The sequence below is a fragment of the Sciurus carolinensis genome, chromosome 11 (assembly GCF_902686445.1).
Source record: "Sciurus carolinensis chromosome 11, mSciCar1.2, whole genome shotgun sequence".
In the NCBI taxonomy this organism is placed as follows: Eukaryota; Metazoa; Chordata; class Mammalia; order Rodentia; family Sciuridae; genus Sciurus; species Sciurus carolinensis.
Window position 1 is genome coordinate 28,390,254 of NC_062223.1, and position 72,089 is coordinate 28,462,342.

A 72,089-nucleotide genomic window follows, 5' to 3' on the forward strand; every position below is an offset into this window, starting at 1 on the left:
GAGTCTTTATCAGTTTTTTATAAAAGGACTACCTTACTCCACCTGCACCCTTTCTTTCCTGCTATAGTCAGGAAGCTGTCTCTGTACAGAGAGTTGTGACACAAGTGGAATTTACTGGGAAGCTTTAATTCTTTCAGAGATTGCAGCATTTCAGTACTTTTTGTTCAACATCTATCGCGTTCCCTGCCCGCAGAGAAACACGAAACCGGATCGGAGTAAGTTCTTTATTTTCTGCTGTCTGTTACTTCTGGCTGGCCGTGGCGGCGGCCACTCTTGCAAGCGCCTTACATTACATACAACAACCAATCAGCTTATAGATCACGAGGAGAAAGCATGGACAGTAATGGAGCATAATAGTGTGCATATAGCAAGCATGCAGTGTCCACGAGGACCCATGGCCAATCACATTAACTTCCTCAAATAACGCCACTTGTTGCACAGAAAATTAGTCTGCTGGAAGTACCTGGTTTTGCTCTCAGCACTTCCTTGGCACCTTGCCAGGCGCCATCTTGGCCACACCATAGGGCTGGGGGTCCGTGGTACCCCGACAGCTCCCCCTTTTTTATTTATTAAAAGAATGCTGGCTCGGGACCGTGCCTGTCTTAGGCGGAGTGGTCAACCATCGTCCTTACCCGTCATCGGATAAATGCAGAGCATGCTGCAGCTCCTGTCTTAGGTCGGTACGAGGTTACCTCCTTCCTTACCCGTCATTGACTACCGATCCAGCATGCTCAGCCAGACTTGAGGAGAGCTGCCAGCCTCTAAGGCCATCATGGCTTGATGGAAAATGATGCGATCTCTGGCATGAACTTGGCGTATACGCATGATAAAGCGTGTGAGGAAGATAATTGCAATAATCATTAACATACACAATGCTCCCATTCCTGCCCATTGCTTTACAAAACTGAAAGAAGAGGATAACCAGTTTTGCATTTCAGACATAGGGGCTATATTAACTCTAGTAAAATTAAGGCTAACAATTTGTGATCTAAGAATGGCAGTAAGATTATCAAATTTATAAGACCAATTGGCACGTAGCTGAGTAGATATGATTTTAGACAAATTTGCTGCATAACTAAGATTATGATAAGCTATAGGTGTAACGCACAGTCCCGGCAGATGATAAATACACCCCATGTTTAACAGTTCCTGTAAAAGGTCCATCTGTTCTTGAAGTAAGTCCACACGCTGGTTCACCAAAAGCAGTCCTGCTTTTAGGTGTTGATCCACTGTTTGTTGAGTAGACAGAGCAGTAGCTGTCTGCTGGACCACCTCATTAAGCTTAGTTGCTGACTGTACTGATATCGTCAAGGCTACAGCTGCTGCAGCGGCTGCTGTTGCTGATGCAATTACGGTGGTAATGACTGCTACGGTGATTCCAAAATCCCTCTTATTTCTGGAAAGCAATACTGGCAATTCATCATCTGTAACAGAAACTGGCATAGGCAGAAAAGTAGGGATTCGCATGATGACCGCTCGGGAGAAATTGGTAGCATTCCAACATTGAGAAAGGTAGCATCTAGATTGAGAGCAATTAAGGTTTGTGCTATTAGTGTTAGTTAGTAAAAACATAAAAGGAGGGAACACACAGACTGGGGTGGACAAGAATGAAAGATTTTGAGTACAATTAGTAGTAGTCTTGGCTCCACTCTTGTTAATTCCAATCCACTTCCTAGAACTCCATTCGCATTGTCTGAAAGATCCTCCTTTAAGAGCAAAAAAAGGTTGTAAGTTAGTATATCCTGAAGTCGAGGTAAATAGCAACCAGTTATCAAAAGGATTAGTGTGCCTTCCGCCAAATTTGCCGTCATAATCATCAAAGTCATCAGTGGTACGCTGAGAAGTAAAATTTGGTGTGAAGAAAAATCCATGTTGAACTGGGGCTGCTTGCTCAGCATTTTGACAACCTGTCCAGTTAGGAAGTGTGGAAAATTTTGGATTACATGGAGGAAAAAGTCTGGGAGTTTTAAATCCATTAGTGGGAAGTGGTAATTTGTGAGGTATAAGTCCTGTAATCAAGGTGGCTGCCCCTTCCCAATTTTTCACTGATATGGTTATGTATGTACCATTAACAAAGTAACCACCAAGCGAACCGGAGCGTTCGGGTAGAGCATCAGGAGAATCCCTGGATGTAAAGAAACCCTGTACCTGCTTTTGGAGAACAATACAAGGGTTAAAGTCATTACTACTAATAGCATTATCCTCAGGTATATCAAAGCACAAGGTTCCAGGGAGGGAGAAAGTGGAAAAATTATATAGATGAGTATCTGGATCAAAAGACGTAGTGGGTAATCCTGTAGCCATTTTGGTGGTGAACAACGGAGGAAGTAAAGAGGAAGTATTAGTTAACGGTAAAGGATATGGCCAGGCTTTAACTATCGCCCATAATTCTCGTGTCTTCACCAGTGTCAACATCATCATTAGCAGGGCGCTTATCAGCACGATGTTCTTCATCATTACTTTGATGCACCAGTCTGGTCAACCTTTCAGGTATCCAAATTGGTGTTTGCTGATCCTGTGGGAAGACACAAACAGACCCTCAGACCCACCAAAGAACTGGATCTGGACCTTTCCATGTACCTGTGAGAATATCTTTCCACTTTACCCATATTTGAGTACTTGTGGGATTAGCATGTCTTTCTGCAGCCATGCTTCCATTTTTGTCCACATTTAAAAAATTTAAAATAAAAAGTACTAAATTTAGTTTGTCTTTAGGTGCTCTAAAGTCAGCACCTATTCCCCCTTTTTGTTTTATTAAACAATTTTTTAATGTTAAATGAGTGCGTTCCACTATTCCTTGTCCTTGAGGATTATAAGGAATTCCTGTGATGAGCTGTATACCAAAATTTTTTGTGAATAGAAGAAAACTTTTGGATGTGTAAGCTGGCCCATTATCAGTTTTGATGATTTTTGGAACGCCCCAGGCTGCAAATGTTTGTAAACAATGTTGTATAACATCTTTAACCTTTTCACCAGTGTGAGCTGAGGCCATGATCACCCCTGAAGCGGTGTCTACTGAAACATGAATATACTTGAGATTTCCAAATTCTGAAAAATGAGTAACATCCATTTGCCAAATATGATTAGGTAACAGTCCTCTGGGATTTACTCCAACAGACTGTACTGGCAATAGGGTGGCACAATGTTGACATGTTTTAACAATTTGTCTAGCAACATCTTTAGAAATATTGAACTTTCTTCTAAGAGTAGTAGAATTAACATGAAATTGTGAATGAAACATCTTAGCTTGTTCAAATAGTGTAAAAGCAAAGATGGTTTTTGTGGCTTTATCAGCCTTAGCATTTGCTTTGGCAAGTGGTCCTGGTAGGCCAGAATGAGCTCTAATATGTCCTACATAAAAGGGGTATTTGCGGTCTAAAATTAGGGCACGCAAGGTTCAAAAGTAAGGAGCAACTGTGGATCCATCGGGAATATAAGGCACAGTTTCTAAACAAGGTATTGATTGTACTATATAATAACTGTCAGATAACAGATTAAAAGGTTGATCCTTCATGATATTAAAAGCTAAGACTACTGCAGCAAGCTCCACTACTTGGGCAGACGAGGAAAGGAGAATGATGGTTTCAGTTTTATCTCCAACTATTACTGCTCCCACTCCATTTTTAGATCCATCAGTAAATATTGTTTGGCAATGATGCAAAGGCTGCGTCTTTGTAATTTTTGGAAATATAATTGGAGTATTTTTACAAAACTGTATCCATGGATGTTTAGGATAATGATTATCAAATATTGCTGTGGTTGAGCAATATAAAACAGCCCAATCATCATCATGCTGAATCAACCACTGCATTTGTAGTTTAGTATAGGGAATAACAATGACCTTAGGGTGACTTCCAAATATGGTAATACAGGCCTCTAACCCTTTATATATCAACTGAGCTATTGCCTTAGGAAATGTTTGTAACTGTTTTGTGGGCGATGCTGGGAGATTGATACTCTGTAAAGGTCCTCCTTGCCATAGAATTCCATATGGGCTATGTTGTTCTGGGATAATAATCAACATTAGAGGTTGGGATGGATCACATCTTTCTGTATGATCTGATTGCAATCTCTGTTCTACCAACGTGAGAACCTTTTGTGCTTCTGAAGTAAGGACTCTCGGGGAATGGAGATTAGGGTCTCCTTTAAGTATATTAAATAGAGGTTTCAGCTCTCCTGTAGTAATCTTTAAATATGGCCTAATCCAATTTATATCTCCAAGGAGTTTTTGAAAATCATTTAGATTTTTAAGCTTATCGGTTCTAATGGTTAATTTTAAAGGCTTTACCATAGTAGCTGTAAGCTTAGTACCTAGATATTCTTGAGTTTCTCCCATTTGTAGCTTTTCTGGAGAGATGTTTAAGCCATATTGTTGTAGAGTGGAAATTAAAAATTGTAAAGCCCTTTCCAAGAATTGTCTGTTTTTGTGGCAGATAAGGATATCATCCATATAATGATAAATCAACAAATCTGGAAAATTGTCTCTTGTAGGTTTTAAGGCTTTATCTACATATATTTGGCATAACGTGGGACTATTAGTCATGCCTTGAGGCAGCACGGTCCACTCAAATCTTTGGTCAGGCTGTGCATGATTGAGAGAAGGTAAGGTAAAAGCAAACCGCCAACAATCCCTTCTATGTAATGGGATTGAGAAAAAACAATCTTTTAAATCTAAAATGACAGTGGGCCAATTTTTAGGTAAAGCTGTAACTAAAGGCAATCCCCGTTGTATAGGACCCATAGGGAACATCTGTGCATTAATGGCCCTTAAATCATGTAATAGTCTCCACTTTCCAGACTTTTTCTTAATGACAAAGATAGGAGTATTCCAGGGAGAAGTAGAAGGTTGTAAATGTCCTGCCTGTACTTGTTCTTGTACTAATTTATGAGCCGCTTCTAACTTCACTGTAGTAAGGGGCCACTGTTGAATCCATTGTGGCTCATCATTTTTCCAAACTATTGGAATTGGTGTAATAACAGTGGCCCCTATATAAAACCCAGCCCTCTGAAATCATTTTTTGGAGGAGGTAAGGGCAAGTGTTGTAGTGATCCCTGTTGTTCTCGACCTAACCCTTGATTTTCTGTATATTGCATCTTTTTCATCATATGTGTCACAGGTTTAGAATTAATATTTGTTGTTAATTTAGCATTCATTTGAGTTAAGACATCTCTCCCCCATAAGGAAATAGGTATTTTACAGATATATGGTTGAAAAATCCCTGAATGGCCCTCATTATCCCTCCAGGACAGCGAAGCAGCACTCTGGTTAGGTGATTGAGCCACACCCAAATCTTGTAAATTTTGATTAGCTGTAACTACAGGCCAACCTTTGGGCCAAACTGCCTCACTTATTATACTTTTATCAGCTCCTGTGTCCAGTAATCCTATAAAAGGTTTATGTCCCACTATTAACTGCATTATGGGCCTATTTTGGAGGTCCATAGTGAAATTAGCCCAGGGTCCTCCTGTAGACCCAAATCCGTTAGTTCCCCTTATTGTCTTCTTACTAGGCCATAAGGAATGTTGACTAGGTAAAATTAACATTTGTGCTATCCTATCTCCTGGAGAAATGACTGTGATTCCTTTGGGTGAAGAAACCATAGCCTTAACTTGTCCTTGAAAATCAGGATCAATTACTCCTGGGTGGATTATAAGACCTCTTAAGGTAGAAGAACTTCTGCCTAGAAGCAATCCTACTGAATTTGCCGGAATATTTCCCTCCCAATCTGTGTCTACCATTTGTACACCCATATCAGGGGTTAATACGAGTCTGGAGGTGGCACAGATGTCCAATCCTGCACTTCCTGAGGTGGCTCTTCTTTCCTGAGCTTCATCCCCTTCTCGGTTGGAGGATACCACTGTCGTGGCACTTGTTGAATCACCCCGTATATTTGTTGTGGGCCCCGGGGCGGGCCCCTCACCCCGTTTTTTTGTAGCTTGGGGTTAGTTGGTAAAGGATTCCCTTCTTTATCCCTAACGGAATAACATTCACTAAGCCAATGATTTCCTCTTTTACACCGAGGACATAACCTGGGCCCCTTTTCTTGGCCATTGTTCCTGGAAGGGCAACATGCTCTCAAGTGTCCCATTTGTCCACATATGAAGCAGGAACCAGGAGGTCCCCCTTTTTTACCCCCTCCTCTTTGTGCTAATGCTGTGGCAAGAACAGAGGTTTGTCTGTCGAGTGCCGCAATAAATGCAGCACTGTTTCCAGAGGCCTCATTAATGTCTTTGCAGACTCTTAAATAAGTAGACAAGTCTTTATTTCTCCATGGCCTGATGGCATCTTTGCACCATTTATTGGCTTGTTCATAGGCTAACTGTTTTATTAATGGCATTGCTTGATCAGCATCTCCAAAAATTCTAGAAGCTGTTTGAATTAATCTATCAACGAAGTCTGCATAGGGCTCATTACTTCCCTGGTTAACTTTTGACAACTGTCCTTGTAAATCTCCTGACCCTTGTAGGGTTTTCCATGCTTTAATAGCAGCCACAGCAATTTGAGCATACACTGCAGGATGATAATTAATCTGTGCCTGGACTCCCTCATAAGGCCCTGTTCCCATTAACATGTCTCTGTCTACCTGCGGATTCCCTGAAGTTGCATTGCGCCTTGCAGTGTCCATTGAAATTTCCTGCCAAGCTGTTTTCCACATAAGATACTGTCCCCCTGACAAGGTTGCTCTAGCTAGATTAGTCCAATCCAAAGGTAGCATATTTAAGGACATCATGGTCTCTACCAGTGAGACTGTAAAAGCCGATTGAGGCCCATAAGTGCTCACTGCTTCTTTCAGCTGTTTAACCATTTTAAAATCTAACAGCTGATGAAACCTTTGATTCTGGGCATCCTCAAATACTGGATATGTAGCATTTTGTAAGGAGGCCCACCCTCTATGTCTGCTGTGGTTTTCCCTTTTCTTAAACTCCATAGGTGGTGCACTAGGGGCAATAGGTGTACTAAGCCGTCTAGGCGCTAGAGGGCGCTCAGGTTGCACGCTTAACTTTCTCATAGCTTCTTCAAGTTCTTCCCCAGTGAGTTCCTCTTCGGAACTCTCTCTTTCCGTATAATTTTCTCTTTCTGAATTCTGAGAACATGATCGTTCCTCTTTAATTTCTTCTAAGATCTGACTTCCTTCTTCTAAAGGCCCCTTTAAATCCCTAAAAGGGTTTTTTGATTTACCTTGCTGCATCAAACAAGATTTAACAAGCAACCATATGGCCAGTGTTCCCATTGGCAATGGCTCTCGTCTCTCCGCTTCGCGCAAATCCTCTCCTAGCTGTTCCCACTGAGGAAGATTTAGTAACCCTTCGTCTAAAAACCACGGAGAGACTTTCTCTACAGTATCAAGAAACTTCAAGGCCGTGTTTGCCTTCAATGGTGTTCCGTGATTTTTTAATAGTTCTCTAAGAGGCTGCTGCATTCTAATCTTAGACAATTCCGTTCTCATGATTAAATCTTACAGCACTACGAGGTAGTTTAAACACACAAACAAAAAGACAAGCGCGTGCACGCACACACACACTCACGCACGCACACACATACACAGTTTGGTACCACTGTATAAGTCTGTATTTGGCCACTTCACTCGTCCCTCCCACGGGGATCCTTTTGTTGCTTCACTCGTCCCTCCCACGGGGATCCTTTTGTGATGAATTGTCACGGCTCGTCCCTCCCACGGGGATCCTTTTTGTTATGAATTGTCGCGGCTTCGCGATCGTCTTATGAATTGTCGCGGCTCCGCGATCATCGAGACGTCTCACCTTTTGTACTCTCGGACTAATTTTGTCTTGATTTGAGAACTTATGTGAACTTACCCTTATAACTTTTCTCGTTCCCGGTCTTGTTTCGGCACCATTTATCGCATTCCCTGCCCGCAGAGAAACACGAAACCGTATCGGAGTAAGTTCTTTATTTTCTGCTGTCTGTTACTTCTGGCTGGCCGCGGCGGCGGCCACTCTTGCAAGCGCCTTACATTACATACAACAACCAATCAGCTTATAGATCACGAGGAGAAAGCATGGACAGTAATGGAGCATAATAGTGTGCATATAGCAAGCATGCAGTGTCCACGAGGACCCATGGCCAATCACATTAACTTCCTCAAATAACGCCACTTGTTGCACAGAAAATTAGTCTGCTGGAGGTACCTGGTTTTGCTCTCAGCACTTCCTTGGCACCTTGCCAGGCGCCATCTTGGCCACACCATAGGGCTGGGGGTCCGCGGTACCCCGACAAACATCTGACAATGTTGCCTCATTTATTTTTCTAGTTTATAGTTGTTTATTGTATGAGAACCATGGAGAACAAGTCAGTCATGGCCAACACTGACCACTATGATGACCTCATGAATTATTCTGATTTAGGGTTACCTTAGTAATAATGGCCTTATAGTGTGAAATAAATATTACATCCCAAAGTAGAATAATAAGAAATACTTAAAGAAGGTCTAAATAGAACAGGTTCACATAATTTGGAGAAAACAATAATTTCTAAGAGAACAGAAACTGGAAACTGACATCAAGATCTAGGCCTAGCCCTAAACCTAGACAAAGATATAGATTTATAGATTATAGAAAGATCATCATGTAGTTTTCTTTAAAGAGAGAGACTTTTAAACCATCTCTGCAAATCCTTTTAACTTCATCATAAGCCTGAGGTAAGGACCCTCTCTGGTTATTCCTACACATGTATGTCGAAACCCCATAGATATTGTTTGGTTATTAGTGTTCAGTGATTAAATGGATAAAGAACAGTCAATTGGGAAAGACAGGGAAATGACTCAGATATAACTTTCCTATGTTCATATATGAATAATGGCCAATGAAACCCCACATCATGTACAGCCACAAGAATGGTATCCTAATTAGAATAAGTTATGCTCCATGTGTATGTGGTATGTCAAAATACACTCTATGCTCATATATATTTAAAAATTAAAAAAAAATAATAGCAAAAAAAGAAGTGAATTGGACTTATTTCTTGATATGAATACCTCAACATTTATTAAACCACAATATATACATTATACATTACATTTATACTTGAAAAATGAGTGAAGATAGTATCTAATATTTTCTACCTGTTTGCTTAAATCAGACAATAATTTCATAATATAAACCAAAGGTTCCTGTTTTAGTTGAAATAATATAAGTGGAAATGAACAGTCATGTTTTATAAAACTTGTTGTGTCAAAAATGTGAATTTCAAGGACTTGAGAATGCTTCCAAGTGAGGACTTTTATAATCTGTTTGTTCTTTATTTTAAGAACAACTTAAAGTAATGCCATGACATAAGGTGCAGATACCAAAATAAATATATCTTCATTTTTCCTTCCCTAGTGTTCAATGAAGAAATGAAGAAGCATAACTGTTCAGAATATCTACAGATGAAGTAGTGATGAGTGCATTAAATTGGTATGAAAACAGAAAAGAGTAGCTCAATTTTCACACTGAAACCACTCTACATTTAATATTCAATTGATCTAAAGTATAACCATGTATTAACTTCAAGCTAAAGTATCATCAATAAGTATATGAAAAAATTAATGTGGTTAGAACATAAATAAGCTTTTTAAAAATTATACTGAATGAGAATGCAGTTTGGAGTTTATCAGCCTCCTCAGTGTCTCTTTGACATCTTTGTTCCTGAGGCTGTAGTTCAGGGGATTCAGCACAGGGATCATGACTGTATAAAGTGCAATCATCACTTTAACCAGGATCCAGGAGTTTCTGGAGTGGGGCACACAGTAGAGAAGCAGGATGATCCCATGGAAAATGTTGATGGCAGTCAGGTGAGAGGTACAGGTGGAGAAGGCTTTGCGGAGGCCACCCTTGGAAGGCATCCTGATGACAATGACAACAATGAAGATGTAGGAGGCAAGGGTGATCAGGAGGCTACATGCCTCACTAAATATAGAAATGGCTAAATACGCCATCTGGCTGAAGGAGGAATCAGAGCAGGAGATGGAAATGATGGCAGAGTACTCACAGCCAAAGTGGTTCATGAGGCCTGATCCACAGTAGGATAGTTGCACAAGGGAATGTGTGATTATCAAGAAGCAGAGGCCACCCCATGTGTAAGTTCCAGCCACTAAGAAGGCACAGAGCTTATGAGACATAACAACTGTGTAGAGCAAGGCCACAAACCGGTCATAGGCCATCACTGCCAACATGAACATTTCTGTAATCACAAACATACAAATAAAGAAAAACTGTGTCATGCATCCATTGAAAGAGACCGTTCTATCTTCCACAACCAAGATCTCTAACAACTTGGGTGTAAATACACTGGAGTAGCAAATGTCCAGAAATGAGAGGTGGCTGAGGAAAAAGTACATGGGTGTTTGAATCTTAGGATTGATCCTTATGATCACAATTATGCCCAAGTTCCCCACAAGAGTGACTGTGTAGATGGTGAGGAACAGCAGGAAGAGGGGTGCCTGGAGGTGTGGGAATTCTGAGAATCCCACCAGGATGAATGTGAACACGGAGCTCTGGTTTCCTGTGTCACGTACCACGTGTACCATGATCCTTTGTGAAGATGTAGAGAGAGGGAGAGAAAGAGAATAAAATTGAGCATTAGAACTTGAGAATTCAGGAAGGAAGAAGCTCTGTTAGAAGCTCAGTATAAACCAGTGTAAACAAATGTGGTCAGTTCACCCCCATGAGTGGTTCTGCTTCGCTGGTGATTCTTATTAGAATGCTCATTGACTTTTTATAACAGAAAATCAGTTTTATCCTTCAGCATTGTAGTTTTCTACAAAACACAGTAGTACCTATCAACATTATTATTTCCTACAAATATTTCCTACAAAGTATTTGTAAATTTATGTGATGCTTAGAATGTTCATGATAAATATAAATATAATTATGTAAAAGAAAAAAGGCAGAGAGCAAACTCAGGGAATCATTGGGCAGATTGTACCAGTTATCAGGTGATGGAAGGGCACAACCTTTTAGAAGAAGTAGTATGATTTAAAAAATAAAAACTTATTTGTAAGCAATCACAGAGGAATACTCAGACAAACTGAGGTGTTTGGGAGGAGAATCACTAAAGCTCATGATTTCAGGACCTACCTTGGCAAGATAGCAAGACCTCATTTCTGAAACAAACAACAGTTAAAACAAACAAACAAACCACAATAGTAAAACTTAGTATGAAATGTATTTTCCAGACATTCACAGCTGTATATTGATCCATTGAAATTTTACTTCTTCAAGGCATATTCTATTATCAAAGGTTCATAAAACATCCAAGAGCATCTTTATATGGTCTGAACAAAAAAATAAAACAAAACATTCCACTGGTTGACTTGACAAGTGGCTTAGTGGGAACACTTCCCTGGTACCTGTGAGGCCCTGGGTTCCATCCTCAGTTCTGCATATAAACAAATTCTACTGATACCTATGTTCAGAAGAATTATCACCAGCATATAATCTTTTATAAGATCATGAATTCAATCTATCAAGTAATATCCTAAGGAAACAACTGAATATATTCTTAACATTTTCACATTTTTCATGTAACTTACACAGTCTGCTTTTAGTATATAACCTATAAAACAATTATAAACATCCACTATCTATCATCAACTACAAACTACAAAAAAAAAGGTACTACTAAAAATCAGTCTCTCATAAAAAAGAAAACAAAACCAAAAAGTCCTTTTTTTCCCACAACTTTGTTGTGGTAGTCATGAAAAAACGACATAAAAAGATTGAAAAATAGAAACAATATTGTAATCTGTAGGTGTCTGAATATTTGATATTTCATGATACAATCTAAATTAAGGTTCATTTTTTAAATGAATGTGGAGACCCAAAAAATATGATGGAGCTACCTTGTGCTTATCTGAACTCTGAAAATTATTTTTCCAGTCTGTAATAGCTGAGAACCTCAGTTATTACATTGGATCTGCTGCTACTTATCCCAGTATATCATCAACTCTACCACCACAACATCCATTGCATGCAACATCTGGTGGACCTTGGTCAACCATATTTTTTTGATCTCATGTGTTAGCCCAAAGGCTCGTCTTTATGTTTAGTCATAGAAATTACATTTGTTTCACTACAATTATACACGTGAAGACTTGGAGACACAATCTGCTAAGATAGCAAGGAAACTTGTGAAATGCTGACTTTAGTTAAATTAAGTGACCTTTCCAAATATTTGTATGCCAAGATCAGAATAAGATGTGGATCAGTTTAAAAGGAGAAAAATCCTAATTATTTCTGCATATTTTGTGCAGATGTCTTTAGCAATATTACTTTTGTCCTTTCCTTACATCAAAACTCTTGAACTCACATCTAGTTATCCTTCTTCAAAACCTTATAATTGAAAAAAACCATGTGTCTAATCATGATAGTCAATTCTCTATTTAAATATTTATCTTAAGGTGTCATTATCAATAATAACATTTCTGTTTTTAGACTCTAATAACTATGTTTCAGTCTAGTGAATTCAAAAAGGAGAAAAAAAGTTGATTCAATCTTTTTCATAGTAGAGAATTTCCATATGTTTTAATTGGTCTTTCTGCTAATTCCTCAGGATACATTTACATTTGTTTATGCTTTACTTTCATTTATATTTCACAATGATTTAAAAAAATGATCATAGAGTTCACTCAGTACTCTTGATGCATCATTAACCTTTCTGAACAGGTGTCAGCATGAAGCATTCTACCCAAGTCTGGGTGAATTGAAGTCAGAAAACTGCTGTTATTTTCTATGTACCTAACAACTTAGAATTACTTGTGGTTAATTATGTGAAATGAGCTCAATTCATTGCAACAGTACAATTATTCAATAATTTACTGGTACATCACAAATCCCAAGCTTATGCACTTTGAATTTTGAGGTCAAAATTGAGGACCATGCATTATAATTTTATTTAGTGCCTTGTGAATGTCCTCTGGTCTCCTATTGCTGCCTGCATGACCTTCCATTATACTTGAAGGTATACTTGTCACCTGTTTTGCCTTAATTTGATACTCTCTGTCTATCCAGAATCCTTCACTATAATTTCAGTTTCCCTTATTCTTACTGATCATCAGTGATCATTCTGGTGTTCTACAACCAAGTATGATTTTGAAAATGTGTGAAACCTTTTCAAAATATTGTGTCATTTCTACTTTGGAAGAATACCTATATTGTCTAAATCATGTGATTTAGTTTAATAAGTACAGGGACATAAATAAGCATGGGTTACATAAAGATTGTCATCTCACAGTTGTTTTGAGTGCAAGGTGTGCATTGTGTATTTATTTGTTTATAAATGATCAGGTACATAAAAACAATGGGCACCATCATTGCTAAACTAACACCATGGTGATAATTCTGTGAAAACAGTTAGGTGTTCCTTACAGCTAATTAAGCTAAGTACTTGAAGTATTTCTGGGATCATATATATTAATTACCCTTATGTCTAGGGCATTAGATATGAAAAAATAAATGTTTTTGAGAATTTACATTCTGTAGTCCTTAGTCGTAACTGACTTGATGTCCAGTTTGGGCCTCAACTATCCACTCGTTCCTCAATCCAGTCATGTATTAATCTTAATTTCCCAAAGTTCCTAATCAATGTCCAGTGCTTTCTGCTCTTTCATTCATGATCTCATATTGTGTCTACAGTAAATTTAGTCAGGAAAAAGTGAAAAGCAGAGAAATTTGGAAGTGTTTCTCCTTATTCACTTCTGTGAACATCTGTCATTTAGCTACAAGGGTATTTGTGACCCATGAAAATCCATTCCAGCTATACTTTAACCTTGAACCCAACAACTTAGTTGTAATTTACAGTTTTTCATCTCAAAAGCATGAAATCGACACTGTACTATGTGGGTCTCTATGATATTCTCAGGAAGTATTAAATATATTAATTTGTCACTAAATATAATGCTCAAAACATTTTATTGTTTGAAAATTTTACTCTATAAAAATAGTTATTTCCTTTAACCCTCAAAAATGGCCCCAATTTTTCCTCTCCTATTTTATAGCATGTCCTCCTGCAATGACAAGATCCCTAAGTAGCTTTCCCAGGAAAACATTTCTGGTTATCCAAACATCACTGTTTTGATTTGTTCCCTTGTTTTGTTTTGTTTTCTGGCTCAATTTAAGAGTTATCAAAATATCACAAATTTTTCTGGCTCTTATTTATTTTGCATATGTGTTATTACACTATTTATTAAATACTTGGCACATTTTGCTGTTTTATCTGCATATTCATGTTTGTGCATGGTACTTTCTTTTTCCTGAATTCATTAATGTAAAGAGGACAAAGTTTACATTTTATATTTCATTAAAAACCTCTCATATATCTCACATGTTAAAGGACATAGTTTCAAAATCAGTAAAATGGTGCTTGGAACAATGAGAGTAGATTTCCGCACCTTTTATAGCTGAACTTTGTAGACTTTCCTCTCCCTCAAGTCACACAGTTTGTCTTATCACAATATTTTTCTTGATTTTAAAATATCCCATACAAGAAGAATAAAAAAGGCCCAGTATATAAGCAACTCACTAAACCCCAGACTTTCTTGATATATGCCTTTAAATTGCTGGCTTCCTTGTTAATGTTAATGAGCTGATGCACAATCATCCTCTAAATTACAATAATTTCTCTACATTTTTGCATTCCTTTAAAAGCAATGAGTGAGTCATGCAAAATAGAATTCAGTAAAGGATCCAACTCCTGACTTTTATCCAACAGTTAAGCATTATTTAAAGGAGCATAGAAATGCCTTTGATAAAGAAACAATCACTGGATTTGTTTTCCATGACCAAATTGATTGTTTTGTATCTAACTACTCAACTTAGGGGACCCAGACCCTGGAGAATCCATGACAGCTTGTTGTCATGAACTACATGAAAAATAATTAGAGGTAGTTTCCTCTTCTATTAGTTAGAAGATAAGTTCTCTAAATCAGTTATATGTTGATCTTCACATTAAATAAACCAACTTACCTCTCTATATTGATTGTTCTTCTAAAAATAATAGGGAAAAAAAACAGGAAAAGCACAGCCATATCTTCTCTTTTAATTTCAATATAGTTACAGTTCATGTGTGTTTCCTCTATCGTTTGTGGAATATTTGTGTATTTATTTACAAGGAAACATACTGAAAAATATATTATACATCTTTTTATACTCCACTCCACAGATCCAAAGTGATCCTGACTATGCCTTCACTGACAAATCAAAGAACTGTGAGAGGTTTGGAGTCAGAATTGTGCTGCAGATCTTTCTCTTTCTCAGCATATGCCTAAAGCTGTAGCACTGATATTTCAAAAAGAGTTAGCATAATTCACAAAATACTTCCTAGAATCAAGGCAGTGAAGAAAAACAGCGATTCCACAGATTGACACTTTAAAACACCATGAGACTGGTGACTGACCATGACACCTTGAGAAATGCACATATTTATAAGCATTTTGAAATAAAACATGCAAATATTAATTGTACAAATTGAATCATTTGGTGCAGGTAATTTGTATTATCCAGTATAGGCATGCTAAAATTAAGCATCAAAAATAGTTTTCCTTAACAAGTGTGAATTTTTTAAAGACCATGGCTAGGAAAGATTAAATATTGATTTAGATGCTTGAATGCCAGACCAACACCAATACATTTGGTCTGTATTTCAATTGAAGCCTTGGCAGAGATTACATCAATGAGAACCACCGTTAAAGTTTAAACAAAGGATTACTTTAAAATCAAACCTCAAGAAAAAACTGCATTTTATATTTATTTTTACTTTTCTTTCTATTTAACATATTGTTTGCATGGTATATAAACCAAAACTAAAAGAACAAAGGTAGGTGAAACTTATGTGGGCACAACAGCAATCATACAAGTTCTACTTTTGAAATTATTATGCTATGTCCAGCCATGAATATACCACAGTGAATTTTGCTTTTATAGATAAGTTTCAATGGCACAATTTTTCCAGAATGATATGCAGGTTTTGGTTAGGGAATCTGGGTATATGGCTTTAACTTCTTTTCATCATCCAATATGTGGTTTTCTTATAGCTTTAATTCATCATTTAAATAAACTATGAGCATGCTTTTAGATTCTGAAACCCACTCACTGGCTGTATTAATAAAGAAGTAGGATATGTATCACATAAACAGATGGGAGGTACATGTCCTCTGATCGAGTTAAAATGTAGAAATATCTCAATGAGATTCTGTATAGTTGATGATAAGATTTATTTAAAAGAAAGATGTCATCTGGCGAGGTGGCTCACATCCATATAACTGACTCTGGAGGCAGAGGGATGAGGATTGCTCCTTGGAGTCAAGTCCTGGTAACTTAGGGAGACCCTGTCTCAAAATGAAAGATGAAAATCTCCTTGTAGGTCAGTGGTAGATCGCCCTTGAAGAAAGATGTCAGGCAACCAATAGAAAATTGACTTGGTTATACTATGTGTCATTTTCATTCCCACAGCAAATATAGAAAATAAGTAAGTAAATAAATAAATAAATGACAGTGTACTAAAATATATATATATATATATATATATATATATATATATATATATATATATATATAAATGTAGCCGGGTATGGTGACTCACACCTATAATCCAACAGTTCAGGAGGCTAAGGCAGGAGTATCAAGAGTTCAAAGTCAACCTCAGCAAAAGCGAGGTGCTAAGCAACTTAGTGAGACCCTGTCTCTAAATAAAATACAAAATAGAACTGGGGATGTGGCTCAGTGGTCAGGTGCCCCTGTGTTCAATCCCAGGCCTTCCCCTCCTCCCTTCAAAAAGAAGAAATATGATCCAGGAAGTATGATTCAAATTATAAGAAAATTTAAATGGACCCAGTATTATTGATAAAAATATTAGAACAATAGCAAGCAATTTTCAAAAGGAAGAAAATATTTGTTTAAGAAGTAGATTCATCCCCAGTGAAAAGGATGCTAATGAAATAAAATACGAAAGTAGACTTGGATAATAAATCTAGTACACTCAGTCTCAAGAACGTGTGGTCCATATCTTCTTGGAATTTCAATAAATTTTCCATGACAACAATAATTATCAATTAGTGTTAACTTACACACCACTAAATCCAAACAGATTGAGATTGTAAAGACATGTGATATTAATATTTTCAGAAACTATTCCTTTAAAAATATAACAGCAATCCATGTAGATAATTCTTCAGTCGAAAAGATAAGAAGTGCCTCGATTTGATAAAGGATATTCACATGAAAACTAAAACTATGTTTTAGTGAAACATCAAATAATTTTGAAATTATAATGAGATATTATTATCTTTTTTCATATTTGATCACTTATAAATTTTAAGAGGTATAGCTGGTAATACATACATACATTTAAACAAATGATACAGAGGGAGATGCTATATAAGTAGATAATTGTATCATCATCAGAAGACATGACTTTTTACACAAAAAAACCATAAAAATGTAAAGATTAATGTTATACAAATGTTTGAAGTGGCAAATACTTTAAATGCATGAATTTGACCACTATGTTAAATACACGTTTATTGAAAAACACTACTCTATAAATTTGTAAAATTGTACACAATTACACATAAAAATTTCAAAAATCTTTAATAAAATATGTACACTCACCTATGCATTTTGTAATCTAATACACTGGAAATTAAATTGTAATCCATGGTTGACTGAAAATTAAAATCTGAGGTGATTTTTTAAAATATTGCAGTATTCAATAAGTGTTGAATATATCTAAATGGTAAGTTGTATAAGGCATGTGTTTTGAGATAGTGCTATAGGAAGATTTTTTTCAAGTTTTATTTAGTAGAACAAAGAAATATTAGGGAAAACAGGTATCTCCTAATAGGTTAGAGTGAACCTAAGATGTATGGGTATGTTCCCTGTACTCTATGCTACATGGTGGTCAAGAAACAAAGACAAGAGAAGTTCTATATTTTATCTCAATGAGCCGTTAATTGAAGGCAATCAAGTGAACTAAAAAAATAATAGAAAACGTTAGTAAATAAAGTTACATTCATGGGTTATCTTTTATCCATACTAAGTCATCTGGCACTATCAAGAAAGAATGTGTTGAGTTATACTAATTTTCATGAATTTGGAGATTTTGAGTCTAATTTCTCACTCCTACAAGTACCCTGACATATAACTTTCTATTTCTATAAGAGGGAGATTGCTTTCTCTCCACTTGATTTTTTTACTTAACCATGTTATTTGTTCAGACTCATAAAATTTACCACTGGTGATTCAATCAGCAACTTGTAGTATTTTATATTGGCAAAGTTTATTGTAACTTTTACTATGAACAAATACAAGTAGGTAAATGGTCCAGGGAAGATGACAGTCAGACTTAAGTTGAAGGTGAGCTGAGCGAGTCAGCTCCTTCTCAGGCCAAAGCAGTTCAATTCATATCAACAGAACTACCTCGGTCATTGATCTAGTAGTTAAAGACTGCATATTACATTTTTCATCTAGAAGTAGCTGATGATTGAATAACGTGTGTGTATTACCTCGATATTCTTGTTTCACTTGAAGATTATGAAATAAATGGGGTGAAAAATAATTGAGACCACTACATTTTTTCACAAATGAAAATGCATCTAAAATTATTCTAGTCAAATTTTCAAAAATGATGGAAAATTGATGCACAACCACATTGACATGAATGGCAAAATTAGGTGACAGATGTATATTTATAAAACATACTACATTTTCTTATGTTAGAATGTAGAGAGAAAACATGATTTACAATGCCAGTCAGAATGGTAGTTACCAAGATACAAGTAAAAATAAGTGTTGGTGAGGATTTGAAAAATAAAAAAAGAATGCTTATACATTTCTGGGGGTACTGCAAATTGTTGCAACCACTCTGGAAAGCAGGATAGAGATTCCTCAAAAAACTGGGAATAAAACCACCATCTGATCCAGTTATACCACTCCTTGGTATGTATATGCAAAGATGCTAAAATCAGCATACTACAGTGACACAGCCACATCAATGTTCATAGCAGCTCAATTCATAATAGGTAAGCTACTAAACCAACCCAGGTGTCCAATAGATGAATGCATAAAGAAAATGTGGTGTATGTATACACAATTGAATATTATTTATCCATAAAGAAGAATGCCTTTATTTGCTGGTATATGGATAGATCTGGAGACTATCATGCTAAGTAAAATAAACCAATCCCATAAAACCAAAGATCAAATGTTCTCTCTGATATGTGTATGCAAACACACAACATGATATGGAGAGGGGGGAGAATAGAAGTTCAGTGGATTAGACAAAGGGGAATGAAGGGAAGGGAAAGGGGATAGAATTAGGAAAGACAGTAGGATGAATCTGACATAACTTCCCTGTGTTCATATATAAATATGCCACAGTGAATGTCAACATCTTGTACATTCACAATACTGGAATACTAGTTAGAATAAAATATACTCTTTGTATACATATGGACCATATAGACTCTACTGGAATTTATAACTAAACAGAACAAAAATAAATACATAAAAGCCAAATAAAATTTGACTACTTAAAAATCTGAAATTTTAAAGATAGGTAAGATTTTATTTTTGTTTGCCTCCAAAACATTTGATGCCAGCAACCCATGTGGAACTAAATGTGAATAATTTTAGAGGTTTCATCTTTTATGATAAGCAGCTCTTTTCTTACTAGTTTTACACTCTGTGGCACATGTCCTTATGCAAATTATAATTTTTGACAACACCCCCCAAAGTAATATTTCCCAAGATTTAAATTGAACTTAATATTGGTCTGGCAATGACATGGTATAGTAAAACAGAAACCTTTAATATGACATCTAAATCAAATATTTGATATAAGTCTTCTGAGATTCTAAGCAAGATAATTTTAGTTTTTGAAAGTTACTGTACTGAAGAGTAGGGTGAACAGACATCAGGATCCTTCTTGGAGATTTGTCGCAGATTCATGTGCTGATTTGTTATTGAACAATAGCACTACTAGTCTCAGAAGTAATTGGTATCACTAAAGTTATGATGTAACAATGGGTTTTGTAGTCTTCCAGATGCCTCAATTCACATCTTGCTCCTGAGGCTATAGATGGTAGGTAGACCATGGGATGACCACTCTATAATAGACAGGCCACTATGGCTACAAGTCAAAGTTTTTTAGAAGTAAGAACACAGCAAAGAAAAGGACTGTGCCATGAACATAACAATGACAGTATGATAAAGACTCATTTAGAGGAGGTTTGTAGCACCCCAGTTGAAGGCATTTTCATGATCAAAATGAAATACAGGGCACACAATGATCAAAAGCCTGCATATTTCATTAGAAAAGGCAATTGCAAAAGTACTGTTCTGCATTAATTAGGGGACAGAGCAGGAAAAGCATCAACAGGACTATGCTCACAAAGTTATATGTCAACATAGTTGCACCAAGACAAAGCCAACCAAAAGTACATGGATATTAAGGAACTGATGAAAGTCCTAGAGTATGTCACAGTAGAAAGAAAGGTGAGAGCTTTAGAACATTGCAACTGTGTGGAAAGGAGGGTTAGAAACTGCTACAAACCACTCTTAACACATCACTGCCAATATGAATATATCTGCCCCCAAGAGAATGCACACAAAGAATTGCTCAATGCATCCTGAGGACATGATTTCTTCTTCTACAAACAAGTTTTCTAACAATTTGGAAATAACTCAATTAGATTAACAGAAATCCACAGAAGGCAGACCTTCAGAACAATGTTCATAGAAGCACTTACAATAAAAGACTAAAAAGGAAACAATGCCAAATAAAAATAAACAGTAGTGTGAATAAGCTAATTATGGTAGATTCATTTGATGGAACACAATTCAGCAATAAAAAAATAAAGTGTATTTACAAATTATGACTTAAACACAGTTTTGAACAAAATCCTGAAAAATGATGCCAGATAAAATGGAATGTATATGTTAAGATTTAGTTTAAATGCATTTCAAATGCAGAAAAAAATAAAGGTACATGTTCAAAATCCATATGTACAGATTGTAACTGTAAAGAGAAAGATTATGGATACCACAATCTCCAGGCAGAGCAAACAAAGGGAGGGGAAGGTGATTATGTGCCAATTAAATAGTGTTGCTTGTGTTCTGCCTTCACTTTGTTGGAGGAATACACAGAGATCATTATTGAAAAGTTCTTGTGTGTAAGGTTGCCACATTGGGAGAGAGAATGACAGAACACTGAAAATGCAGAAAGGAAATGAAGGGTGAGGAGGGGAAGAAAGTGAAGAGGAAGGGAAGGTTGAAATAAAAAATAAATACTTAAGCTCTAAAATATCGACTGCGGACATCATAGAGGACCACGGTCTAGCCTACTACATTTTAGTTGAGGCAAAAGCAGGATTACCTTTCTCTTTTTTCCCCTTCACTCATAAGTGATAGTTAAAGTATAACTTGATTTGACAATCATATATATATATACATATATATATATATATCACAATCTCACAAATTCTCTAAACAATGTCATAGCATTATTTGAAGAGACAATTGAAAACAATGCAATGTTGAATGCACGCTATTTTGAAGTTGGAAGAGAAACACATGTATACGTGTAACTATCATGAGTGAGAAAGCACTTTTAAGTGCACTAACTTTCTCAAGGTCTCCTTGACATCTTTATTTCTTAGACTGTAGATGAGGGGGTTTAGCATGGGGATGACCATGCTGTAAAACACCGTGGCAAATTTGAAGAGGAGCAAGGAACTTTTAGATTTGAGCACACAGTAGAGAAGGAGGATGATCCCACGGCAGAAGCAGATGGCAGCCAGGTGGAAGCCACAGGTAGAGAAGGCTTTTCTGAGGCCACCCTTAGAAGGGATCTTGATGACTGTAATGACTATGACGACATAGGAGGTAAGGATGATCAGCAGGCTGCAAACCTCGTTGAACATACAGATGACTAAACAGGCCAGCTGGCTGATGGAGGAATCCGAGCAGGATGCAGAGATGATGGCAGAGTACTCACAGCAAAAGTGATTGATGATTCCAGAACCACAGTAAGATAGTGCCAGGAGAAAATACGTGAGCGTGGAGGAACAGATTCCGCCCCATATGTAACTTCCAGCCACCAGGAGAGCGCACAGCTTTCGCGACATAGCAATATTGTAGAGCAGGGGGTTACAAACAGCCACAAACCGGTCATAGGCCATCGCTGCCAAAATAAATGTTTGCGTAATGACACATGTGCAACCAAAGAAAAACTGTGCTATGCATCCTTTGAAGGACATGCTTCTGTCCTCCACAATCAAAAGGTCTAAAAGTTTGGGTGCAATTGTGGTGGTATAGCAAAAATCAACAAAGGATAAATGGCTGAGGAAAACGTACATGGGAGTGTGGAGTTTGGGTTTGATCCTGATAATCAATATCATGCCGAGGTTTTCCAGCACAGAAATTGTGTAGATGGTCAAGAACACCAGGAACAGGGGCACCTGGAGCTTTGGATATTCTGAGAAGCCCAAGAAGACGAAGGTGAAGACTGCACTCTGGTTCCCCTCCTGCATCTTACTCTTGTTGGAGGAAATTTGAGAGTTCATCCTGAATAGCTGAAAGAGCAGAGAGACTGGTGTCATGAAAAGAAAGCAGAGGAGCATGTCTCAGGACATCGCAGAGCCAAGGTGGCTAAGCACGCCTGCCAGTGGGGATCCTTGCAGCAGGTTTCACCAGATATTCCTTGTTTTTAATCCAGTCAGGGAAGAGGGCAGATAAGCATTCCTGAAGCTTCATTTGTACTGAGCAGTTCTCTATGGATATTTTAGTTTCACTATTCCTAGAAACATCCTGTCATCAAAGTTGCTTAGAAATTTCCTTTGGTCATCAGAAACTGATCCATGTTCTCTAGTAACATTGACACACGTTTCTCAGTGCTGTTGTTACCCTTTGGCCATCTGAAAAAGCTCTAGTATCTAAACAATTTCACCTCTGAGGAAAAATGCTAGGCAGTCTTTTAATTTTCAGAAAATTATCATCTTGTTTATGACGGTGTAGTACTTCATTTCACTCTATATGGCTATTTATCTGTCTTTCTGCCAGTCTCTCTCTCTCTCTCTCTCTCTCTCTCTCTCTCTCTATATATATATATATATATATATATATATATATATATAACATACATTTTACTATATATCATATATTTATTGAATATATATTTATTATATATTTTTAAAATGAAAATATTATATTTCCCAGAAATTCAGACCAGTAAAATGTGCATTAACTTAAACCATATAAATTTTATAATCTCTTGTATACAGAGAAATTATATATATATAAACTACATATAAAATATTGTATACATGAGGCACTGGGTTCAATCTGCAGTACCACATAAAAATAAATAAAGGTACTGTGTTCATCTACAACTAAAAATAGTTTTTTAAAAATTCCAATTAACAAAAAGCAACTTTTGATGTTGGATATGAAATACTATTATATAAACACATGTAATAAGGATTGAAGAATATACCAGAGTTTGGGTTCACAAGCAGAAATAATTCTAACATTTTTATACATGAAACCTGGAGCAATATTTAGTCTGAACTGTAAAAAGCAACTTCCATGGACTTTTCTCAGTTATAAAAATCATGACCTGGGCTGGGGATATAGCTCAGTTGGTAGAGTGTTTGCCTCACAAGCACAAGGCCCTGGGTTCAATCCCCAGTACCCCCCAAAAAATAAAAAAAATAAAAAATAAAAATCATGACCTTCTCAATATTTTACCATGGCTAATTCACCCTATAAACAGTGCACCCACATCAAGGGCATGGAGTCATTGGGTTGGCTCATTTTCAAATTCCTGTATTGCTCATGTGGTTGAACAAATTGTTCTTTTCAAATAAAGAAATGATTTGCTTTGTTTGGGGAATCCTTGCAGATTTGGAAGGCTGAGATATAAATCACTATTTCTATCAGAAATCCCAGAAATGTAGACCAATCTATAAGATCAACACATGATGCAGAACTTGAGTTTCATTTTTATGGGTGTGATATAATTAAGCAAGTCAAGCAGTTTAAGTCTGTGGAACAAGATTGGGAACCACTCCAAGGTAGGTGGAAACACAATGATCCTTCTGTGTTAACATGGTCAGTAATATTTTCCCTTTGTTTCTTAAAGTTCACATCTGCAGAGTTCAATTTGGGCTTCGTTCTGTCCATTGGGATGTTTTAGAAAAGGCCCACCCCTGCACATGGTAAGTCCCCATGTATCTAATTCCAAGAGCGAGTATTTATTGCTCTCACCTTTTCCTGGCTAAGGGTGCCTAGATTACTCAGTGGCTCCTCACAAACCCATGTCTCCAAACTCTTTCATACTAATGTCTGAATTTCCTTTAAACTCTTAATATTGTACTGTGCTTTGACCTTTTGGGATGACAGAGCAACTCTCAAAACTAAAGATATTCTTCCTCAATAAAGCACAATTGAAATCAACTGTGAGTATTAGATAATATAATTAGATAGCCCTAAGCCTGTTTATTGAATTGTCTATAAAGGGACAAATCCAGCACATATGAACCATTTTCATAAGATTTTAGAGTTGAATATTTATACCCACTGTGTATAAAGCACTGTCTGAATCTTCAAATCTACCTGAACTATGTATTTCCCCTTTTTTCCCTTCAAGTATGCTTCCTTTTAGTTGGTCATATAATCCTGACATCCTTCTGACAGATTACCAATATTTCAAATATTGGTAATGATTTTGTTGATTAGCCAAACCTTGTTTAATAGGTCATTTACTGGATCTTCTTAAAAATATGTACACCCTTGTAAAAATCTTAGACTTCAGCTCAGATCCCCATACTTGGAAATGCTGCCTCAGTAGCCTATGTGCGTTTGGTTCTGAGAAACTGTTCATGTTCTCTGCACCTCTTCTCCTTATCTATACAAACATAGAATCTACAAGCATTACATTATCCTTATTATTATCACTACTGTCACTGCCTCATTTACATGATAAAATGATATATATGGGATATCATAAATTAGAAAATGAAGTTAAAGCATCCAAAGGGCGTATTCTACATTGTAGAGATTGTCCCCAGGATTCAGTTTTTTTTTTTTCAATTCTTTGTAAAGATGTCATTTTAAATTTACTCATAATTTTAATGAATGAAGAAAAATTCTGTAATATAGAGCCAGATATCATTTCAGAAATCAGTGTACACCTATAGGGAGTAAGAAGTGCAAAAATTTTGGCAGAGTTTTTGTAAAAGCAGTACTCTTTGTTGATTTCATTCTGAGTGCTCCTGTGGTCTTATTTACAAATTTAATCCAGGATCTCCGACCTTCAAACCTAGTTTCTTATTCAGTTAATAAAAATAATGTTACAATGAACAGAAAAAAAGAAAAAAAAAAAACTAAGTTCTGGGGACATTCCCTAAATGTGGAATAGTCCTGGATGTTTTCACATCATTTTCTAATTTGAGATGCCCCATATACATTATGGTATCATATAAATGTATTCATGACACTAATAATAATAATGATAATAATCATGATGACAAAAATATTAATAATAATTCAATACCTGTGGGACTATTTTATTTGCATATTTAAGTAGAAGAGTTCAGAGAGCACTAATAACTTCCAGAGTCACTTATGAAAAGGCAGCTGAGTCAGAATTTCCACTTAGGTTGACCTAATACAAAGTCTAATCATTAATTTTCTCTTTTATTCCCTGCTCCCTGTCTTTCTCTGGTTCCCTCCAGCTCCCTTCTCATCTTGGCTTCAGGCTAAGAAAAACAACTTAGAGCCAAATGAAAGACCTCAAAATGTGTTCTCAAGGTAATGCCTAGCTCACATATAATCAGCTAGATAACAAGGGATCCTCAGGGGACCTGTCTACTCCCACCCTGTACGATTAAATTTCAATTTTACATTACTGTGGTGCTCAAATCCTTATACATTTACAAAATGATCTTTTCACAAAACAACTGTCATCTAAGAACTTCTGTGTGATGACCGATAATCTCTACAGTAGCTTCACACCCATAGGCTACTGCAGTTCCTTCTTTTTACCCATCATTTTTGATCCCTCATGCATGCACTTTTTTATGATTCAATACCTTCATCAAAATATCTCTTCCAAATAGGACAACAAATTTTCCCTCAAATCCTAAGAACCATCACCTCCTAATGTCAAATTCCAGGGTACACTCTTCCAGAAAACTTCCATGATAAATAGGAACTTCACAATTAAACTGTTCAGATTTGCTTCCACCCACATGGCTTCAAAGTAAAAAATTATACACAAAGCACAGTATTTTTCCTCTTAAATGTTATAATCTCTTTAAAATCTCCCTATTAAACATTTCTAAAAATTGAGAATGGGTAATCAGCATTACATTAATATCTGTCAGAGTTATTAAACATTATTAAAGAAAACAAACGAAGTTTAAGACAAGATCACACCTAGGTCTTAAAGATGTAGGAAAGAGAGTTCAATACCTTGAATGCTTATTCTCAGTTGAAAGAGATAGATACAACTGTCACTAGGCTAAAAACATGTTCCACTGACCAAAATAAAATTTATAATGTTCATTTATAGAATTTCCCCCATGAAAATCATAATATAACACATAGACTAAATAATTCAATAGAATCCAGACTTATTTATTGAAGTCTTCTTTTATTTAACAAATTACTAAAAATTATTTCTCAAAAAAGTTGCTATTTTACAAATTGTTCTAGTTTGTAATTAGGCAATGAGAATTTAATTCAAAATATTTACCATGGAAGGTACCAAGAATATAAAAAGTCTCTTATGATAAACAAACCTGGGCATCATAGAGTCTCTATGTGTGTGAGTCAGACTTAGAAGTCAAACTCAGGCCTCATTTTAAGTATTTTACCAGGAACTGCCTGACCTTGGGGAATCATACCCTAGAGAATCTTAACCAGGTGTTTTCCATGAGTATCAACAAGACAATTTGGAGAAAATTTCTTATTACTAATTTAAACTATAATTAATTTAAATCACTAAATCAGATGGGAAAATTGAATGTTGACCTACTGGTCATTAGAAAAATACAATCAACCCATAATACTAAATCCATATTTTAGAAAATGTGTTATCCTTTATTGAAAATATGAGCCTTTGGAATTCAAAAAAAAAGAAAATCACATCCTGCTTTAGTACATACAATTTTTTTTTTTTTTTATTTTGGGGCCTTGCATTTGTTTTTGCTTTGTAAATAACGGTGATATCTGCATATTGATCTAATTTGTGCCTCTTTGACATTTTCCTCCCATGATTTTCTAATCTATTCAAACTCACATTGCATATGCATTTTCAATGAAGTTGTTGATAAATGTTTTGAATAAATAATTGTTTTGGCAAAAAAAAATTATCAGTCACTTTAAAATGATATATCATTAAACATTTATGTCAATGGTAGCATATTTGGGGAACTCTACCAAATAAATGTTAATGAATAGGACAGAATATGTAGACAATGATTATCTTGAATTCTGCAGAGAATATTTTCTTGATTTCAAAGAAATTCATGATATTAAATAATATTTAAAACAGTAGAAAAATATATTTGTCTAAGTCAGAATTCAAACTTGCTCTTTGTCAAAGGCTATTAGTAATGAGAAAAGTAAACCACATTGTGAAAATATTTCATGGTACACAACTGAGAAAGGAGTAATTTTCACAATGTACATGAAATTTTTCAGATAAATAAATCACAAATAATTCAAAATGTTGGCAAAGCATCCTACATAGGTATTCAGAAGAAATAAAGCAATAAGCACATTAGATGTGCCTTACCTCAATAGGCATAAATATTCAAATTAAAGTCACAGTGAAATATCTACAATAAATGGATAAAAATAATGACTAATAATACTGAGTGCTGATTAGGAAGAAGATGACAATTCTCTAACTTTCAAACATTACTATTAAAACTGTAAATTGATAGGACCAATTTAAAATATTGAGATCTAAATACATGTGCAATTTCATTACAATGAGCATATTTATGTGCAGCACAACAGAATATATTTTCTAATTTGGAGCATGCCAAATGTCCTTCATTCTATATGGAGTAACAAAAATATATGGAATATTCACTTGTTGAAATATTAGATAGGAACAAAAATTTTAAAATAATAAGTTCATGCACCAAAATGAATGATTTGTAAAGTTATATTGATAATTTATAAAAGTAGGATACATGGATTACACACTATATGACTTCCTATAATGTTTGAAAATTGAAAATATTAATTTGAGTTTTTAAAAGATAGTTAATACCAATAGAAAAAACTAGTTCATCTTTATGATAAAAGTAATATTTTCACTGTTGCTGGGAGTCAGGAGAAATGGCAAGTGATTGGCTTTACTTTGCTGGTAATATTCCATCTCTTCACCTACTTGAGAGCTCAATGGGCATTTAAACATTATCTTATAACAGATTTTTAAATTTTACTGACAATATCTGAGTGTCAATTACTACATTTTTTCAAAAAGAGAACTTTTCACTATAAATGTAATAGAAACCTATAAGATAATTCTAAGGAGCAGAGGGAAATAAATAGACATTTTATTTCCAAGGAACATAATAATTAATCTCTCATTAATAACTTTTTGTAAATAAAATGACCATATTAATGTTGCATTATTAATGTCCACATTGATTACAATGATGAATCAGAGAGAATGGAAATGAGTAAACTGATCTATTTTAGAGACATAGAAATGTAATTTACAGATGTTCAAGGAAGAAAATGGAACATAATTAACATTGACTCCTTTGTTTAAGCAACTGAGTGAATATATAAGGCAATTTACTGTTAAAGACATACTTAAGATATGAGTTTATTGTGAGAATGTATGATCAAAGATATAGTTTCTTAATTACAATGTCATGTCCCACAAAATAGAATACAAGTATTGTTAGAAGTAAGTACAAATTTTTATTGCTATCAGCATTAGTTCAGTACATGTCATTGAACTGTAATATATTGCATTGATTCTTAGAAAATGGGTGATACATATAAACAGTGGTTCATATTTTCAAGACCTACTTGCTAAAGTCAGTCAATATTTCTCATAAATAACCAAAGGTACTCATTGCACTTAAAGCATTAACATGAAACCAAAAGTTACGCTTTACAGAACTTTCTGAGTCATCACAGTGGGTTCCGAAGACTTCAGTATGAAACTGATACAGGCAGCTTTCACTTTTGTTTTCACCACTTACATAAGAAGGACAAGGTAAAGGCTGGCTATAGCACAAGATGTGAGTTCTAAATACAGATTTCCTCATTCTGAATTCTGTAGTGTCCAGTGAGGAAGTTTAGAACCATATAATCTTCTGAAATTCTTCAGAAGAAATATACAAAAGAAGCATATTTGTAATGAAACAAGAAAATTAGAAAGTACTCTGAACATTTAGGAACATTTTAATGGATGAATGTATCATAACCATATATTCAGTTGAAACTTAAGTACCATGAAACACATTTTTTTTTAAATTGTTCATGGTTAAGATATACAAAAATATATATTTATCTGAATTTTATGTGGAGAGAATGCAGTTTGGTGTGGATTAGCCTCTTGACTGTCTCTTTCACATCTTTGTTCCTGAGGCTATAGATCAGGGGATTCAGCATGGGAATCATGACAGTGAAAAGGACAGTTTCCACTTTAACCAGGAGCCAGGAGTTTTTGGATTGGGGAATGCAGTAAAGAAGGAGGATAATCCCATGGAAGATGCTGATGGCAGTCAGATGAGAGGTACAGGTGGAGAAGGCTTTGTGGAGGCCACCCTTGGAAGGCATCCTGATGACAGTGGCAACAATGAACATGTAGGAGGCCATGATGATCAGGAGGCTACATGCTTCATTGAATGTAGAAATGTTGAAACACACCATCTGGCTGAAGGAGGGGTCAGAGCAGGACAAAGAGAGGATGGAAGAGTAGTCACAGCCAAAGTGATTTATGATGTTCAGTTCACAATAGGACTGTTTACCAGAGAATAGGTGAGTGTCACTGAGCAGAAGACACCCCACACATAAGTTCCAACTACCAGGAGGGCACAGAGCTTGTGAGACATAGCAACTGTGTAGAGCAGGGGGTTACACATGGCCACAAACCAGTCATACGCCATCACTGCCAACATGAACATTTCTGTAATCACAAACATACAAATAAAGAAAAACTGTGTCATGCATCCATTGAAAGAGATCGTTCTGTCTTCCACAACCAAGATCTCTAACAGCTTGGGCGTAAATACACTGGAGTAGCAAATGTCCAGAAATGAGAGGTGGCTGAGGAAAAAGTACATGGGTGTTTGAAGCTTAGGATTGATCCTTATGATCACAATTATGCCCAAGTTCCCCACAAGAGTGACTGTGTAGATAGTGAGGAACAGCAGGAAGAGGGGTGCCTGGAGGTGTGGGAATTCTGAGAACCCTGATAGGATGAATGTGGACACAGAGCTCTGGTTTCTGACTTCATGTACCATAATTCTTCTTGAAAGAAAAAATATATAAGGAATGAAAATAAAATGGAGAAGCAGAATTTGACATGGTGGACTGACAGTGAGGTGATGCTCAGTGTAGCCCAATAAGGATGAGAGTGATCAGTTGACTGTGATGAGTCTTCTGCTTCCTGTGGGAATCTTACTTGATAACTTACTGACTGTTGATTCAGAGCAAGCAGCTGTATTCCTCAGGACTGTAGTTTTCTTATCTAGAATAAAGCAGTGGTAGTGTTCAACATTGTTATGTTAAAAAATTGTCTATAAATGTGTCTGATGCATGGAAGACTTCACATTAAAATATTATTTTATGATAAACAAGGAGACATGTACTAATGTCAGAATATTATAGAAATGACTGTATTATTCATAGTATCATACCATGAAAGTCCTTGGAAATAGTAAAAACTTTTAATATGCAAATAAGAAGAAATAATAAATAACTTAAAACTCAACTCAAAGTGGATCAAAGACCTAGGCATTATACCAGAGACTCGGAGCCTACTAGAAGAAAGTGTAGGACCAACTCTCCACTTGGTCAGCTTAGGAACCAACTTGCTCAATAAGACTTCTAAAGGAATCTTATTTAGATGCAAAATCAAAAATCTGTATCTGCTTAGAAACCTGGACTGTTATTTCCCTTTCTACCAATCTTATTTTTTTCTCTAAAGTTAGTTTATTTTTTTAATTTTTTCTAATTAGTTATACATGACAATAGAATGCATTTTGACACAGCATACATAAATGGAGTATAACTTCTCATTCTTCTGGTTTTACATGATGTAGAATCACACTGCTCATGTAATCAAATATATACTTAGGGTAATAATGTTCAATTCAATCTACTATCCTTCACTCCCTTCACTCCCCTCTGCCTAATGCAAAGTACTTCTATTTTGTCCTAGGCTTCCCCATTGAGAATTAGCATCCACATATCAGAGAAAATATTCAGGCTTTTTTGTAGGAGGGGGTCGGGGGATTGACTTATTTTGCTTACTGTAATATTCTCCAGCTCCATTTACCTGCAGATGCCATGATTTCATTCTTCTTTAATACTGAGTAATATTCCATTATATATATATATATATACCACAATTTCTTTATCCATTCTCTGTTGAAGGGCACCTAGGTTGGTTCTATAGTTTAGCTATTGTGAATTGATCTGCTATAAACATTGATATGACTGATTTTAAGTCCTTTTGGTATAAACTGAGGAGTGGGATATCTGGGTCAAATTTTGGTTCCATTCCAAGTTTTCTGAGGTATGTCCATACTGCTTTCCATAATGGCTGCACCAATTTCCAGTCCCACAAGCAATGTATAAGTGTAACCTTTCCCCCACATCCTTGCCAACATTTATTATTACTTGCATTCTTTATAATTGCCATTCTGACTGGAATAAGATGAAATCTTACAGTAATTCTGATTTGCATTTCTCTAATTGTTAGAGATGTTTCTTAAGCCACCACATTATTATTTCCTTTGAGATAATTGGCTGCTGTATTATCAGAAATGGAATAATAAAAGTCTTTTCAGCCCTCATACTTTTTTTCCTTTTCTTTTAGAGACCATTCCAGTTTTCTACAGTCCATTATGATTTGAGCAATTAATTACTTAAGCAATTATTTTTTAAATTTTTTTTAGCAATCTGCTTTACTAAGCCCACCACTTTTTGTTGTCAATGTTTTTGTTTAATTTATTTTTATTGTAAGCAAATGTGATACATGCTGTTTCTGTTTGTACATGGAGTAACAGCATACCATTTGCATTAACATACATTTATATAAGGTAATGATGTTTGATTCATTCTGTTATTTTTCCTTCCCCCCCACTCCTCCCACCCCTCTTTTCCCTCTATACAGTCCCTCCTTCCTCCATTCTTGCCCCCCTCCCACCCCCCATTATGTGTCATCATTCGCTTATCAGTGAGATCATTCGTCTTTTGGATTTTTGAGATTGGCTTATCTCACTTAGCATGATATTCTCCAATTTCATCCATTTGCCTGCAAATACCATAAGCAATTTATGACTTTTCTTACATCCCAACTATATTGTCCACAGTGGGTCAACACTATGATTTTAGTATGCTACCATAGGGAGGCATGGGAACATGGAAGGGTTTAGGAGCACATAAAGATATCCCTTCCCTGGCCACCTCACTATCAATTTGAGGAGGTCTGTAGTGTGTAATGATTTGTTTACAAATAGACAGGTATATTAAAATGTACACAACACATTCATTGCTAGAATAACATTGTGTGATGACCCTGTGAAAGTCATGGAGTTCCTTAGAAGTCATTAACTTAGGTACCTGCAGGACTGCTGGAATCGCCTCACTCATGCTCCTGTTTAGGGCATCACAAAATAAAACTGAAATACACATGTGAACACCTTCTAGATGTCCATTCACATTCCCTTTTGAATTCCAGGCCCCATGGCCTCTTCCCCCAGTGCTGAGGTAATCTTCACGATGCTCCCTCACCTCTGCCTGGTGCTTTTTGCTTTTGCTGATTTTTACAGAAGCTCAGGTGGGGTTCTTGTAAAATGAGGCAGGCCTAATAAAAAATGAGGAAATATCAATCTGTCCCTCATTCTACACTCCTACTGTTGCCAGCAGGCATTTTGATAGAACATACTTTTCTATCTAATAAAAACTACCCACTAACCCTTGAATACAATCATTGATTTTTTTTTTTATTTAGCTTTTAATTTTATACAGACTGCATTTTGATCCATTGTACACAAACGGGGTACATCATTTCCTTTCTATGTTTGTACACGATGTATATTCATACCATTCTTATAATTATACATGTACATAGGGTAATGATGTCTGTCTCATTCCACCATTTTTTGTACCTCCTCCCTCTCAATTCCTTCTACACAATCATTGAATTTTAACTCTACTTTCTTCCAAAGTGCATGAGTAGAAGTTATGGATTTTGACACAATTTCCTTCATACATCAACAACCAACAATTTTGTCAATTTATATGGGGTGTTTAAAATTGTATTCTATGAAATATTTATTTCTTCTAATCTGAATTGACTTCATTTCTCCACTCATGATTTAAACTGGATCTTGTTTAGTGAGATGTTTCCTATTTGGCTCTTCCAAGAAAACTTCTCTCATTATCCAAATATTACTTTGCACATATATTATCAGAACATTCATGAGACCATAAAAGATTTGCTACTTCAAATCTGTAGTTATATGTGTTCCCTATTTACTAAATTCAAAAATTGTAATGAGAAAAACACTTACCTTTAAAACTTCATTTAAATTCTCTAGTATGACCTAGCAATTGAGAACAATGTTTCAAACTCAGTGAAATTATCTTAGGAATCATGAAAATAGAGGTTAGCAACTTGAATATGCACCATTTGCTGACCTAAGTGGACATTACTCTCGCTGACTCCCATAGGTTTTTGTTGTTGATTTTGTTGTTTTTCCTCTCAGAGCAATCTCTGGATTTCAGCGCACCTCATAGAAAAAGACAAGATGCCCAAGATTAAAACTCCCACTAAAGACATATTCTCCTGATACACATTTTTAATTGCTGGCTTCCTTGCTATTAGGAACAAGCTGCATGCACATTCTCCCTCGTGAGTAAAATGTTCTTATACATTTTCACATCCCTTTAAAGACAGTGACTATTTCAGAATACAATTCAATAAAGGAGGGAACTAACACAAGTTTTCAAGTGTTGCAAGTTCTTGGTGGGAGCACAGTGGTGCTTCAAAGAAGTGACAGATCTTGAACATATATTTTATGACCATGTACTTTGTTCACATCTAGCTGCTTAACTCAGGGGACACAGACCCTGGAGAATCCTGACTGTTGGGAAAATCTAAAAACACAATTAGAAAATATATGTCATCTGTTACTTGGAATATAATTTCTTCTAAATCAGTACTACATTGATTGACCTGCCTTAAAAATACCTGATTACTATATGGAGGTTACACAAAATCACAAAAACATTAACGTAAGAACATTGCAATAACCCTAATATAACTATATACTGCAAGCATTTTTAGTCTTCTCTGCATTTGTTTGCATGTGTGTAGATGTATTTAAGCAGACATCTACTCTATATTGTACTATATGTTCTTTTATATTCAACTACATTATGGGTGTAGTATTGTATCCTAAATTGAAGAAGACATTAGAAGATGGGAATACCTCCCATATTCTTGGATAGGCAGAACTAATATTGTCAAAATGGCCATTCTACCAAAAGCACTTTACATATTCCATGAAATTTCCATCAAAATTCATGATGTTCTTTACTGAAGTGGAAAAAACACTCATGAAATTCATCTAGAAAAAGAAGAGGCATATATACACAATGTGGCATATATACACAATGGAGTCTTACTCATCCATGAAGAAGAATAACTTTATGACATTTGCCAGAAAATGGTTAGATCTGGATACCATCATTCTAAGGAAAGTAAGCCAGTCCCCAAAATCCAAAGGTAGAATATTTTCTCTGATAGTAAGAAGCTAACCCACAATAAGGAAGGGTGAGGAGTGGAATGAGGGGAAGAATAGAAGTGTAGTAGAATAGACAATGGGGAATGGAGGAAAGGGAGAGGGAGTAAACAAAGGAAAGACAGTGGAATGAATCCGAAATAGTTTTCCCAAGTACACATATGAAAACAACACAGGGAATCCCACCAGTATGTACATCCATAGGAATGAAACTCTAACTAGAATAAGATATATTCCGTGCTTTTACAATTATAAGAAAATGGATTCTGCCTCCACATATAACCAAAAATAAGCAATAAAACTTGTATTTTTCACTCTAACAAGATAATATTCTCAGTTTTTATTTTGCCAGTCATTGAAGTAGAAACTGTATAGTTTTGAATACTTGTACACGTAATATATAGATAAGATGAGAGAAAAGTATAATAATGCCTGTTATTTTTCTCAAATATGACAGTTTACAGACAAAAATGTACAATAATATTGAAATAAAAGGGAATACAGAAAAAAATTGACAAAAATTTTGCAATGCACTTAAATTCAAAATAAACAAAAATATGCATACTTACATAAGAGCCAGTTAAATGATATATTTAACAAAATACTGTTCATAATATTATCAAATATACCAATTATTCAAGATGAGTCAAGTCACTCTAAACATGATTTTCAAAAATATTTTAAGAGGATTTAATGTAGACCATACAAACTTATACTATATTCATAGATTAGAAGAAATAACCATTATAATCATATTTATTCCTACAAAATAAATCATATTCTGTTCAATTCCAACAAATTATGAACATCTCACCAACATTATTATTGTCTTTATCTTCATCATGATTACCATTTTTATTTCTTTTGTACTGTATGGTAATAGTTCATTTATTTTTATTCTATTCCCGATTTTGTTGAAGTTTTTATTTTATTTTATTCTTCCATTAATAGGTGAAGGTTAATTTTGCTTATCAATTGATTAGGCCATGGGTTGCCCACATATGGGTTAAACATGATTCTGTCTGATTTCTGTGAAGATATTTCTAAATGTGATTAACACTTAAATCAGCAACCTGAATAAAGTAGATTTTTAAATGACTTAATTACCAAAATATAAAACAAACAAACAAACAAAAAAAAAACTACTGTTTTTTAAAGTAATCAGATCTCCTCTGACTTATGCCTTAGAACAAGGACACTAGAATTTTCTGCTTTACAGATTCAACTGTAGACATTGGCTTCTCTCGGTGTTGGATCTTCACATTTGCCTTGGATCCACACCCATGGCTCTGCTGGTCTCACACCTTCCAATAAAGACTGGAGCTTCAGCATCAGCCCTCATGACTTCCTGCTGCTGCAGATCTCAGGACTTGTCAAATGTAATGATGACATGAACAGATCTTTTAAATTTAATTCCTCATATAGACAGAATCTGATAGAAGAGATTATGTAGGTATACATGTATACATTATCTGTTCTGTTTACCTGTACAAATTGATGAAATATATTTACTGTGTTTATTGAAATAAACCTGTGATTTCCCCTTATTATGTCAATGTAATAGATCATTGATAATTTTAAATGATATACTAACCTAACATTCCTCGAATAAACATATGTTTTGTTTTATACATTATTGAAATAATTTGAGCACTCTATTATTAGTGTTTCTACAAATATATTTATGAGTTATTGGCTATAAAACCAAATGTTACCTCAAAATCAACCCTCAGTTTTTCTTCTCTTAAATCACAGGTGAAATCTTCTTAATTTATTACACTTATAATTTTTTTCTGGTGTTTCAACTGCATGATTTCAAGATTAGTGGAAACTGCAAGGTATACTTAAGATTGCATATTCTATATGCTTAGGGTGCAGAGACAAGGATACACAGACTCTTAACTCAGATGATACTTAATACATTTCCTAGACAACTGTGAACTATCCATTTACTTTTTTAGTGACTATCACCCCATGATTTTTGGAAGAAGAGGGAACACTTGTAATAGTGACTCCTTTGTTTAAGCAACAGAGTGGGTATATATGGCAATTTACTGATGAAAATTCCATAAGACATGAGTTTATAGTAAGAATGTGTGATCAAAGGGACAATTTCATAACTATGGTGTCATGTGCAACAAAAAAGGATCCAGTTACTGTTAGAAATAAATATAAATTTTGTTCCTATCAGCATTATCACAATGCATTTCATTGAACTCTAAGTATGTTGCATTGATACTGAGAAAAAGTGTGGTGCATATAAATAGTAGCTTATATTTACCTACTTGCTAAAGTTAATCAATCGTTCTCATAATATCACCAAAGACTCTCATTGTGCTTAATCTATTAAGGAGAAACAAACAAAAAGTTATGCTTTATAGAACTTTCTGAGTCAACACAGCGAGTTCTGAAGACTTGAGTACGAATCTGGTACAGGCAGCTTTCATTTGTGTTTTCAGCACTTAAATATTAAGGACAAGCTAAATTTGGTTTGTAACACAAGGAATGGTTCTAAACGTGGAATTCTAGCTCCTCATTCTGACATCAGTAGTGTTTGTTGGGGAAAATTAGAAGGTTATTACCTTCTGAAAATCTTCAGAAGAAATATATAAAAGCAGCATAATTGCAATGAAACAAATTCAGAAAGTGCTCTATATATTTAAGAGCATTTCATATTCAATAATGAATGGATGTAAACATAATCAAATATTGAGGTGAAATACATACTGTCAAGAACATTTTTTAAATTGTGCATGATTAAGACATACAAAAACATTTATAAAAATTTTATGTGAAGGGAATGCATTTTGTCATGGATTAGCTTCCTGACTGTCTCTTTCACATCTTTGTGATCAGGGGATTCAGCATGGGGATCATGACTGCATTGAGTGCACTTAATACATTTCCACTTTCACCAGGAGCCAGGAGCTTTTGTCATGGGGCACACAGTAGAGAAGCAGGATGATCCCATGGAAGATGCTGATGGCCGTCAGGTGAGAGGTACAGGTGGAAAAGGCTTTGTGGAGGTCACCCTTGGAAGGCATCCTGATGACAGTGGCAACAATGAAGACATAGGAGGCCATGATGATCAGGAGGTTACATGCTTCATTGAATGTAGAAATGATGAAACACACCATCTGGCTGAAGGAGGGGTCAGAGCAGGACAAAGAGAGGATGGCAGAGTACTCATAGACAAAGTGATCTAAGATGTTAGATCCACAATAGGACAGTACTACCAGAGAATAGGTGAGTGTCATGGAGCACAGACCACCCCATATGTAAGTTCCAGCCACCAGTAAGGCACAGAGCTTGTGAGACATAGCAACTGTGTAGAGCAGGGGGTTACACACGGTCACAAACCGGTCATAAGCCATCACTGCCAACATGAACATTTCTGTAATCACACATGCATAGCCTAAGAAAAAACTGTGTCATGCATCCATTGAAAGAGATCATTCTATCTTCCACAACCAAGATCTCTAACACCTTGGGTGTGATTACACTGGAGTAGCAAATGTCCAGAAATGAGAGGTGGCTGAGGAAAAAGTACATGGGTTTTGAAGATTGGGATTGAGCATTCTCACTAGGATTATGCCCAAGTTCCCCACCAGAGTGACTGTGTAGATGCTGACGAACAGCAGGAAGAGGGGTGCCTGGAGGTGTGGGAATTCTGAGAATCCCACCAGAATGAATGTGGACAGGGAGCTCTGGTTTCTGACTTCATGTACCATGATTCTTCTTGAAAGAAAAAATATCAGGAAATAAAATAGAGCATCAGGAATTGACATGGTGGAGTGGCAGAGAATTAGGTGACATTCAGTGTGGTCCAGTGATGATGAGAGAGTCAATTTGCAATTGTCAGTCTTTGCTTCCCTTTGAACTCCTACTTGACCAATACTTTTGATTCAAAGTAAGTAGCTGCATTCTTCAGGACTGTAGTTTTCTTATCTAATAAAAAAAAGGGATGGTGATCAACATTGTTTTATGTTTTCTACTGGTCACACATATTGGTGAAAATGTCTTGTTTTTATATTCAGGAACTTAGATTACTTTTATTAAGCAAAAATACTCTGGTCAAAAATTTTGTAGTTTCATCTCCTGCTCAAAAAAGGAAGTCTAGTGAAATCATGATCTCAATGAAGATTCTCAAAGTTGACTTTGATAGAGAATTCCTGGATGCATAGTGCATACTAAGTGCTCACCCTGAGTGTCTGCACACCAAGATCTGAGCATGACAGAGCACCATTTAAAAGCTGAGAATTCTGTTTCTACAAACTCAATTAAAGCTCCAATACTGACATTCTTCCACCCATTTTAACTCACAAATGTGAGTTTAAAGCCATTAAAGTCACATTTAAAAGACTGCTCTTCAAACTTGTCTTGAAAAGAAAGTGAAGCACTACTCATCATTCTCAATTCCACATTTTAACATGTATCTTATCATGTCATTTATTAGTATTGACTTTAATAATTTTTTATTTAATAACAAATTTCTCATTTAGGGGATCAAAATAAATAAGGTGGATTCTTTTTATAAGTTCTTTCAAAATACTTTATGAAATTTTATTTTGCCTGGATAAACAACTTTATTTGATATCCATTCAATATTTGCTTTCTCATACTGTAGAACATATCTCAGAGTGTCTGATCAGTATTCCTGTAACATTAACATTCTTTATCCAACATTAAGTACAAACACTAGATTCACTATCCCCCCAAAAATCTATCAAAACCAAGAAGGAAGAAAGTGAGGAAACGATGATTTCCATATCTGTAAAAAGACATACTTCGTATTTAGGTATTTGAAGTGAGTTGGGTTAATTTCCTGCCATGTCAAATTTTGTCCATGGGTTACTGGTAAACCACAAATACCATATTAATACCCTTAGATCTTGAAATACTAGCCCTAGGCATTTATATTCTGACTTCTTTTGGTTCTCTAATTCACATTCCTTTTTGAAATCCAGTGTCTATGTCTCTTCTCCCAGTGCTTAGATAATCCTTCACATTGCTCCCACAAGTCTGCCTGGTGCTTTTTACTTATGCTGATTCTTTCAGAAGCTCAGTTGGGGCTCTTATAAAATCAGACCGGTTAATGAAAAATGAGGAAATATCAAGCTGTCCCTCATTCTTCATTCTTACTGTTGCCAGCAGGCATTTCAATAGAAAATTTGTTGCTATCTAATAAAAACTGTCATCCAACTAACCTTGAGTGCAATCATTGAAGTTTTGGAATCCACTCTCTTTTAAAGTGCGTGAATAGAAGCCTATGAATTTTGACACAATTTTTTTCATACATCAACAACCAGTTATGTCAATTCATATGGGGTGCTTAAAGTTGTAGTCTATGAAAATATTTATTTCTTCTAATCTCCCAAATTGACTTCATTTCTCCACTTATGATTTAAACTGTATCTTGTTTAGTGACATGTTCCCTACACAGCTATTCCAAAAAAAACTTCTCTAGTTATCCAAATATTACTTTTTTCCATGCTAATCTTTGCACATATATTATCAGAACATTCATGAGACCATAAAAAAAAATGTTATTTCAAATTTATAGTCATGTGTGTTTTCTACTTTACTAAATTCAAAAACTGTAATGAAAAAAAACCTTACCTGTAACACTTCACTGAAATTCTGTAGCATGACCTAGCAATTGAGAACAAAGTTTCAAGCTCAGTAAAATTATTCTAGTTATACTGCCATTTGTCAGTGATGAGTTCTGCTTCCTCAGATGTTGATGTATAACATCTGAGAAGCAATCCAAGGGAAGAATATATTAAGCAGATTTTATTTAAAAGTAGTAATACAGACTTCTCCCAGGAGGGAGAAGGAGGTCATGACTGATGTTCTAGAATCCCAAGAAGTGAGTGCACCCTACATCTTTCATAGATTAGGAACTCTTTTGTCCCCCCCCCATTATCTCTCCTTCCTGTCTACAAGATTAGGCCCAGCAGATGCCAGTGACATAGCAAAGAAGGTGAGAAGCAGGGAGAAGGACCAAATGGAGATTCAAGTGGGGACCCAGGGACATTAATTAGTAATTCCCTGCCTGCAACATTTTGGGAGGAGTAGTTAGGCAGGTAACCTTGGTGATCAAAAATGCTCTGGAGACACTGACATTCCAGTCTCCCAGGGGCTATCTTGAACTTTGCAGACTCTTTTGGCCTCTATTCCTCCTTTTGTCCTGATTCTCTATTCTACAGTAACTGCCTGTCCTCAATTCTGACTTCATTTCCCCTTCTAGTTTTAGGAACTCCCTACTGGTATAAGGAAATGGGAGACGATTGCTCTGGCCACTTCAAGCTGGAAGGGGGCAGCGTGGGGCAAGCAGTTTGGAGTTCCCTTTTAGAAACTGGGTCAATCAAGGGTTCCATGGTAGAAGTCTGGTTGGGGAAAAACCAGGTTATAAAGTCATCTGGGGTGGGTGCTTCTATGAGAGAGAAACAAAAGACATGAGTACTGAATTGAGATGAATACAAATTAATGTTGCAGCATCTGGAACATGTCAATGAATATCATGAAGATGACAGGAGTCAATAATCTCTCAGCAAGAGGCAGAAGAACTGAGAAGTTTTTCCTATAACAAGAACTAGCAAAGGCAGGGGAGGATGAGGCCTTTATTTTAGAACATTAATATTGTCAGAGTTATCAGGAATGTAAACACATTTAATTTTTAATGTCATCAATGTCCCCAGAAAATATAGTTAAGCTAGTTAATGTCATCTTATTTTTGTAAAATATCCTTTTATTGATATAACCTATGTTTAGTAGAGATTTCTGTATTTCTGTTAGGGCTAGATAATTATACCAAGAAACATTGATTAAGCCTGCCTGTGTAGGAGGATAGGAAGGTCTGTAGGCCTTAAACTTACCCAAAATTTCTGACTCTGGCAGTTTCTCTTGATAGTTATCAGGCACAACTGCTTAAGAATCACTCATTTATAGCTTCCAGTCTTTACTTATTCTAGGGTCAAACACAAGTGTACATCTTAAGTTACATTTAACTATTGTTTCTTTTTTAAAAATGTCCAAAAAAAGGCTATGTTTTGGTTTTAACTGTTTTGTTAGGTGTACAAGATCAAGCTGGTCAAATTGATCTGTTTCTGTTGATTGTTAAGAGTCAGCTGAGTTCCCACAGGAGTCACTTGTGGGGAACTTGGAAGCAGTTTTTTAACTCCTTTATTGCCATTTGCTAGGTAGGATCTCCTTAATGAGGTAGTTCCCTTGGAAGCATCATGGATGTCTCCCTTATCCAATGACCCTTCTGTGCAGCATGTGCAGTGATTGGCTAGTGGTCTCATCAATCTCCCTGATTGGGAGATCGTGTGACCTAGAGTTGCAGAGCTCTTTAGAGAAATACTCTTGTTCCCTGGATTCAGGCTGACTTTGAGGGCAAGAGCCAAATATTGGTTTTCTTGGCCCATGTATTTTAATCTCAATCTCTATTTTTGGTCTTAAATATTCAGCAAGTCAATCTCACCAGTCATAAAGTAATAGTACTGGTCTTTAACTTCAATATTTATGACTTTACAGTCACTTATCCCCTTTTATTTAATTGGCATCTATATTATCTTATCTGTCCTATAGATGACAGCTTATTATCTCAAATTAATTTAGGTTGTTTGTTCTTGAAGCAGTACTTTTGCAAAACAATAATCAGACAGCAGAGTTTAGAATGAAAATACAAAATGGAAGTAACAACAGTAAAAACATTTAGTATGTGTAATAGCTATCTTGAAGTTTGACTGAGTTATACATTATATCCCCTGTTTGATATCACAGTAATTATAAAACAAAAACCAAACTTTTGAATATAACCTTAAATGAGCTGAAGTCTGACTTATTTTGGAGTCATTCTAGCATGCAGTAATGTGGGAAGCAAGGCCTTATCTCAGGTAAGAGGCTCTTCACAAATCTTGGGTAAAGTGTTCTAGTTCTGAAGCTGATCTTTGCCTCCTCTTTAAACATCATTTTACAAAGTTCACATATATTGTAGTCTCATTCTATATGAATGTTAGTTAACATAAGATGACATTACATCCAAAACATAAATCAAGGAGAAACTAAGAGAGCTTTTAATTTTCCTTTTGTGTGACAAAGAGGCAAAATGCTTTCATGTTTCACAATATTAACCTTTAAACAAATCAGGCTCTCACTAACATTTAGAAATACATTTACATTTAAATTTTTTATCTAGTGTAAAAGGTAACAAATTTTACATATACCCTATTGATAATGGGTCCTGTTATTGAGCATTAAATGATATAAATAAGTGCTCAATAAAGTTTATTATTCTTATAAGTTTAAAATTACCATTACAGACAAGTTTATTTTGGAGAAGAGCAGCTTGATAAATTTTCTGCCTTAAAGACTTGTTTACCTACAAAATATGAACACAATTAAAATACAAAGAAGAGTAAGAGCACAATTATCTTGATGTTTCTGTATTAACCAAGTTTAGCTTTTAAAGAAAAATTTAGACTTCATAACATAGTATAATACTCTAAAAGTTGTTTAACTGTAATTGTATAAAACCTAATTTCTTTAAGACCAATTGTTTTGAAGAATAAAATATAACAGACACAGTGTTGAGAGGTAATTTGTGTTTTTAAGAAATTTTTGTCAGTTTAACATATGAAATAAACATTGGTTTATATCAGTACATTAGTATTTGACCTTAGGAAAAATCTTAAATAGCTTTCACTGATTCTCTCACATTCTTATAACCAACTTAGTTGCACACAAACGTGTTGAAATTAGCCGTTTATATACACAGACTTTCTTAGACCGTCATGTATTTCATCATGCAAACACTTTCTTAACCAGAAATATTTTCTTCTCCCTTCTACTTTTATTTTTGTCTTTCCTGTTGAGCACTTTTTGTTCACATTCTAAAACAACTCTTTTGAAATTTTTGAATTTAGGTAAATTACTCCATTTTAATCAGATGAAATACCTTATGTTATTTATAGTACTCTACTTGAAAAACAGTTGAAAATTTGGATCCCTTTGCACATAGAATTGTACCAGTTAGGACTTAACTCTTGTTTTTAGTGATGACACAAAGAAATTTTAAACCCTTTTTATTTACCAATCTATGAAAACACCAACAACATTTAAGTCTATTATCCCATGTAATTTAAGGAGTTAAGAGTACTTGATTTTTACTTACTAGTTAGCATTTTAACTTTATAAATTAATCAGATGTCTCTAACAAACACATTTGAATAATTTAATTTACTTATTTTACAGTAAAAAACAAGATATCAGACAAATGTATTAAACAGTATCTGCTGTCTCTTTCCTGTTGAAGAAAAGCCCTGGAAACAATGGATTAGACATTTTATAGAGAGCAAATTTTGTTGAGTTTAACCACCTAGAAAGATTTGTGCATTAAGTAATTTTAAAGATATTTTACCTTTATTTATTTACCAAATTTTATTGAACCTTTGAAAATCACATGAATTAAAGCATCTGGATCCATTTTTTAATTTTAGTTTATAACCGCTCATTATATATCACTTTTGATATTATGTGCATGATATTTGGACACACATACATAGACAACATGCTGTTAAACAACATGATATACACGTAACACAGAAGCAAATGCCTTGTAGTTTTTATAGGTGAATCTCCATTGCAATATAACAGATATTAAAAAACTCTAGTTGAATAAAAAATAGAAGTAATCAAAAAATTGTCAGGAGCTCAAAAATATATAATTTAAGGGAGAAAAAACAAGAATTCTAGAAAAATGGCATGACCTTTAATTAATTAATTATTTTAGTAAAGCACCATACAAGTTACTTTTGTTGGAGTTCAGGAAAAAGACTCTTTCTTTTTTCCCTTTTTTTTTTTTTTTGTTTTTTTTCCCCCTTGAGTTTGAGATTGGTCTCCTTGACTGAGATCTGGAATGAGCTGAGATTACTTGTTCCAGCAGAAACTTGATGCCTAGGGTACTTTTTAAATTCTATCAGGACAGATTTGGATGTCAAAGAAAATTATGAGACTTTATTTTCCATTACTTTTAAGAATAAAGTTACTATACTAAGTTCCTTATTGAGCTATGTCATTGGCTATTGAGCTGGTTTGTCCATGGCTGCCAATTCAGTATTTTTGGGTGAATATTTTCGGAGTTATTTTCCTCTCAGTGACAAACAGGTTAAATCTTGCTCCATAGGTAAGATGAGGAAAGGAGCTTGAACAAAGTCCCCTTTTTGATATTTTAAAAACCTTTGGTATGTTTTGGTTCTCACATTAGGGCAGTTGTTCTTTGGTGTAGAGATTTTTAAGGAGATTGTAAAGAGGCTTAATTTCCCATACCCAGGAATTCAATGTCTGCAATATCCAGTTATCCCTAGGAAGCCTCTGAGTTGCCTTATGCCGTGGAGCAGAGGATATTGTCCTATGGTGGTTAATTTTCCTGTCCTAGCTTGTGAGTTCCTTGAGACAGTTGCAATCCTAAGTATTGAACCTGTTAATGGCATAATTCAGCTTTCTTCATTGAGATCTTATAATCCATATCAGCTAAGAAGTTTAAGAACTCTGTAATGCCTTGGTATTTCTCTTGTGTGGTGGCACATAAAGAATGTCATTTACATATTGGAGAATGATTACAGATATTTTATCTCTGAATTTTGCTAAGTTCTTAGCTAGACTTTGTCTGAACAAGGTAGGGCATTTCTAATTCCCTGAGGCAACACTGTCTGGGTTAGTTGAGACATACTATCTTGTTCCTTAAAGGTAAACATGTATTGTGATTGAGAGTCTAGGGTATACAGGAAAAGCCATCTTTTAAATCTAACACAGTCAACCTAACAGCAGCTGAAATCCAATAACTGAGTGTATGGATTAAGAATTACAGATGGAGGGAAATTACTGCTTCATTGATTATTCTAAGGTTTTGGACTAAGTAGTTTCCTTTCAAAAACCTAAAATGAGTGAATTGCATGGGTTGTTAAAAGGCATTAAAAGTTTCTCTTCAGGTTTTGAATGATCTTTAATAATTGCTTTTTCTCATCTTTATGCTCCCTCTTTTCTCTTTACTTCTGAATCTCTATTACAAAAAAAAAAAAAAAAAAAAAAAGGAAGATGCAAGCTGGAGGAGATCATCTAAGGTTTGATCAGGGCCATATACCAATTTTTGTAATTTCCTCTAACTGTTGGGGGTAGACTGAATGAAAAATTTATCCTTTAAAAGTAGGTGGTGCTCTATGGATTCAGGATTCATGGTAATGTGTTTTCTTATTGCCTTCCTGAGTCTCTCCATGAAAATTGTAGGACTTTCCTGAAGGCCTTACATAATAGTTTTCCAGGCATCCTACTCATTGTTTGAATGAAAATTTGTTGGGATTCTCCAAAATCTTCCCTAAATTTATTTCTATCTGTCTTAAGTTGGGGGTCCCCTTGATTTTTCTCCCTTAGCAGGTGATTCCTCAAGGACTTCTCCTCTCATGATAGAGATTATTTTGGCCAAGACTGTTAACATATGAAAAGCACTTTTTTTGATCCTTTGTAATTTTGCAGTATACAGGCTAGTAGTGAACCTGGCAATACTGTTGAAAGAGAAGCTCCCATCTGAGTTAGAAGCATTAGGGACATATCCCTAAGTTTGAGCTTTCTTACCCAGAAGACCCATCTCTCACCAGCTGACTTTGTCAAAGTTATTTCTGGCCATCTTTGGCAAAGTGCCAGAGTACCAGTTTGCCCTGTGCTAGAGACCCTTGGAGGATTTAGACTTAAGGGCATTACTGCTTTCCTCCCTGCCACTATAAACTCCTAATTATGAAAAAAAAATGACAAAAGTAAAAGGTGTGCATTTTTTGCCTATTTTTTGCTCTGTAGACCAAAAGAATCGCTGGAGGGTGAGGGACATCTATTGGTTGTTGGGTATATAAAGCCCTTTTCTTGGAAGGTCTCATGGAAGAGGTTGATTTTAAATGCCTCCCTCTTGCAACTTAAAGAGAACACAGTGAGCACATTTAAGTACACAACAGTAATGGGGAGATTATAGATAGACTAGTGAAGGCTAACTATGCAAACAAAGGGAACATGGTCATTTTCTTACTAACCATTCTTAATCCTACAGTTTGAATTTCTAAGGTCTGACAGGCAAGGGAAGAGTAGCACCCAGAAGGGAGTGGATGTGGAGGACTGTTGTGTGGCCCATACGGAGACAAAGGTCATTGGTACTTTCCCTCAGTGCCATTCATCAACTGATCACCCTAGATACCTCTTAGGGCAGTCAGGAGCAGAGTTTGGATAAGGAACCTTTGGGATCTTCCCTAGAGTAACCCAGGTCAGAGAACCCCACACTTGTTCCAACCCTTCATCTGTCTCCATGCATCCAAGGTAGATTCAGGACCAGGGACACTGTGTACTGACAACAATTGTGCTCCGGGCCTGGACAGAAATAGTAGGAAGCAGTTTTGGCAGAGTCCAACATGCTTGCTCTGCATAGAGCAGGTGAATGGGAACTTCCTGGACCAGGAAACCTCTCACCTGTGTCTTGAAGGAAGGTGGCTGCACTAACTGCATTTAAGTAGCCGACAGATGCCTTTTTTGCCCTCCAGAAATAGAGACAGAAAGATGCACCTCAAACAGATGGGGGAGCATGGAGAGATGCTTACCTTGTTGTAGATCTTGGTGGGACCTCCAAATCTAATAACGTCAGTTACCAGTGATGAGTTCTGCTTCTTCAAATGTTGAATTTTGAATATTAGAGAAGCAAGCCAAAACAAACATATAAAGCAGTTTTTATTTAAAAAGTAGTAATAATACAGACTTTTCCCGGGAAGAAGGGAGCCATGGCTGATGTTCTAGAATCCTAAGAAGTGAATCACCCTACATCTTTTATAGATTAGGGTCTCTTTTGTTCTTCCCCCCTTATCTCCCCTTCCTGCCTACATGATTAGGCTCAGCAGATGCCAGTGACATAGCAAAGAAGGTGAGAAGCAGATGGCAGGGGGAAGCTTCATGAATGTTTTATGGATAGTAAATTCAGTCATGACTCAAGAAGTCCAGGGAACATGACAGACATGTAGGCTTTGAGGCTGAAGATTAATTAGTCAAATTAATTCACTCTTGCAGCCCAAAGAGCTCAGCTGATAGCAGCAGAGATACTTAAATCATTCACACAGCTACTTAGTGCATATGACTGCAGTTTATGGTTGCTTCTATATCATCAGAAAATAACTGATGCCTAAATAGCATCTCTTTGTTAAATCAATATCAGTATATTACTTTGCATTTTCATGGGGAAAATTGGGGAAAAATAATGAAATTTATCTATGTTGTTTTCTAACAAACAAATTTAAAATTACCTCAAATATTTAACAAAAATAATTGAAGAAACACATGAACATTAAGTGACAGACTAAAAATGATGACCATATATTTGCAAAATATATCATTTTATTTTGCAGATACATAATAAAATATATATAAATTAGCAAATAAAACTTAGATACACTATATTCTAGCCTTTGGAAAATTTTGTATAATTTATTTTTTTAAGTTTTTGTTGTCTATAAATTTTGCAGTACCAAAACAACTCACTTTTATACTGAGTATTTTATTTTGAATAACTGTCCATATACAAATTTTGAATGATGACATAAACTTCCTCATTGTAAAGTAAAATTCTTCAAATCATCTAAAAATATCACATGTGATTAGACATAAATTGAACTGAAAGATTTCCTGAACAATCTCATGGAAGAATATGTTAACACAGTAACATTTTTATTTAAGTATAATAATATTGTAATGTGTTAAGAGCAGTGACAGAGGATCGGAGAGCAGTTACTGAGATCAGGGGTCACTGATGGCCTCATGACTGAGGCATGCCCAGTTCCTGAGACTGTTTCTGTGCAAGGGCACAGCATGCCTAGCTACTGTAGCAATGCCCTGCACCAGGAGGTTCTGTGCAAGAGCCCTATCAGTTCTAACCTTGATCTTAGGCACACAGCTCCTGGGAAGGAAGGAATTCTTATGCTAGACAACTACAATCTCTCACCAGCTCTGCTTCTCCAGTTCCTGCCTGCCTTACAGTAACTTTAAACAATGGACTTTCTTGAGAGCTACACAAAACTCCTAACATTGTACTTTGCAGCTGTGGATTGCAACTGTGAAAAGCCACATAAAATGTCCTAATTTCTGTAACTTTCCTGAATACAAAGAATAATGGCTGCATAGTTTTTAATCTGATAATGAGACATATAAAATAAAGATTGCTGGTGTAACTTTTTATATCTGCATCTCCATCAGAGAGCAGGCTCCACCTGATCCCAGTCTCATTTTCATGATCTGTTTCTGTGAATCTTTATTTTCCAATCCCCCTTTGATCCTTGCCAGACCTGAGAGTTTGGTCGTGCTGGTTGTAACAGTAATGGTATGAATTTTCATTTCTAATAAAATTCAAAATATAAAATTTACTTTTATTTTTATTTTTTTATTTGTTGTAATTAGTTATACATGACAGCAGAATGCATTTTGACACATTGTACATAAAAGGAGCACAACTTCTTCTGGATGAATACAGTGCAGAGTCACATTGATAGTGGAATCCTGCATGTATATAGGGTAATAATGTCCATCTCATTTCACTGTCCTTCCCATCCCCACACTCCCATTCCTTCCCTCACTCCCCTCTGCACAATCCAAAGTTCTTTCATTATTCCCTACCCATCCCCCCCATTTTGTATTCCATTTGCTTATCAGAGAAAACATTCAGCCTTTGGTGTTTTGCATTTGGCTTATGTCAATGAGCATGATGTTCTTCAGGTCCATCTATTTACCTGCAGATGCCATAATTTCATTTAAAGTCTACTTTATTACAGTAAACAGATGCTGAAATGTTAGGTGAAGGAAGCTTAAAGATACATGTACTGATTTATTAGAAAAAGGAAACCAGTACACTGAAGATAAAAAAGGTTCTGAAGTCATATTTTATGACAAAATAATTGGGTATTGATTAACTTCCTAACTGCCTCCTTCACATATTTGTTCCTGAGGCTGTAGATCAGGGGGTTAAGCGTAGGGATGACCACTGTGTAAAAGACAGAGGCAACCTTGACCATGAGCCACGAATTCTTGGTGGTGGGGACACAGTAGAGAAAAAGGATGGTCCCATGGAAGATAGTAATGGCGGTCAGATGGGAAGCACACGTGGAGAAGGCTTTGTAGCGCCCCCCGGTTGAAGGCATTTTCATGACAGTGATGAAAATGAAAATATAGGAAGCAAGAAAAATCACCAGGTTGCTTATTTCATTGAATGTGGCAAAGACAAAAAGGATCTTCTGGCTAACAGAGGGGTCAGAGCAGGACACAGCAACAATGGCAGCATGTTCACAGACAAAATTATTTATAAACTTAGTCCCACAAAAAGACAAGGTCAACAAAAAGTATGTGAATGTTAAAGAACAGACTATACTCCAAGAGTATGAAGTGGCCACCAACAAAGAACACAGCTTCTGGGACATTGCAACTGTGTAGAGGAGAGGATGGCACACAGCCACCAATTGGTCATAGGCCATCACTGCCAACATGAATGTCTCTGTCACCACAAATATGCATGCAAAGAAGAACTGCAGGATGCAGCCTGGGAAGGAGATGGTTCTGTCTTCCATCACCAAGTTTTCTAAGAGTTTGGGAGTCACCACAGTAGAGTAGCAGAAATCAATGAAGGACAAGTGACTGAGGAAAAAGTACATGGGGGTGTGGAGTTTGGGGTTGACCCTGATGACCAGGATCATGCCCGTGTTGCCCAGCACAGTGACTGTGTAGATGGTCAGGAAGAACAGGAACAGGGGCACCTGGAGCTCTGGATATTCTGAGAAACCCAGGAGGATGAATTTCACTCCAGCAGTCTGATTTTCTTGGGTTCTGTGGATACAATGGGAAAGTTGATCTAAAGAAGTGAGACTCAATAATTACAGTAGGAAAGGTTAGGAAGAAACGTGGGGAAGTGTAATTAGTCTCGTTAAATAGTGTTGCTGAAAACATTGGGTTAATGCTGCCACATTTTAAAAATCAGTGTTTACTTATATCATGTCTTCACAGCAAATAATTTTGAAATTTAAATTGTTGAAAACAAAGACAGGAAGAACAAAAATATAGAATATATTCTTCTATATTCAAAAAATAAGAATCACTTTTACAATACACAGAAGTCTTCCTGAGAAGAGCTTCTAAATTTTTGCCTGAATCTGTGGTTAGTGAACATAATTCTGCAGGAAGAACACATGTAACAGGTTTCTATAGCTTCCTCACTGCCTTACCTCTTAAGATCTGATGGAATTAGCTTGGAACTGTCCAAAAAATTATAAAGTGTTAACCTCCTTGTAAAATAATGAATTTGAAATTTTATTAGTCCTTTTGTTTTCCTCCTCACTGTCTTGTAACTCCAAGTCACTCCACATTTTAACACATTCTGGAGTTGTGCTGTGGTAATATACTAAACATTTCCATTCATGTTGAACTAGTTTTGAAAACTTCAAAAACTTCTTTTTCACAGAATTTTGTATTACTCAGTAAAATGTGATTACAGCATAATAAAATTTGTTGTGTTATAAAATAGTGAAAGTTATAATGAATCAAAATCTATTTGTTTTCCAATATGGTAAATTTCAGAAGATGGGTAAGCGAGAAAAAATAGAAACTGTGAAAATGCTAGAAATTCATATGTATTTTAAGTCATGGAAATATACATTCTGCTATTTTGACTCAATCTTAAAGCCTTGTCAAAAATAAGTATCAGGGCGATCCAAGATGGCGGCCTAGAGGGAGACTGCACCTCCAGTCGCTCCACAACCCAGGAGTTAAGAAGGGGAGGCATTGAGAGACTCGGACTGAAGTGGAGCCACGGGTGAGTCTGCCCACTGGGTAAAGCTCGGCCCAGGTGGCAGGCCCAGATAGAGGTGGCTTATCGGAGCCGGGCAGGGCAGCTAGAGTCATCCACAGGCAGTCCTGCGCACTCCAGCGGTGGGCCCCGCCCACACAGCCAGCTTCTCCAGGTTCTCGGAATGGAACTGGCCCGCTAGTGAGAGCCTGTCTGAACAGAGCAGGCTCCGAGTCCCGGAGCCGCTGCAGTGCAGTGTACTCCTGCAAAGAACCAGCGGAGAGCCTCGATCTGCAATCAGCCTCAGGGATAAGGGCAGGGCAGCCGGAGACCTCTTCAGGCGGCTCTGCCCACTCCGGCTGCGGGCTCTCTTCACGGGGCGATCCAAGATGGCGGCCTAGAGGGAGACTGCACCCCCGGTCGCTCCACAACCCAGGAGTTAAGAAGGGGAGGCATTGAGAGACTCGGACTGAAGTGGAGCCACGGGTGAGTCTGCCCACTGGGTAAAGCTCAGCCCGGGTGGCAGGCCCAGATAGAGGTGGCTTAGCAGAGCCGGGCAGGGCAGCTTGAGTCTTCCCAAGGTAGTCTTCCACACTCCGGCAGTGGGCTCTTCCCACACGGCCAGCTGCACGGTGCAGGCCCACAGTGAGAGCATTTCCGCACAGAGCCAGTTCCAAAACGTGGAACCAGTAGGGGGCTAGGGGCAGTATTCTTCGAATGAGCTGCTTTATCAGATTCCTCCAAGACATCAGGCTACTGAAGGCTGGGAGGTGATACACTGGAAATCTACTGGGACACTATAAGCCAATAGTGGAAAACTGCAATATCTCAGGTCCCACTGACAACTGACCATTATGAGAAAACAAGGGAAGAAAATGTCCCAAACAAACCTAGATACTACATCAATAAAACCTAATGACAGCACAGCAGAAGAAATGTCAGAAAGGGAGTTCAGAATGTACGTAATTAAAACGATCAGGGAAGCTAATGAGGAGATGAAAGAGCAAATGCAGGCATTGAAGGAGGAGATGAAAGAGCAAATGCAGGCATTAAATGATCGCACCAATCAACAGTTAAAAGACCAAATACGGGAAGCAAGAGATCATTTCAATAAAGAGTTAGAGATACTGAAAAAAAACCAAACTGAAATCCTTGAAATGAAGGAAACAATAAACCAAGTTAAAAACTCCATAGAAAGCATAACCAATAGGATAGAACACCTGGAAGACAGAACCTCAGACATTGAAGACAAAATATTTAACCTTGAAAACAAAGTTGAACAAACAGAGAAGATGGTAAGAGATCATGAACAGAATCTCCAAGAACTATGGGATATCATGAAAAGGCCAAATTTGAGAATTATTGGGATTGAGGAAGGCTTAGAGAAACAAACCAAAGGAATGAACAATCTATTCAATGAAATAATAACAGAAAATTTCCCAAATCTGAAGAACGAAATGGAAAACCAAGTACAAGAGGCTTATAGAACTCCAAACATACAAAATTACAACAGACCCACACCAAGGCACATTATTATGAAAATACCTAACATACAAAATAAAGACAGAATTTTAAAGGCCGCGAGAGAAAAGAATCAAATTACATTCAGAGGGAAACCAATAAGAATATCAGCAGATTTTTCAATTCAGACCCTAAAAGCTAGAAGGGCCTGGAACAACATATACCAAGCCCTGAAAGAAAATGGATGCCAACCAAGAATCTTATACCCAGCAAAACTTACCTTCAAATTTGACGATGAAATAAGATCCTTCCATGATAAACAAAAGCTAAAGGAATTTACAAAAAGAAAGCCAGCATTACAGAACATTCTCAGCAAAATATTCCATGAGGAAGAGATGAAAAACAACGATGCAAATCAGCAACAGGAGGCGCTAGCCTAAAGGAATACCCAAATAAAGGAGAAACCAAATCATGTCAAAAAACAAATATGAGTCAATTGACTGGGAATACAAATCATATCACAATAATAACCCTGAATGTTAATGGCCTGAATTCATCAATCAAAAGACACAGACTGGCAGATTGGATTAAAAAGAAAAATCCAACAATATGCTACCTGCAAGAGACTCATCTCATAGAAAGAGACACCCATAGACTAAAGGTGAAAGGATGGGGACAAACATACCATGCACACGGACGCAGCAAAAAAGCTGGAGTATCCATCCTCATCGCAGATAATGTGGACTTCAAACCAAAACTAGTCAGAAGGGATAAAGAAGGACATTACATGCTGCTTAAGGGAAGCATAAATCAGCAAGACATAACAATCATAAATATCTATGCCCCGAACATTGGCTCATCCACGTACGTCAAACAAATCCTTCTCAATTCCAGAAATCAAATAGACCACAACACAATAATACTAGGCGATTTTAACACACCTCTCTCACCACTGGATAGATTGTCCAAACAAAAATTGAATAAAGAAACTATAGATCTCAACAACACAATCAGCAATTTAGACTTAACGGACATATATAGAATATACCATCCAACAAAGAATGAATACACTTTCTTCTCAGCAGCACATGGATCCTTCTCTAAAATAGACCATATTTTATGCCACAAAGCTACTGTTAGTAAATACAAGAAGATAGAGATACTACCTTGTACTCTATCAGATCATAATGGATTGAAATTAGAAATAAATGACAGAATAAAAAACAGAAACTTCTCCAATACCTGGAGACTAAATAATACACTATTATATGATGAATGGATAACAGAAGACATCAGGAGGGAAATAAAAAAATTCTTAGAAGTAAACGAGAACAAAGACACATCATATCAAAATCTCTGGGACACTATGAAAGCAGTACTTAGAGGAAGATTTATTTCATGGGGTGCATTCAAAAAAAGAAGTAGAAATCAACAAATAAACGAGTTAACACTACAGCTCAAAGCACTAGAAAAAGAAGAGCAGACCAATACCAAAAGTAGTAGAAGACAGGAAATAGTTAAAATCAGAGCCGAAATCAACGAAATCGAAACAAAAGAAACAATCGGACAAATTAATAAAATAAATAGTTGGTTCTTTGAAGAAATAAATAAAATTGATAAACCCTTAGCCACACTAACAAAGAGAAAGAGGGAGAAAACTCAAATTACTAAAATTCGGAATGAACAAGGAAACATCACAACAGACATGAGTGAAATACAAAACATAATTAGAAGCTATTTCGATAATCTATACTCCAACAAAACAGAAAACCTTGAAGACATCAACAAATTTCTAGAGACATATGAACTACCTAAACTGAACGAGGAGGACATACACAACTTAAATAAACCAATTTCAAGCAATGAAATAGAAGAGGTCATCAAAAGCCTACCAACAAAGAAAAGTCCAGGACCAGATGGGTTCTCAGCCGAGTTCTACAAAACCTTTAAAGAAGAGCTCATTCCAATACTCCTCAAACTATTCCATGAAATAGAAGAGGAGGGAACCCTACCAAACTCGTTCTATGAAGCCAATATCACCCTGATACCTAAACCAGACAGAGACACATCAAGGAAAAAAATTTCAGACCAATATCCTTAATGAACATCGATGCAAAAATTCTCAACAAAATTTTAGCAAATCGCATACAAATATATATTAAAAAGATAGTGCACCACGATCAAGTGGGTTTTATCCCAGGGATGCAAGGTTGGTTCAACATTCGGAAATCAATAAATGTCATTCACCATATCAACAGACTTAAAGTTAAGAATCACATGATTATTTCAATAGATGCAGAAAAAGCATTTGATAAAATACAGCATCCCTTCATGCTCAAAACACTAGAAAAAATTGGGGTAATGGGAACATTCCTAAACATTATAAAGGCCATCTACGCTAAGCCCATGGCTAATATCATTCTAAATGGTGAAAAACTGAAAGCGTTCCCCCTAAAAACTGGAACAAGGCAGGGATGACCTCTTTCACCGCTTCTATTCAACATCGTCCTTGAGACTCTAGCCAGAGCAATCAGACAAACCAAAGAAATTAAAGGGATATGAATAGGAAAAGAAGAACTCAAACTATCCCTGTTCGCTGATGACATGATTATATATTTAGAGGAACCTGGAAATTCCACCAGAAAACTTTTAGAACTCATAAGTGAATTCAGTAAAGTAGCACGTTACAAGATCAATGCTCATAAATCCAATGCATTTTTATACATAAGTGATGAATCTTCAGAAAGAGAAATTAGGAAAACTACCCCATTCACAATAGCCAAGAAAAAAATAAAATACTTGGGAATCAATCTCACAAAAGAGGTGAAAGACCTCTACAATGAGAACTACAGAACACTAAAGAAAGAAATTCAAGAAAACCTTAGAAGATGGAAAGATCTCCCATGTTCCTGGATAGGCAGAATTAATATCGTCAAAATGGCTATACTACCTAAAGTTCTATACAGATTCAATGCAATTCCAATTAAAATCCCAATGATGTACCTCGCAGAAATAGAGCAAGCAATTATGAAATTCATCTGGAAGAATAAAAAACCCAGAATAGCTAAAGCAATCCTCAGTAGCAAGAGCGAAGCAGGGGTATTGCAATACCAGATCTTCAACTCTACTACAAAGCAATAGTAACAAAAACGGCATGGTATTGGTAAAAAATAGACAGGTAGATCAATGGTACAGAATAGAGGACATGGACACAAACCCAAATAAATACAATTTTCTCATACTAGACAAAGGTTCCAACAATATGCAATGGAGAAAAGATAGCCTCTTCAACAAATGGTGCTGGGAAAACTGGAAAACTATATGCAATAGAATGAAACTAAACCCCTATCTCTCACCCTACACAAAACTCAACTCAAAATGGATCAAGGACCTCGGAATCAGACCAGAGACCCTGCATCTTATAGAAGAAAAAGTAGGTCCAAATCTTCAACTTGTTGGCTCAGGATCAGATTTCCTTAACAGGACTCCCATAGCACAAGAAATAAAAGCAAGAATAAACAACTGGGATAGATTCAAACTAAAAAGCTTTCTCTCAGCAAAGGAAACTATCAGAAATGTGAAGAGAGAGCCTACAGAGTGGGAGAATATCTTTGCCAACCATACCTCAGATAGAGCGCTAATTTCCAGAATCTATAAAGAACTCAAAAAACTCTACACGAAGAATACAAATAATCCAATCAACAAATGGGCTAAGGAAATGAACAGACACTTCACAGAAGAAGATGTACAAGTAATCACCAGATATATGAAAAAATGTTCAACATCCCTAGTAATAAGGGAAATGCAAATCAAAACTACCCTAAGATTTCATCTCACCCCAATAGAATGGCGATTATCAAGAATACAAGCAACAATAGGTGTTGGCGAGGATGTGGTGAAAAAGGAACACTCATACATTGCTGGTGGGGTTGCAAATTAGTGCAACCACTCTGGAAAGCAGTGTGGAGATTCCTCAGAAAGCTTGGAATGGAAACACCATTTGACCCAGCTATCTCACTCCTTGGCCTATACCCAAAGGACTTAAAATCAGCATACTACAGAGATACAGCCACATCAATGTTCATTGCTGCTCAATTCACCATAGCCAGATTGTGGAACCAACCTAGATGCCCTTCAGTTGATGAATGGATAAAGAAACTGTGGCATATTTATACAATGGAATATTACTCCGCAATGAAGAATGATAAAATTATGGCATTTGTAGGCAAATGGTCGAAATTGGTGAATATCATGCTAAGTGAGATAAGCCAATCTCAAAAAACTAAAGGACGAATGATCTCGCTGATAAGCGGATGAGGACATATAATGGGGGGTGGGACGGGCTAGCATTAGGTTTAGGGTTAGGTTTAGAGTTAGGCTAAGGAGAGCAGTAAGAATGAAGGAAAGAAGGACTGTGTAGAGGGAAAAGAGGGGTGGGAGGGGTGGGGGGAGGGGAAAAATATAATAAACATCATTACCCTATGTAAACGTAAAAAAAAATAAATAAATAAATAAAAAAAAAGCTTATGCAAATAAACCATTATTTAAAAAAAAAAAATAAGTATCAGAATACAGACTCATTACCAACAGGACACCGTAATTATTCCTCAATGTTATCATCATTTCAACAACACTCAAAGGAGGAAATTAAAACTGTAATATTTAAATCACTAGGGATGAAAGTAGAAACTTGTGTAACGAATTTAAAGCATATACATCATGGTGTGATGCATAGCAGATGGGCAACACTATATTCATTACAACATGAGCAGGTAACACGGTTTAAAAACTGTACAGAGTTGTGAAAATCAGACCCAAGGAGTGGCAACTGTCCACAGTTGGGCACATTTGGAAATGAACTGTAGAATTAATTTTTCATCCCTGAACCCCCACAACAGAAGCACCGCAGGATTTCACTTGGGAACTTAATCTAAGTACACAGCTGTCTTCCTGTCATCCTAGGTAGGTAGTTGCCCATCACACTTTCTTCACTTACACAGGCTCCTTCCTGTAGGAAAGATGTTTCACACAAAGTCTGATTGCTCACCAAACCTTTGCAATGAAGATACCACATCTTTGCAAAAAATGCTAGTCTTGTGGCTATACATCCCTGCTACAGTTCTATCAATCTAAATATTTTATGGAGCATGGAGAGAATAATTTTCCCCAAAGATTTTAACCTCACAGTAGTGACTTAAAGAATTCAAATATGATTATCAATGAAAGCATAGATAGTGTTCTGTCTTAACTAAAGTGGCCCAGATCTAGATAGCCAATCTCATAACCCTAGCTTAACGCATTCTTCTCTAATGCTATACTTCTCAACCTGTCAAATAGCACGCATTTGTTTGCACAAAGTATGTTTTCCAATCCTGTTCTCACTTTTATAATGCATTATTGTTCCACTTTCATTGTAAAATACACACACTTTTTCTTCTCTCCTGTGTACAAGTAAATAGTAAAGTTTTTAATTGACAGTTATCAATGACTAAAACCTATCATTTATATAAGTGTTACTCTTACCTCCTCAGGGATTGTGGATATTGTAAAGGTGATTTTTTATTACTCCCTATTTACCAAAATACTGATTTCATACAAATTCACGAGAAAACTAGATGAATTCAGGTTATTCAGTCATGGGGTTTGTCTTAGTGAAATGAATTGGATCTGGGGGCCCTGGGACTGATAAATCACTTTGTCTCCTATGAATACTACTATAACTCAACATTTTCCCCCTAAAGGGAAATAAAAGAACTGATTGAACTCACCTACATACAGAAGCTCCTGAGTGGTGCATTTACTGAAGAATCTTTTGCTAAAACCAATAAAATTCAAAAATTCTTCGTATTTAATTGCTAGAACAGACCCTAAACAGTAGAGTCCAAAGTGTATTTCACTAAATGTTTAAAATGTTGCTTTATGTCCCAACCTTTGAAGGAAACTGAGAGATATCAGATAAATCGTTACACCAAATACTTTATCCTAGTACCAAAAGTGTCACAAATAGTTATCATAAACCTTGGGGATCTGGAACTAGATAATATCACTGAAGTATTGCCAAGGAGGTTCCAATTTGAGCAATTAACTATAACAATCACTGTTCCCTGTGGGATCTTGATCATATATTACTTTTTTAAACCCCTGGGGTATTCGTGATATCAACCTTACTCGTTAAAAACAATAATGACTAGACCTTGACTTTATGTGTATATAAAACACAGACACATACAAAAGAAAATAGTTATAAAAATAATCTAGAGGTTGTTATTACTAATTTATTTTGAATTTATTCTGTCTTTTATCACAAAGTTTTACTTATGTAGCTCTGTGTCTGCATGTAGAATTCCCTACATAATAACTTTTATTGCTAATCTTTATTAATTAACAATTCATTTATATTTTTATCCACATCATTTATTTTCTAAATAAATAGAAAATAATTTTTGGCCAAAGATGTTTATGTATACTATTTTGTCTGAAATAATTGATTTTTGTATTTCTAGTACAGGAAAATTTGTTTATGTAAAGGATAATACACTCACTAATAGACTTTAAATATGCTGAATTTTATTGCCATCTCACAAGAGTTATTGAAGGAGTTTTCAGTTTTACCACACATAAGATCATATTATTTCTCTACATTTTGAATGCATGTTATTTCTTTCTTTTCTCTAATTTCTCTGGATAGGACTTCCAGAACTATTTTGAACAAGAGTGTTGCAAGTGAGCATCCTTCTTTTTTCCTATCTTAGGTAAAATGTTTTTAACCTTTCCCTATTCAGTAATATGTGGTTCTGTTATACCTATAGACGTGTCAAGGTATGTTCCATTTATACATAATCTCTTAAGAATTTTAATAATGAAGTGATGTTGAATTTCACTGAATGCTTTTTATGCACCTATTAAGTTATTATGGATTGTTTTCCTCATTTTGTTGAGGTTATTTGTTGTAAATATTAACTTGCATATGTTGAACCATCCTCAATTCCCTGGGACAATTCCCACTTGATCAAGATAAATTATGTAGTTTGCCATTGGATTCAGTTTGCAATTTTTGTGGAGAAATTTTGCCTCTCTATTTAGCAGGAACACCTGTTTAGTTTTGTGATTGTTGTTATACCCACTGCTGATTTTGATATCAGTATAATAATGTTTCATATAATTAGTTTAAAAGAATAATTTTCCATTCAATTTATTAGAATTATTACAGAAAAATTAATGTTACTTCTTTATAGCTTTGATAAATTAAGCAGTGAAGTGACCCAGTATTGGGTTTTTTTTTATGGGGTAATTTGGACTATTGACTCAATTTTGTTAATCATTATTGGTTTAATTAGTTTTTATATCTCTTCAAAGTTCAGTGATAGTAGGTTGTAAGTGCCATGAAGTTATCAATTTCTTCTAGGTTTTCCAATTTTTTGTTATAAAGTTGTTCATAAGAGTTCCTAATGACCCTTTGTGTTTCTATGGTATCAGTTATGTCTCTGTCTCTCTTTTTGTTAATACCAACATTTTTTTAAGTCTTCTCTAGTTTTTTTCTTAAACTAACTCTACACTTTAATTACAATAATCTGCATAAATTTGTTAATCTTTATATGTACTCTCAGAAAATGTTCTGCCACAAATCTTCAAAGGGAAAAAAAAAAAAAAAACCTCTAACATTTATCCATTCCATATCCAAAAGTTTTATAGAAGAATATCAAACATTCATTTGTAATAAAAATAGCCTATAGCCACCACTTAATCCAATGTTAATGATGCAAATTGTTACTTTAAATGCATTGAGCTTTACAGTTAAAATTTCTACTCTTACATTGGAAGTAAAATTTGAGAATTTTATGGAAAAAATGTGTTTCATTTCTGTAAATAAGTCACCCATTCCCAAGTATTTACCAAAATGAAAGTGCATCCCACTTTAAAGGAGTTTTAATGTGTCATTTGCAGCTTTACTTTATTTTCTCACTTGCTTTTCTTTCCCACTAGAAGACAGAAGATTAATTGGATGGCCAAATCACAAATTATATAAGATTAACATCAATATATAAAAATTATGCATTCCTAGTTTTACCCTAGTGGCCCTATTGAATGTACCAAATATTGTATGATGCAGGCTCAAAATCTCTAAATAACTCTTTGTTTTTATAAACATCTTATTGAGATTTTCTGAGAAGATATCAGATCCATATGGCAGGGTAGGTCTCCCCAACCATCACCCCTACTCAGAATCATTAATTTGAAAAAAGTATCCATGTAAAAAATATACTTAAAAAATTAAAATCCCAGAATCAGAGATCATGGTATCTTCTTTTAGCAGAATAAGAAAAAAAAAAATCATCAAAGAGATCTTGAAGTGCAGTCTCACCTTGACTCCATTCTTTTCCCCCAGTCCCAGATACCATAGTATGGAGAAAGGTGCCATATGCTTTAGGGAGGAAACGGGAGTGTGTGGGGTACTTTGCTTTAGACCTCAGCACTAGGTCCAGAGTAAATCTTGGAACTTTTTGGAAGCTCATGTTTTCTGATTCCAAGTTGCTCCCTCTGGATGGAACCCTTGCTCTAGTGACCAGCTAGAATCTGTCATCCCTATCTGGAATCTCAGAAAGTACAGCAAGGAGAGAAGCAGTGTCTGCTTGGGAAAGGAGAGGGAAGTTGGGTGGAGGTCTTTGATTCACAATCAAGTACTAGGGCCACAGTAAAAAAACTGACCATTGGGGAAAACCCCATGGTTCTTCATCTTAGGCTGCAATCTATTGATGGAGTTCTTAGACCTGTCCCAGCATGAGAAGGACATCTGCCACTCTGGTGGGACATATTTGTGTTCTGGTGCATAACTGTGTTCTGCTGGGTAACTACAGAAGTCTTGGTCCCCAAATGGACCTTGGTGGCAGGCAGATTGTAATGACCTTGGGTCTACCCAATGAAGCTACTTAAGGGGTATAGCATTTTCCTTTGAGGCAACAAAAGTAGTTTGGAATGAGGCAGCAGTATAAGTTGCACAACACAATATATCAGAGAAGCTGAATTTTTATATTAAAATTTTTATATTTTACATTAAAATAGTTTATTTTAGGCTAAAAGAACTTCGCTTCAATAAAAAAGTAACCAGCTTTCAAAAGGTCATGATATTTGCTCCTATTAAAGACTAAACCTGATTATGTAATTTTATATTTACTTGATGTGCTGTACATTCATCATAAGAGCATTCCTCCACCAAGGGACTGCTAATACTATGTTTTCACCCTTTAGTCTGGTGAATATTTTCACCAATGGTCTTGTCATAGGACCATAGAAACAAAACCAAAAAGGTGCCCCTATCTAAACCACTGAGAATTTGAAGAAAGAATTATAGATAATTCATACTCAGAAACAAGTAACCCATCACCATTAATTTTAGAACACACAAGGAATTCACATGCTTGAAAAACCACACCTTTATCATTTACAATGTGCATATGCAGGTTCAAATCATAACTTTGAAATTATTAGAGAATTTATGTATCACATTTGCATAATTTAATATCCATTCATTCATAGCATTTTCAAAATGAAACAGTCTATTCTAAGGGGTTTGTAAATATCCATTTATTTTTGAGTTTTATTTTATCTAGCATGACAGAAGTCTTATTACTCTTCCAAAATTATAATTTACCACATAACTATCACCTGTATTTTTAAAAATATATTAGGATTTTAAATATAAAAACTTGAATAATATGTAAACATGGTTCATTTAGTATTGTGCCCATACTCCACAAATTTTTTTCTCTCTATTCAGAATGATTTTATTAATATTGTGCAGTATCATTTGGAACACTTAAAGAATTTTTTAAGGTACCAGATTGACAGATCTGTAAAAGTTAGATAAATTATATGATCCTACAGTTTGCTGAAATGCTGTAAATATTGTTATGCATTGAAAATTGGATTAGTAGTTTAGGTTATGCAGTTTGCTATGAAAGCTTTATAGTTAAGGAAATTCTATTTTTCATTTGCAAATGAAAGGCTTGCAATTCAGGAGACACCTGGAAATGAGTTTAAAAGCTGTTCTTAGATTGGGATTTTTAGATTTAGATTTAGATTTAGAATGAAATTTTTCCAAGACTTTGACTTTCTTATGGAAAATCAACCATGTGACTAAGACAGTCATTTATTTTCACCAACTCAAGGATTTTATCAATTTATGGAAAACATTTACAGACCTAGGACAATTATATTTTTCTGGACCATGGAAGGATATTTTCACATTGAAAAGGTAGCAATAATGTAGAAATATTGAGCACAATTCTTTTGTCTTCCTGTATGTGCACTATACCACATCACTTTTCAATTCCAGAATAGGCAGAAGCGCTTGCTCCTGTTAATGATTCAACTATTCACTTTGGGTTTAACTGTGATTTCCATTGGTTAATTCTGTGTCCACAAATGTGGCAGAGGGAGACTTGGGCTAGCTTTTGTTTTAGCACCTATTTGTGATTGACACTGGAAGAAAATTTTTTTACTACTACAATGGTTCAAAGAGAATCACAGACACTCAGCAGAATTACCCAGTCACTATGCACATCTGCAAGAGATATATGTTTTCCCATCAGACCAGAACATATCAAGTTAATCAAGAGAAGTTCTTACAGATGTAGGCAAGACTACCTAATCAATCAATCAATCAAAATTGTGTTATATATGGAAATTTTAATTTTGTTATGCATAGTATATAACATATACACAAATAAATATTGGCATGCATGACAAAATCAGATTTAGAAATATCTATTTATGAAAGGTATAGTTATTTTAATTTTTGATGTCTTATATACAATTACCAAATAGCATTTATGCTAACACACACCATACAACATACAAAATAAAAATATGCACTTTGGGGGGCAGAGATATGCATTATACTTTTATAATGTACCAATGTTCTCTATGTGAGAATGAATAAATATTCCTTTTAAATTTTGTGCCTGAGTGTTGAAGAATTCTTAGGTTACTCTATTGCAGTTGATATTTCTCTATGGTAAGGTGTAAAGTTGCAAAAACTCTAAGTTAATTTCTCAGAAATAACTAAAAAGGAATGGAATATTTATTTCAGAAACCAAATGGTAAAGTATTAACAGCCTTCTTCCATGACAAACTAGATTAGAGATTTTAATTTCAATAGATAGACTTCATTATTGTACTTTTTATTATTTTACAGCTTATTTTCCAAACTTCCATTTAAACAGACATTGACTTATCAATCAATTGGTGATTATATAAAACATGTACTGCTTGGTTTTTGAAAACTGAACCTTCAAATTGATAATCATTCCAAGATATCTTGAACCATTCTGCAAGATATTCTTAAACAGACATTACAATATGTGATGTAATTTGGTGTTGATTAATTTCCTGTCTCCTTCACATTTTTGTTCCTGAGGCTATAGATCAGGGGGTTCAACATGGGGATGACCACTGTATAGAAGACAGAGGCCACCTTAACCATGAGCCAGGAACTTTTGGTGACTGGAACACAATAGAGAAAAAGGATGGTCCCATGAAAGCTGATAATTGTGGTCAGATGGGAGGCACATGTGGAGAAGGCTTTGTGATGACCCCCACCTGAAGGCATCTTCATTATTGTGATAAAAATGAAAATATAGGAAGCAAGAATGATCACCAGGCTGCTTATTTCATTCAATGTAGCAGACACTAAAATGATATTCTGGTTAATATAGGGATCTGAATAGGATACAGCAACAATGGCAGCATGCTCACAAAGTTATTTATGATATTATTTCCTTGGAATGATAATTTCAGTAAAACGTAAGTAAGTGTCAAGGAACAGACTAGTCCCCAAGAGTATGATGCTCCAACTAACAAGTAACACAGCTTCTGGGACATTACAACCGTGTAGAGGAGAGGATGGCACACGGCCACCAATCAGTCATAGGCCATCACTGCCAACATGAATGTCTCTGTCACCACAAATATGCATGCAAAGAAGAATTGCAGGATGCAGCCTGGGAAGGAGATGGTTCTGTCTTCCACCACCAAGTTTTCTAAGAGTTTGGGAGTCACCATGGTAGAGTAGCAGAAATCAATGAAGGACAAGTGACTGAGGAAAAAGTACATGGGGGTGTGGAGTTTGGGGTTGACCCTGATGACCAGGATCATGCCTGTGTTGCCCAGCACAGTGACTGTGTAGATGGTCAGGAAGAACAGGAACAGGGGCACCTGGAGCTCTGGGTACTCTGAGAAACCCAGGAGGATGAATTTCACTCCAGCAGTCTGTTTTCTTGGGTTCTGTGGATACAGTGGGAAAGTTGATTCAGAGAAGAAAGTAGACAAATTTGGGTAAGGTGGAATGAAATGAGAAAACACTCAGAGTCTTAGTGGTTGTCCACAAAGAGTGTCAATGGGAAATATATCTGACAGTTACATTTGTTTACAAGCAAGCCTTCATTAATGCCACAATTATAGTGGAATATGAAACTCATACAATGGAATAATAAGAAAGCAAGTTGAGAGGGGAGAATAGAAAGGCAGTTGGCCCTGACATATCTCCAACTAGCAAACTCAGCATCGCCACAGAACATTGACCTGATGGGAGGAGCCAAGTGAGCTTTATGCATGAAATGAAAATTAGTGAACTTACTTATTTCCAAGGAAATATTCATCATGAGTTTCATCAATTTCTTCCCTGCCTTGCTTATTCATCTCTGAGAATTCAAACTCTAAAAAGAAAATTAATGAATCATCAAATTGATCAACCTATTTTTTCCTGTTGTTTCATAGTTATTTCTGAACTTCTTTTCCCAGTGTCCTTCCCATGCTCAGACATCCCTTTTCTTCACTTTTTCTATAAAATAGTAATTCATAGTTATAGAAAATTATAAATGCTCTTACCTCCTCTTGGTATAATCCATGTATTTAGTGCAATTTCAAGGTGAAACAAACTTAAGTACAATAAGTCCTGACCGATTTTTTTATGTTGAAACTTTTTTTTTTTTTTTTTAGGGGGTAGTGTGATATCAGGAATTGAACTCAGGGGCATTCAACCAATGAGCCACATTCCTAACCCTATTTTGTATTTTATTTGAGACAGCATCTCACTGAGTTGCTTAGTTCCTCCCTTCTGCTGTGGCTTGCTTTGAACTCCACATCCTCCTGCCTCAGTCTCCCGAGCTACTGGGATTACAAGAGTGCACCACCACACTGGGCATGTTGAAACTCTCCTACCACATCATTCTTAGGTGGTGAGTTCAGTCTGCCTCAAAACCTCCAAAGCTGAGATGTTGCTTCCTTAAGAATTACACTGGATTTTGTTTGGTTCAGAATTTTTTCTGGAATTCAGTAGTTTTGGTAGCCACATAGTCCTTTCAATGTTCTATTCTACTGGCTGCCTCTAGTTTATTCTCTTAATCTCTGGAGAATCAACACATTTTCCTCTTTTGCATCATTTGCCATAGCCATGGTCACACCATTATCTGTCCTTATGAATAATTGTAAACCCTAAAAGTTCATGCAGTATCTATAACATAGCATACTTCACTTACTTTCTTACCATGTACCATTGTGTTACTGTCTGTTCCACAATAAAATAAAAATCCACAATAGCAATGATGGAACTCTAGGACATAGCAGGTACCCTGTAACATTTGTTGAGTAAGTGGATGCGTGGATGTGAAGTGAATCAATTCTGCACTCTAGGAACATACTATATGTGCATTTAGGTAAAATCTTATAACACTACTAAAGACATTAAAATTGCCTATTGAATTATGACTGCACTGTAAACACACAAGTCTCTAAGGCACATCGTGAGTCCTACAAAACAAGTAGTTACAGCAAAATCCCATGGGATCTATGCATGCTAAATTATTATAAACCAAGAAGAGTTATGGAAAAAGGGTCATTGTATTATTTTATATGTCCTGTGTTCCCTCAAATCACTTCAACTATGATTTTCTATAATTTAATACAATTATTCTAATCCACATTTTAACTACTTTTTGAAACCTAAAATAGAAGTAAGCACAAGGGAAAGATCATACCACATAGAATACTTTGAGTTGCATGCTTTATTAGCTGAAATGAAATATTTTGTAGTTCTCTGATTTATTATTATCTTATTATCCAAGACAATACACACATACTTGTGTTTCCTGAATAACATCCCTGCTGATTTCCTTCTTCAACTGCTCCTTTAGATTTCCTTCAATCCAATATCCATAATTTGACTTTGTACTACATTAATTTTTGCCCTGAATCTATTTTAATATAACACAAAGCTCATTGAGTCAAAATTCCATAACTCTGCATACTTTTTCAAATGTTTCACAATATCTATTCTTTCTTTCAATCTATTTTTACATATTCTGAGCAGCCCAAGGCTAAAAGCAAAATCATGGCCATCAAAGACAAATATATGCTGATATTTATATATTCAGCTAACTCCTACCCTCACATCTTTTCCACCCTTCTAGATTTTGACTCACCAATACTTATGAACTTGAGGTTTCAGTTTGAGGTTCACAGCCTCCCATTCAGTCTCAGAAAGAGTCACAATATTCAACAAACTGAAGGCTCAAGGTGCAGATTGCAAATTCTTTTCTTCCTTTCTAGTGACATGCACCCCTGATTATTCTTTATTTATTTGCCATGTATACATTACTCTATTAAGAATTTTAAACCATAGAATTTAAAAAATATAAGTCTCATCCTCTGAAATGTTTCTTCTGAGAGTCAACTGAAGAATAATATATGTAATTGCAAACAATTCAATGTACCACAGAATTCTTATCACTTCTTAAAAATAAAGGTTTGAGCATTGAAGAAGGTGTTTGTGATAAAGAAAAACAAAATGTTTCCTGGTAATGTGGGTCAGCCTTTTACAGTGCATACAGTGAAAGAACAGGAAACAAATATTTCTAGACAGCAGAACTATATTGTTATCACAGCAGCTAGATTTGTACCTGTGTTTGACTCCTTAAAGATTATAGGAACACATTCTTTTCCTTCTAAAGTAAAATGAAGGAAGAATTTAATCAATTTAATCCACCTCAATGCAGAGGAATTTGAAAGAATCATTTATTAAAATTTGTTTATAAAGATTAATAGCCTTCTTCAGAAAAAAGCCTTTTTCTGCTCAATCTTTTCAAAATAAACTCAGTGATGACAGAATGAACGAGAAGATGGAAATCTTATACCTAGCTTCAGTGTGCCACACATATATTCCACCAAGACCTTGGGGATTTTGATCCAGGAGAATAAAACTGAAGTGCTGCCTCAGAAGCCATATATATATATATATATATATATATATATATATATATATATATATAGTCAATATATATATCAGAAAATGGCCAAAGATCATTTAATGTTAACAAGATAATCTTTTAAATGAATGATATTTAGGAAGCCAGATACCTTTATGCAAATAAATTTGAGACTTGCATCATGTTAAAAAAATACTTAAAATGTATCAAGGACTTAAAAAGACCTAAAACTGAAAATGTAGAAAAAATCTTAGACGAAAAACTTCATGACTTAGTATGTATTAATGATTTCTTGGATATGACATCACAACAATAGGAAAAAAAAAGAAAAATGGAGGAAGGAAAGAAAAATGGAAAATAACAAATGTTGGGAAGGATGTGAAGAAATCAGTCCCTTGAATTATTCATGAGAATATAAAATATTGAAGCCTCTATGGAAATATGTGTGATGGATTGTCAAATAAATAAATATGGAAATAACATATGATGTAGTTATTCCACTTCCAATAAATGCCAAATTAATTAAAAGCTGATTCTCTTACAGATTTAGTAACTGATTTTCTTAGCAGCAATATTTGCAATAGCCAAAGGTGGAAAAAACCCAAATGTCCATCAACAGATGTCAATATAGATGAGCCATGAAAATATGAGGCTAACTTGAAATAAGACACAAAAGGTAAATATTGCATGAATCCACATATATGATACTTTTGAGAGTGAAATTCATATTGACAAAAATCAGAAAAAAGAAAGTGAGAAAATACAATATGGATAGAAGAAATAAAATATGAAAATAGAAATTGAAGTAAACTTTTGAAGGTGGAAAGACTGCCATGTTCTTGTATAGACATAACTAGTACTGTCAAAATAGTCATACTTTGAACCTAACTTTCATTTGTTCATATTTGAATATACCACCTGTGTAACTTCACATCATCTTCAACCACAAGAATGGGATCCTAACTAGAATTAGATCTACTCCATGTATGTATAGTATGTCAAGATACACTCTCCTATTATGTATAACTAAAAAGAACAAATAAAAGAGATAAATAATGGTCATATTTCCAAAAGTAATACATAGATTCAATGCAATTCCCATCAAAATACAAATGAAAGTCTTCAGAGAACTGAAAAAAAAATCTAAAATTTATTTGGAAGAATAAGAGACTCATAATAGTCAAAACAATCCCGATCAAGAAGAGTTATACTGAAAACATCACCACATTAGACCTCAAATTATTCTATAGAGATATAGTACATCATGGTATTGGCACCAAAGCAGACATGAAGACCCATGGAATCAAATAGAAGACACAGAGACAAGACTGCTCATACACAGTCATCTGATAATTGACAAAACTGCCAGAAACATATGTTGGAGAAAAGAAAGACTTAAACAAATGATGGGGGAAACTGTATACATATACATATACATAGCTATATGTAGAAGAATGAAACTAGATTTCTATCTCTTGCCATGCACAAAAGTCAGCTCAAAGTGGATCAAAGACCAAAAAATTAGACCAGAAACTCTGCAACTGCTAGAAGAAAATTATGCTCAACACTCCAACATGTTTTCATTGGCAGCAATTTCATTAACAAGACCCATTCAGTGTAAATAATAAAACCAAGAATCATTTATTGGGACAATATGAGATTAAAAGGTTCTGCACAGCAGAGGAAAATGACATGCTCAAAGAGAGCTTACAGAATGGGAGGTCTGTGCTACCTACTTCTCAGAAATCCCATTAATTTCCAGAATATATAAAGAATTCAAAAAATTAACAACAAAGGGAAAAACCCAATTAATAAATGGGCCAAAGAATTAAACAGACCCTTCTCAAAAGAAGAAATCCAAATGACCAACAAGCATATGAAAAAATGTTCAACATATCTAGCAATTAGGGAAATGCAAATCAAAACAAAATATTAATTTAAAAACACTATAAAATAATAGAAGAAAGATAAATAGAGTAGAGGAAAGAAAACAGGTGTAGAGAAGGAGGAGAGGAAAAGGAGAGGTCCTGGGGACTGTATTACAGCAAGTCATGTTCCATGTATGTGTAAATAGCATCAAAATTAATCCTAATATAATGCATAAATAAAACAAACTAATAAAAATGCAAAAAAAGAAAAGTCAAAATAATATAGAGAAAAACTAGAATACTTTAACTGGTGAATACTGGGGGGGAGGTGAAGATTTTTTAAATTTTTAAAATTTGTTCTAATTTGTTGTACATGACAGTAGAATGCATTTATACATTTTGATATATCATACATAAATGGAGCATAACTCTTTTATTTTTAATGGGTAGAGATTCCCAGTTTTTGATGTTGGAAAAGTTCTAGAGAGGGTGGTTATGATTGTGCCACAATATGAGTGCATTTATTGCTCCTGATTCATTCATTCAAAAGTGTTTAAAGTGGTCAATTTTTATTTCTGGGAATTTTTAAAAAAGACAAAAGTTAATACTGACAGTTTAATAATGTGATAAATACTTAAAATGGGAGATTTTTACAAAGCTAAGACTACATGAGTGGCCAGTGATGACTGAAAACATGCTCAGATTTATTGCTCATCATAGAAATTCAAACTAAAATCCTAACAAGATATTGCTAATCAATTGGCAGGTTAGTAATGATATCCCATTAGGATTTTAAATTTCACAGTATATTTTAAGTTTTAAAACACCAATTTCTGAGAAGGAAATGAAACAACTGCAGCTCAGATGTACCTGATATGAGGGTAAAGCATATAAAACGTCCTAAGAATATCACTACCAAAGGAAGTGAAGTCTTAAAAATCTGTACAAAATGTGTGCACAAATTTTACTTCCCTTTTAAAAATATGTAATGAGTGTAGTATTCCTGGATTTAATTGGGAATTTTGTAGTGTCAATGTGTGAGTGGTCCAGTCATTAAAGGCTCCATCTTACCCAATGTCAATAAAGAACTGAAATCTGTAATAGTGTAATACTGGTACCCAAGAGTAATTTTTAAGACAGTCCTCCATTGTTCCACATTTGAAAGACAAAGCGTAAAGAAAAGCAATAATTTAAATATAGATAGATAATTGATAGATGGATAGATAGGTAGATGATAGCTACAGGTATACAGAAATAAAGAAAGCCAGAAACATATGGAGATTTATATACATTAAAACTACATATACATATTTACATAGATACAGAAATCATATACTGTTTGCATTTTATAGTTCACATTTTGCAAATCTTCTCTTTACTTTTAGGCTATGTAATTAGACATAATGTCTGAACATAATAATTTTTTTAAGTACTGAAAATGAGAAAAACAAAATTTGAACATTTGAATAGTTTTTCAGGGAAACATAACTAATTATATTAGAAATTAACAAATCAAACTTAGATGTCCCAAGTCCCAGTTACTGTTCTTTCTTGTTTCATGTAAAAAAAAAAAATAATAATAAGAACTTTTTCTTTCAAGTTTATTTTAGTTTGACCTAATGAAAATCAAAAATTGACTTTAATT

At 35.5% G+C, this 72,089-nt stretch overlaps 3 protein-coding genes, 1 non-coding gene and 3 pseudogenes across 4 annotated transcripts; 1 reads left to right on the top strand and 6 right to left on the bottom strand.

Moving 5' to 3' along the window:
- Positions 1–9,578: 9,578 nt before the first annotated feature.
- Positions 9,579–10,526, bottom strand: LOC124959353 (olfactory receptor 5D18-like). Its single transcript, XM_047517865.1, has one exon. The coding sequence runs from the start codon at positions 10,524–10,526 to the stop codon at positions 9,579–9,581; it is 948 nt and encodes a 315-aa protein (XP_047373821.1).
- An 11,055-nt stretch (positions 10,527–21,581) lies between these two features.
- Positions 21,582–22,556, bottom strand: LOC124960470 (olfactory receptor 5D13-like). The gene has a single exon (XM_047519250.1). It carries the CDS (start codon positions 22,554–22,556, stop codon positions 21,582–21,584), a length of 975 nt encoding a protein of 324 aa, XP_047375206.1.
- A 1,059-nt stretch (positions 22,557–23,615) lies between these two features.
- Positions 23,616–23,688, top strand: Trnav-cac (transfer RNA valine (anticodon CAC)). Its single transcript has one exon. It is a non-coding gene; the product is annotated as a tRNA-Val (tRNA).
- A 5,847-nt stretch (positions 23,689–29,535) lies between these two features.
- Positions 29,536–30,494, bottom strand: LOC124959354 (olfactory receptor 5D18-like; annotated as a pseudogene).
- A 7,406-nt stretch (positions 30,495–37,900) lies between these two features.
- On the bottom strand, positions 37,901–38,558 carry LOC124959356 (olfactory receptor 5D18-like; annotated as a pseudogene).
- Positions 38,559–49,957: 11,399 nt separating this feature from the next.
- On the bottom strand, positions 49,958–51,436 carry LOC124959357 (olfactory receptor 5D13-like). Its single transcript, XM_047517866.1, has 2 exons — positions 51,409–51,436; positions 49,958–50,925 (listed from the first exon to the last, which is right to left on the bottom strand). Exons 1-2 carry the CDS (start codon positions 51,434–51,436, stop codon positions 49,958–49,960), a joined length of 996 nt encoding a protein of 331 aa, XP_047373822.1.
- A 13,260-nt stretch (positions 51,437–64,696) lies between these two features.
- LOC124959358 (olfactory receptor 5D13-like) lies at positions 64,697–66,869 on the bottom strand (annotated as a pseudogene).
- Between the last annotated feature and the right edge of the window lie 5,220 nt (positions 66,870–72,089).

Excerpts from the sequence above, each read along its gene's own strand:
- LOC124960470 (XM_047519250.1), bottom strand. The coding sequence starts at position 22,556 with ATGAACTCTCAAATTTCCTCCAACAAGAGTAAGATGCAGGAGGGGAAC.
- LOC124959353 (XM_047517865.1), bottom strand. The coding sequence starts at position 10,526 with ATGGTACACGTGGTACGTGACACAGGAAACCAGAGCTCCGTGTTCACA.
- LOC124959357 (XM_047517866.1), bottom strand. The coding sequence starts at position 51,436 with ATGTGGAGTGACTTGGAGTTACAAGACA. Across the intron at positions 50,926-51,408 it reads TGACTTGGAGTTACAAGACA|ATCAACTTTCCCATTGTATC; the intron begins GTGAGGAGGAAA and ends TCACTTCTTTAG.